The 72,089-nt window shown below is 39.7% G+C and overlaps 1 protein-coding gene across 1 annotated transcript; it reads right to left on the reverse strand.

Moving 5' to 3' along the window:
* Positions 1 to 23,974: 23,974 nt before the first annotated feature.
* ZNF169 (zinc finger protein 169) lies at positions 23,975 to 36,775 on the reverse strand (the record flags this gene model as incomplete). Its single annotated transcript, XM_036021464.1, is given in 3 exon segments — positions 23,975 to 26,162; positions 26,165 to 27,146; positions 36,770 to 36,775. Coding segments are annotated over 3 exon segments (1,548 nt in total), but the record flags the coding sequence as incomplete, so codon positions are not given.
* Positions 36,776 to 72,089: the final 35,314 nt, after the last annotated feature.

The raw sequence follows: 72,089 nt of genomic DNA on the forward strand, positions 1-72,089 counted from the left end.
ACACACACACACACGTCTGAATAAAAACATGTGCAACCAACATACCACCCAGATGTACACACTGAATACCTACACAAAGGCTGTCTAGCCACCAACCACACAATTGCCTCATGTGCCATCCCCAAAAAAGATCCTATGCAACTCTCCCACTTTAAAATACACATTCTCCATGCTTCCTGTACATGCATACACACACACCTTACACAGTCATTTTGTTTCCAAACAGATGGAGTGAACTCTCACATCCCCTAGAATACACACACCATAAACTACAGAAACTCAAATACATACCCAGCCACAAACAACCTATACTTATCAAATACATATAAGTCCACCTCACAAACACTGAGAAGACAAATACAAGCAACACCACCAAATTCTGCAAGAATTACATTCTGGAACACACAAAAAGGATCCTGAACCTCCTGATGCACTCAGAAATCCCAAATACTGAGACCCACAAAGCACTCATTGAACATTGGGGTGCATAGGTTCTTTTAGATTGGTGTTTCGGGGTTCTTCAGATATAATCCCACCAGTGGAATTTCCAGGTCAAAAGGCAGTTCCATTTTTAGTTTTCTGAGGAAATTCCATACTGTGTTCCACAGTGGCTGCACCAGTCTGCATTCCCACCAACAGAAAATTTTATTTTATTTCCCTCTTTGCCATGTCTCTATTCCCTACCTTTTCATTGCTCCTCACTCTACCCTCAGAAAATCACTTTTCTTGCAGTTAGTCATCTTATACTAGTTTGTCCTTTCTTATGATAGTCTTACCCTATACCTTTATTAATATTGGCTCGTTTGTTGTTGATAGTGTGGTTGTGGGGGGATATTTTTGCGGGTATGGGTTTGTTTCCTTGGTTGTCTGATTTTCTTCTGGCAGCACCTCTATAACAGTATAGAAGACATGGTGGGCTGAGTGACTCTCAGTCAGACAGCTGGAGGGAAGTACCCACCAAAGAACAATGCAACAACCAAAACCCAATTACAACCAGAGAGCCCACATAAAGGGCACAATGGGCATAAAGGGCATAAAGGGAAGCCAAGGAGCATCAAGCTCAGTAGATAAAGGAGACTATACCACTGAATCCCACAGGTCTCTTACCACAGAAAGTCACACCACAAAGTTGGGGAATCAAAGCTGGTCAATTTAAGAAGCAGAAACAAACAAGAAGAGCCACCTAAAATGGGGAGACAAAGACAAAACTCCCAATCAAAAGGAAAATAGGAATCCCCAGAAAGACTGCTAAACAAAATTGATGCAAGCAAACTATTAGACATTGAGTTCAAAATAATGGTTATAAGGACACTCAATGAGCTCAGTGAGAACTACAAAGAACTCCAGGGAAGTACAACCAGCATGAAAAAGGACATAGAAACAATAAGAGCCAGGAGGAAATGAAAAAAAATACTGTATCTAAAATGAAGAACACAGCAGAAGGAAATAGAAGCAGGTTAGATGAAGCAGAGGATTGAATCAGTGAGCTGGATAGCAATGTAGAAAGAAATTCCCAGACAGAGCAGCAAAATGAAAAAAACACTCAAAGAGAATGAAGAGGGGTTAAGGGAACTGCAGGACAACATGAATCATAAGATACCAGAAGGAGAAGAAGATGAGCAAAGGATAGAAAACCTCTTTAGAAAAGTAATGACAGAAAACTTCCCTAATTTGACAAGAGAAGAAGTCATGCAAGTCCAGGAAGCATAGAGAATCAAGATGGTCCTGAAGAGACCCACTACAAGACACATCATAATTAAAGTGGCAAAATTCAAAGACAATGAGAGAATCTTAAAGGCAGAAAGAGAAAAACAGTGAGTATCATACAAGGGAGCTCTAATAAAGCTATGAGCTGATTTCTCAAAAGAAACACTGCAAGCGAGAAGGAAATGGCAAAAAAAAAAAATATTCCAAGTACTGAAAAGTAAAGGCCTGCAAACAAGACTACTCTACCCAGCAAGACTCTCATTTAAAATGGAAGATGAAATAAGAAGTTCCCCAGACAAAAGAGGGCTAAAAGATTACATCTCCACCAAACCAGCATTGCAAGACATGCTCAAAGGAGTGGTTTAAGAAGATGAAGAAAAAGAGAGAGAGAGAGACGGACAGACACAGGTACAAAGGGAAAAAAGTGGCAATGACTAAGTACCTATCAATAATAACCTTAAATGTAAATGGGTTAAATGCTCCAATCAAGACATAGGGTAGCCGAATGGATAAGAAAACAGGACACACATATATATTGTCCACAAGAGAACTACCTCAGAACAAAAGTAATACATAGAGTAAAAGTGAATGGATGGAAAAAAAATATTGTAAGCAAGTTGACATGAAAAAAAAAGCCAGGGTAGCAGTACTTATATACAAAATGGATTTCAAAACAAATGCCATAAAAACACACAGATGACATTCCATAATACTTAAGGGAAGAATCCATCAAGAATATATAACCATTGTAAACATATATGCACCCAATATAGGAGCACCCAAATATATAAGGAAAATCTTGCAGGACTTCAAGAAAGAGGTAGACAGCAATGCACTTGTTAGAGGATCTTAACACCCACTGTCAATAATGGATAGATCTTCCAAACAAAGAATCAACAAGGATATTTTGGCCCTGAATGAGACTCTAGATAAAATGGACTTAATTGATATACACAGAACCTTTCAACCACAGAAGCAAAGTATACATTCTTTTCAAATGCACATGGAACATTTTCAAAGACAGGCCACATGATAGGACACAAAACAAGCCTGGACAAATTCAAGAAAATTGAAATCATGTCAAGCATCTTCTCAGATCACAATGTCTTGAAACTAGAAACCAATCTCAAGGAAAAAACTAAAAAATACTCAAATTCATGGACACTGAATAACATGTTATTATACAATTAATGGGTCAACAATGAGATCAAAGAAGAAATAAAAGTTTCTGGAAACAAATGAAAATAAACACATAACAGCCCTAGACCTATGGGACACAGTCATTAAAGTCCTAGAAGAGAACGTAGGTAGGAAAATCTCTGATATTTTACGCAGAAACTTTTTCACTGACTTGTCTCCTAGAGCAAGGGACATAAAGGAAAGAATAAACAAATGGGACCTCATCAAAATTAAAAGCTTTTGCACAGCTAAGGAAAACAGTATCAAAATAAAAAGAGAACCAACTGTATGGGAAAACACATTTGCCAATGATACCTCAGACAAGGGTTTAATCTCCAAAATATATAAAGAACTTACACGACTCTACTCTAAGAAGACAAGTAACCCAATTAAAAAATGGACAAAGGACTTGAACAGACACTTCTCCAAGGAGGACATACAGAAAATCCAAAGACACATGAAGCGATGCTCAATATCGCTAGCCATCAGAGAGATGCAGATTAAAACCACAATGAGATACCACTTCACACCAGTCAGAATGGCCATCATAAACAAAGCAACAAACAACAAGTGTTGGAGAGGCTGTGGAGAAAGGGGGTCCCTAGTGCACTGTTGGTGGGACTGCAGACTGGTACAACCACTAAGGAAAGCAGTTGGGAACTTCCTCAGAAAACTAAAAATGGATCTGCCTTTTGACCCAGCAATTCCATTGCTGGGACTCTATCCTAAGAACACTAAAACACCAATACAAAAGAACCTTTGCACCCCGATGTTGATAGCAGCACAATTTACAATAGCTAGGTGCTGGAAGCACCCTAGATGCCCATCAGTAAATGAATGGATCAAAAAACTATGGTACATTTACACAATGGAATTCTATGCAGCAGAAAGAAAGAAGGAGCTCCTACCCTTTGCAACAGCATGGATGGAAATGGAAAGCATTATGCTAAGTGAAACAAGCCAGGCAGTGAAAGACAAATACCATATGATATCACCTTTAACAGGAATCTAAACAACAAAACAAAACAAAACAAAAACTAGCAAAATATAACCAAAGACACTGAAATAGGGGATAGTCTGACAGTGGCCAGAGGGGAGAGAAGGGGGAATTTCAGGGGGGAATGGGTAGGGATTACAGGAACAAATTTGGAGGACACATGGTCAAAAACTAGGGGTGGGGGGTAATGGGGGGAAGGGGGGAGGGTTGGGTGGGTGGGCTGGAATGGGAGTAGGGGGGAGAAAACTGTACTTGAACAATGGTTAAAATAAAAAAAAAGGCAGTCCTGAGAGGGAAGTTCAGAGCAATTCAGACCTACCTAAAAAAGATAGAAAAATTTCAAACCTAAACAACCTAAACCTACATCTAGAAGAACTAGAGAAACAGCAACAAAGCCCAGAGTGAGTAGAAGGAGGGAATAACCAAGATCAGAGTAGAATAAAATGACATAGAGACTAAAAGAACAATTCACATGATCAAGAAATCCAGGAGCTGATGCTTTGAAAAGATAGACAAAATTGACAAGCCTTTTTCTAGACACATCAAGAAAATAAGAGAGAGGGCCCAAATTAGTAAAATCAGAAATGAAAGAGGAGAAATTACAACAATACCACAGAAATACAAAGGATTGTCAGAAATTATTATGAACAAATATATGCCAAGAAATTTTACAACCTGGGTGAAATGGAAAAATTTCTAGAAACATATAATCTTCCAAAACTGAATCAAGAAGAAGCAGAAAGCTGATAACAGCTAGTGAAATTGAAGTGGTAATCAAATCCTGGCACACAAAGCCCTCAAGTGGTTGGCTTCACAGGTGATTTTTGACAAACAGGGATGAGATAACTACTATCCTTCTCAAACTATTCCAAAAAATTCAAGAAGAGGGAAGACTCCCAAATTCTTTTTATGAGGCCTGTATTATCCTGATTCTAAAAGCAGGTAAAGAGACAACAAAGACAGAAAAGTACAGGCCAATATTGCTGATGAACACAGGTGCTAAAATCCTCAACAAAATATTAGAAATCTGGATCCAGTAACACCTTAAAAAGATGATACACCATGATAAGGTGGGATTCATCCCAGGGATGCAAGGATGATACAATATTCATGAATCAATAAAAGTAATACACCACACAAACAAAATGAAAGACAAAACTCATGTGATTGTATCAATAGATGCTAAAAAAGTATTTGATAAAGTATTGCAACCATTTATGATGAAATACACTCAGCAAAATGGGAGTACAGGGAGCATACCTCAACCTAATAAAGGCCATATACAAAAACCTACAGCCACCATCATATTCAGTGGGAAAAAAGTTAAAGCTTTCCCACTAAGATCAGGAACCAGACAAGGGTGTCTGCTTTCACCACTTCTACTCAACATAGTATTGGAAGTTCTAGCTACAGTGATCAGACAAGAAAAAGGAACAAAAGGCATTCAAATCTGAAAGGAGGAAGTAAACTGTTATTGTTTGCAGATTCAATGATAGTGTACATAGGAAACTTTATAGGCTACAAAAAAACTACTGGACCTAATAAGTGAATTTGGCAAAACAGCAGGATACAAAGTCAATATTAAGAAATCAAAGGCATTTTTGTACATCAACAATGAAATGTCAGAAACAGAAAAGTATTTCTGAAAAAAAAAATCCCATTTACTACAACAATGAGAAAATTAAAGTACCTAGGAAAAAACTTAACCAAAGATGTAAAACCTGTACTCAGAAAACTACAGAACACTCAAGAAAGAAATTAAGGAAGACACAAATAAATGGAAGCATATACCATGTTAATGGACTGGAAGAATTAATATTATCAAAATGTCCATACTACCCAAAGCAACCTATAGATTCAACACAATCCCTATTAAAATACTAATGACATATTTCACAGACATAGAACAAACATGTCAAAAATTTATATAGAACAAAAAATGACCCTGAATAGCTGCAGAAATTTTGAGAAAGAAGAATAAAGAGGAATCACAATACCTGACATAAAACTGTATTACAATGCCACTGTAATTAAAACAGTCTGATACTGGTATAAGAAAAGACACATAGACCAATGGAACAGAACAGAGAGCCCAGAAATAAACCCAAGTCTCTATGGTCAACTAATATTTGACAAAGGGGGCAGGAGCATAAAATGTAGTAAAAATAGCCTCTTCAGTAAATGGCGTTAGGAGATCTGAACAGGTACACACTTAAAATAAAAAGAAAAAGAAAGAAAAAAGAGGAAGGAAGGAAGGGAGGAAGGAAGGAAGGAAGGAAGGAAGGAAGGAAGGAAGGAAGGAAGGAAGGAAGGAAGGAAGGGAGGGAGGAACTAAACCACCAACTTACACAACACACACAAAAATAAACTCAGGGTGGATAAAAGACTTAAATATAAGTCATGATACATAAAGGCCCTAGAGAATAACATAGGCAGAAAATTTTCAGATATCCCATGTAGCAATATTTTCACTGACATATCTCCTAGGGCAAGGGAAATAAAGGAAAGAATAAACAAATGGAACTACATCAAATGAAAAAGCTTCTGCACAGCTAGAGAAAACATCAGCTAAATGAAAAAGGAACCAACCATATGGGAAAACATATTTGCCAATAATACCTCAGAAAGGGTTTGATCTCCAAAATAGATAAAGAACACATACGCCTCAATGCCAGGAAGACAGATAATCCAATTAAAAAATGGGCAAAGGATCTGAACAGACACTTCTCCAAGGAGTTCACAGAGAAGGTCCATGGACAAATGGAAGACTGTTCAGCATCACTAGCCATCACAGATAAGCACATTTTTTTAGTATGGACATTTTATTTATTTATTAATATATTTGATTGATTATGTTATTACAGTTGTCCCATTTCCTCCCTTCATTCCCCTCCACCCTGCACACCCCATCCCACCCACATTCCCCCCTTTACTTCATGTCCAAGGGTCATACATAATAAGTTCTTTGGCTTCTCCATTTCCTATAATATTCTTAAACTCCCTCTGTCTATTTTCTACCCAACATTTATGCTACTTGTTCTCTGTACCTTTTCCCCACATTCTCCCCCCGCTTCCCCCAGTGATAACCCTCCATGTGATCTCCGTTTCTGTGATTCTGTTCCTGTTCTACTTGATTGCTTAGTTTGTTTTTGTTTCTGTTCTTGTTTTAGGTTCAGTTGTTGATAGTTGTGAGTTCATTGTCATTTTAGTGGTCATAGGTTTGATCTTCTTTTTCTTAGATAAGCCCCTTTAACATTTCATATAATAAAGGCTTGGTGATGATGAACTCCTTGAACTTGACCTTGTCTGTGAAGCACTTTATCTGCCCTTCCATTCTAAATGGTAGCTTTGCTGGATAGAGTAATCTTGGATGTAGGTGCTTGCCTTTCATGACTTTGAATACTTCTTTCCAGCCCCTTCTTGCCTGCAAGATTTCTTTTGAGAGATCAGCTGATGGTCTGATGGGAACTCCTTTGTAGGTAACTGTCTCCTTTTCTCTTGCTGCTTTTAAGATTTTGTCCTTATTTGTAGTCTTGGGTAACTTAATGATGATGTGCCTTGGTGTGTGCTTCCTTGGGTCCAACTTCTTTGGGACTCTGGGCTTCCTGGACTTCTTGGAAGTCTATTTCCTTTGCCAGATTGGGGACGTTTTCCTTCATTATTTTTTCAAATAAATTTTCAGTTTCTTGTCCTTCCTCTTCTCCTCCTGGCACCCTTATGATTTGGATGTTGGAATGTTTAAAGTTGTCCTGGAGATTCCTAAGTCTCTCATCATTTTTTTGAATTTTTGTTTCTTCATTCTGTTCTGGTTGAATGTTTCTTCCTTCTCCAAACCATTGATTTGAGTCCCAGTTTCCTTCCCATCACTGTTGGTTCCCTCTACATTTTTCTTTATTTCACTATTCATAGTCTTAATTTTTCCTCTAATTTGCAACCATATACAATCAATTCTGTGAGTATCCTGATTACCAGTGTTTTGAACTGTACATCTGATAGGTTGGCTATCTCTTCATTGCTTAGTTGTATTATTTCTGGAGCTTTGATCTGTTTTTTCATTTGGGCCATTTCTGTTTTGTCTCAGCACACCCATTACATAGTAAGAGGTGTTCACCAGGGCAGGGCAACCCACATTAATTCATGTGACACTGTATGTCGGAAAGGGGTCTGAGAGTGAACAGTGCTGCTTGCTTTGCTCTTGGCCGTTTTTCAGTCACCTCTGATGGCTACCCGCAAGCAAATTGGGGCCTCCTGGTGCTAATTACTGGATGGGTAGTTTTGTTTACAATCTAGGACCCTGTTGGTCTCTCCAGTGAACTCTCCTGTAAGGCTTGGAGTTTCTCCTGCCACCACAACATCCATAGGTTTTACAGTCAGGGGTTGTGATGCTTTATTTCCCCGCACTGCAACTTTGGGTTGTGCAGTCTGCCTCACTCTCCAAGTGTTCCTCCCAATTTATCCACAAGGAAATATGGGAGTGCCTGGTCCTCCAGCCACTGCTTTGCCACTCATCCTCTCTTCCCCAGCTGCCCATGTCCATCCCTCTTACCTGTCTGAATGAATGTTTCTTCTTTAACTCCTTAGTTGTCAGACTTCCATACAGTTTGATCTTCTCGTAGTTCTGGTTATTTTTTTGTTTTTAAATTAGTTGTCCTTATTCTGGTTGTGTGAAGAGGCAAAATGTATCTACCTATGCTTCCATCTTGGCCAGAAGTCTAAATGTCTCATAGTTGTTTGATCCACTCATCTATTGATGGACAGTTGGGCTGCTTTCATATATTGCTGGTTGTAAATAACACTGCAGTTATCATAGGGGTGCTTATGTTCTTTTGAATTCATGTTTTGGGTTCTTTTGGATGTATTCCCAGAAGTGGGATTTCTGGGTCAAAAGGCAGATTCATTTTTAATTTTTTGAGGTATCTCTATACTGCTTTCCACAGTGGTTGCACCAATCTGCATTTCCACTTACAATGAAAAAGGGTTCCCCTTTTTCCATATCCTCGCCAGCACTTGTTCTTTATTGATTTATTGACCTTCACTATTCTGATAGGTCTGAGATGGTACCTCATTGCATTTTTAAAATTATTTTTATTTTATTGTTGTTCAAGTACAGTTGTCCGCATTCCCCCCACTCCACCCCACACCTACACCCCACACCTACACCCCAGCCATCCCCGCCTTCCTCCCCACCTTGGTTTAGTCCATGTGTCCTTTATAGTTGCTCCTGAAAACCCTTTCCCCCCATTATCTCTTTCCACCTCCCTTCTGGTTATTTTCAGATTGTTCTTAATTTCAACGTCTCTGGTTATATTTTGCTTGCTTGTTTGTTTTGTTGATTAGGTTCCACTTAAAGGTGAGATCATATGATATTTGCCTTTCACCACCTGACTTGTTTCACTTAGCATAATGTTCTCCAGTTCCATCCTTAAAATGTCCACACCACCTAAAGCAATTTATAGATTCAACACAATCCATATTAAAATACTAATGAAATATTTCTCAGATATAGAACAAACATTTTAAAACTTTATATAGAATCATAAACCACCCAAATAACTGCAGCAATTTTGAGAAAGAAGAACACAGTAGGAGGGATCACAATACCTGATATCAAGCTGTATTACAAGGCACTGTAATCAAAGCAGCCTGGTACTGGCATAAAAACAGACACATAGACCAATGGAACAGAATAGAGAGCCCAGAAATGAATCATTGTGGTTTTTATTTGCATTTCTCTGATGATTAGTGATATTGAGCATCTTTTCATATGTCTATTTGCAATTTGTGTGTCCTATCTGGAGAAGTGTCTATTCAGGTTCTTCACCTATTTTTATTGGGTTGTTTTTCTTCATTTGTTCATCTGTCAATAAGTATTTAGATTGTTTCCACATGGAAGTGAAAATATTTCTTTATACTCTTGGTTTAATGCTTTTGGAAAAATATTCTCAAGTAAGATTGCTGAATCATATGATAGTTCTAGTTTAATTATTTGAGGTGCCTGCATGCTATTTGTAGTGGTAAAATCACTTTACATTCTTACCAACAGGGCACAGGGGTTCCAGTTTCTCCACATTATAGCCAAGACTTGTTATCTTTTGATTTTTTAATGGCCATTCTAACAGGGATAAAGTGACCTCATTTTGGTTTTGATTTGCAATTTCTTGTTGATTTGTGATATTGATGATTTTTTCATATACCTGGTAGCCATTCATATGTCTTCTTTGGAGAAATGTCTATTCAAGTCCTTTTTTTCCATTTTTTAATTGTTTTTTTGGCTTTATGCTATTGAACTGAGGGAGTTTTTTGTATATTTTAGATACTAACCCCTTATCATATATAGTTTACAGAATTTTCTTCCATTTTATCAGTAGCCTTTTCATTATATTGAAATATAATGAATATTATATTCAATATGCTGCTTAGCAAATATATGCTTCATGTAGTCACATTTGTCTACTTGCTTCTGTTGCTTGTTGCTCACGTTCTTTTAGGGGTTTTAGTTTCAGGACTTACATTCAAGTCTTTAATCTATTTTGAGTTGATTGTTGTGTATGGTACAAGATAAAATTTTATTCTTCTCAATGTGGATAGCCAGTTTTTCCAGAACTATTTGTTTAGGAGACTTCCCATTCCCAATTGTATATTCTTTGCACTCTTGTCAAAGATATGCTTATTGTATTGGGTTGGCCAAAAGTTCATTTGTTGTTTTTGTTTTTGTTTTTGTTTTTTTGTAAGATGGCTCCAGTAAAGTTTAGTTGTCTTTAAGCTATGTCATTTGAAACAATTTCATTAGATTGTATTGTGACAACTGTCACATCAGTGTACATTAAAAAAACTTACGGTGAATTTTTGTGTAGCCATTTTAATATTGGAGATGAAAGACAATAAATGACATTTTGGCATATGATGTTTTATAACTTCAAGAAAGGTAAAAATGCAAGTGAAATGCAAAAACAAAAAGATTTGTGCAGTGTATGGAGAAGGTGCTGTGACCAATCTTGTCAAGAGTGGTTTGCAAAGTTTCATGCTGGAGATTTCTCACTGGTTCTTCACAATGAAGTAGACCAGTTAAAGTTGATAACAATCAACTCAAGACATTAACTGAGAACAATCAACATTATATCACATGGGAGATAGCTGACATACTCAAAATATCCAAATAAATAAAGTTATTGGTAAAAATGAAAATGTTTCATTTATTTTACAAAAAAAACTAAATGGGCTTTTAAGGCCAACCCAATATATATGTATAGGTATCTTTCAGTCTCCCTATTCTGGTCCATTGGTCTATCTTTAAACCAGTATTTTAATGGTTGTAATTACTGTAGCTTTGTAACATATTTTCTCTTTTTTTTCAGGCATTTTATGTTAACTTTGTAAGTATTTTTATTGATTATGCTATTACAGTTTTCCCAATTTTTCCCCCTTTATTCCCCCTCTGCCCTGCCTCTACAACCCTCCAGCATCCCTCACCCCTTAGTTCATGTCCATGGGTTGTACATATAAGTTCTTTGAGTCCTCCATTTCCTATACCATTTTTAATGTCTCCCCATCTATTTTATGCCTACTAATTATGCTTCTTATTCCCTGTAACTTCCCCCCCATTCCTCCCTTCCCCCTCCCCACTGAAATCCTTCCCTATGATGTCCATTTCTCTGATTCTGTTCCTGTTCTGGTTGTTTGCTAAGTTTTTTGTTTTTATTGTTTTCTTTTCTTTTAGGTTCACTTGTTGATAGTTGTGAGTTTGTTGTCATTTTAATTTCATATTTTTAACTTCTTTTCTTAGATAAGTCCTTTTAACATTTCATATAATAATGGCTTGGTGATGATGAACTCCTTGAACTTGACCCTGTCTGCGAAGCACTTTATCTGCCCTTCCATTCTAACTGAAAGCTTTGCAGGAGAGAGTAATCTTGGATGTAGGTCCTTGCCTTTCATGACTTGGAACACTTCTTTCCAGCCTCTTCTTGCCTGCAAGGTTTCTTTTGAGAAATAAGCTGATAGCCTTACGGGCACTTGTTTGTAGGTAACTCCTTTCCTCTTGCTTCTTTTAGGATTCTCTCTTTATATTTATTCTTGGATAACTTAATGATGATGTGCCTTGGTGTGTTCCTCCCTGGGTCCACCTCTTTGGGACTCTCTGGGCTTCCTGGACTTCCTGGAAGTCTATTTCCTTTGCCAGATTGGGGAAGTTTTCCTTAATTATTTGTTCAAATAATTCATAAGTTTTCAATTTCTTGCTGTTTTTCTTCTCCTTCTGGAACCCCTATAATTTGGATATTGGAGTGTTTCAGGTTGTCCTAGAGGTTCGTAAGAGTCTCTTCATTTTTTTGAATTCTTGTTTCTTCACTTTGTTTTGGTTGGATATTTATTTTTTCCTTTTGTTCCAGATTGTTGCTTTGACGCCTGGTTTCCTTCCTGTCACTGTTGGTTCCCTCAATATTTTGCTTTATTAAACTTTGGGTATCCTTCATTTGTTTTTGTTTTGTTTTGTTTTTTCATTCTTTGACCAAGTTCAATCAGTTCTGTGAGCATTTTGATTACCAGGGCTTTAAATTCTCCATCAGATAGGTTGGTGATCTCCTCATCACTTAGTTCTGAGGTTTTGCTCTGTTCTTTCATTTGAGCCATATTTCTTTGCCTTGGTGCAGCTGGTAAGTTATAAGGGGTGGGGCCTTGGGAATGCACCTGGGTGGGGCAACCCTCTTTGCTGTACTTCAGCGCTGCCTGTGGGGGAGGGGCTAAAGAGGTAACAATTCAGCTCACCTGCTCATCTCTAGTTCCACTTTCCAAGGGACTCTCACGTGAGGCTGGGAGTTTCTCCCACCATCCCAACCACTGTAGTCCACAGCCATCTCTGAGTCTCAGTTTTCCCTTTAAGTCAGCCTTTCCCAGTCAGCCCACTGAGCTCAGCAGCCAGCCTCGCCCCCAGGGTCTCAACGCAGTTTTTCTGAGTTGGCCATGTGGTCTGCTGTGTTAATAGTCTGGTTGTTCTGGTTGATTTTTTTTTCTTTAATTCCTTGGTTGACAGAGTTCCATGCAGTTTGATTTTCTGTGCTTTTGGTTGGTTGTTGATTTTGGATTGGTTGTTATCATCCTTTGTGTGAGGAAGCAAAAGTTTTCTACCTATGCCTCCATCTTGGCCAGAACCCAGTATGTAACATATTTGTAAATCAATAAGTGTGATACCTCAAGATTTATTCTTTTAAAGATTGTTTTGCCTATTTGGGGTTCTTTGGGGTTCCATATGTACTTTAGGATTGTTTGTTATACTTCTGTGAAAATTTTTCTTTGGTATTTTTATAGAGATTGCAGTTAATCTATAGATCAATCTTGGTAGTATGGACACTTTAACAATACTAAGACCTGAAATCCACAAAATGTCATGTCTTTCCATATATCAGTGGAAATTTCCTTCATCAATCATTTTGTACTTTTAAGGGTAGAGGCTTTTCACCTATGTGGTCAAGTTTATTTTCCAGTAATGTTATGCAATTTAGTTCTTTCTGTACTGTTACTCTATCTGGATATTCTTTTCAGTATTAAAAGATGTCATTCTGACACTTCAAAAGTTCGTAACTTCTTATTGATATTCTGCTGGCCCACAACTAAACTAAGAATAGTTTTCCTTCTAGATATTCTTTATCTTTAAGGCACAATACAAAGGGGCAGAATGACAGATGTTTTTCCCCTTAATTACTTAGAGTTTGCTCCCCCTTTTGTTACTGTTCTAAACATTGGTCACCAAATAGGTCCAGGTTGACACATCAGCAGAGGGTTTCTGAGAAAGTACTTGTTTTCTGATCCAGGCAGGGCTGCTTCCCACTTCTGTTGTCTTTTTCAGGTCAATCACAAATATGCGAAAGTAAAAAAACACTTTCCAAATATGATGGGGCAGAATGGTAAAATTAGCCCTGCTCATTTATCACGCAGTTGGGCTGCTTTCTCTCCAATCCTGGATTTCTTGTTATATGAGAATTAACTCTGATATGGTTAAGCCCCTGCTCTAGTTTCCTGGATTCCTGATAAAGAATGACCTGCCTAGAAATGGAATTGCATAATGCAGATTTTTTTTAAAGTTTTTATTGTTCAATTACAGTTGTCCCCATTTTACCCCGTTGCTCTCCCCTGCCCTGTTTATCCCCCCCATTGTCCTAGTCTATGTACCTTGACTTGTTATATGTTCCTTGACTTGACCCTACCACTTTTTTCCCTCCCCTTACCCATCTGATCAGTCAGTTGTTCTTTATTTCCATGTCTCTGGTTCTATTTTACTTGCTTGTTTGTTTTCTTCATTAGGTTCCTCTTATAGGTGATATCATATGGTGTTTGTCTTTTACTGCCTCATTTATTTCACTTAGTATAAGGCTCTCCAGCTCCATCCATGTTGTCGCAAAAGGGAGGAGTTCCTTCTTTGTTTCTGGTGCACAGTATTCTATTGTGTAAATGTACAAGTTTTTGATCCACTTGTTTATTGAAAGACACTTAGGCTGTTTCCAGCACTTGGCTATTATAAATAATGCTGCTATGAACATAGGGGTGCATAGGTTCTTTTGAATTGGTGTTTCAGGATTTGGGGGTATAATTCCAGCAGTGGAATTGCCAGGTCAAAAGGCAGTTCCATTTTTAGTTTTTTGAGGACATTCTACATGGTTTTCCACAGAGGCTGCACAAGTCTATATTCCTACCAACAGTGTACTAGGGTTCCCTTTTCTCCACCTCTCCAGCATTTGTTTGTTGATTTGTTTATGTTGGCTATTCTGACCAGTGTGAGGTGGTATCTCATTGTGGTTTTAATTTGCATCTCTCTGAGGGTTATTGATGTTGAGCATCATTTCATGTCTATGGGCCCTCTGTATGTCCTCCTTGGAGAGCTGTCTGTTCAGGTCCTTTGCCCATTTGTTAACTGGATTGTTTGTCTTCCTGGAGTGGAGTTGTGTGAGTTCTTTATATATTTTGGAGATCAAATCCTTGTCCAAGGTGTCATTGGCAAATATATTTTCCCATATGGCTGGTCCCCTTTTCTAAAATGCAGATTCTAGTATTTAAAATTGGCTGAATGGGGGGAGTATGAGAGAATACCTACTTATTCTAGGCAATAAAATCGAGATCTTTATTACAAGGTGATGAAACGTATGATAAAAAAGATACCTACTTATCTTGGGACCCAAAATATAGGCTAAACAGAAATGGTAGGAAAACATCTAGAACATCAGTCATCGTGGGTTTGTTATTTTTGGGCATTTTCAGTGCTTTCCTTGAAGACATGGATGATTTCATACTTAAGTAAATCAGTCTACATGAAGACCTGAAAGAAAGAAATATAGTTTTGCTAAGAGAACTGTCTAACTGCATCCTGTAACCTATGTTGACTCAAGAATCATGATTTGGAGTTCTGTGCATTAAAGTAACAACAGTTAAAATATATATAGCACTTTCATCATTCTGGGCACTATTCTGAGCACTTTACATTCATTAATGCATTTAATCCATAGTCCTATTATGACTAGTGTCACAATCTTTGTACTATTTTTGTCAGATTTTTTATTGTTGTTCAAGTACTGTTGTCTCCATCACTTTCCCACACCCCACTCATTCACACCTCCTACCCTCAACCCTATCCCCCTTTGGCTTTGTCCATGGGTCCTGTATACATGTTTCTTAACTACACTTCCCCTTCTTTTTAAAAATATATTCTATTGATTATGCTAGTACAGTTGTTCCATTTTCCCCCTTCATTGCCCTCCACCTTGTACACCCCCTCCCACCCACATTCCCCTGCCTTTAGTTCATGTCCATGTGTCATACTTATAAGTCCTTTAGCTTCTACATTTCCCATACTATTCTTACCCTCACCTATCTATTTTCTACCTACCATCTATGCTACTTATTCTCTGTACCTTTTCCCCCACTCTCCTCCTCCCACTCCCCTGTTGCTAACCCTCCATATGATCTCTATTTCTGTGGTTCTGTTCCTGTTCTAGTTGTTTGCTTATTTGTTTTTGTTATTTTAGGTGTGGTTGTTAAAATTGTGAGCTTGCTGTCATTTTACTATACATGCTTTTTATCTTCTTTTTCTTAGATAAGTCCCTTTAACATTTTATATAATAAGGGCTTGGTGATGATGAATCCTTTACCTGACCTTATCTGAGAAGCACTTTATCTGCCCTTCCATTCTAAATAAAAGCTATGCTGGATAGAACAATCTGGGATGTAGGTCCTTGCCTTTCATGACTTGAAGTACTTCTTTCCAGCCCCTTCTTGCCTATAAGGTCTCTTTTGAGAAATCAGCTGACATTCTGATGGGAACTCCTTTGTAGGTAACTGTCTCCTTATCTCTTGCTGCTTCTAGGATTCTCTCCTTCATTTTAATCTTGGCTACTGTAATTATGATGTGCCTTGGTGTGTTCCTCCTTGGGTCCAACTTGTTTGGGACTCTCTGAGCTTCCTGGACTTCCTGGAAGTCTATTTCCTTTGCCAGATTGGGTAAGTTCTCCTTTATTATTTGTTCAAATAAGTTTTCCACTCATTGCTCTTCCTCTTCCCCTTCTGGTACCCCTATAATTCGGATGTTGGAACGTTTAACGATGTCCTGGAGGTTCTTAAGCCTCTCTTCATTTTTTTTGAGTTTTTGTTTCTTCCTTCTTTTCTGTTTGGTTGTTTCTTTCTTCCTTCTGGTCCACTCCATTGATTTGAGTTCCAGTTTTCTCCCCATCATTATTGGTTCCGTGTATATTTTCCTTTATTTCACGTAGCATAGCCTTCATTTTTTCATCTAATTTGTAACCAAATTCAACCAATTCTGTAAGCATCTTGATCACCAGTGTTTTGAACTGTGCATCTGATAAGTTGGCTATTTCTTTGTCACTTAGTTCTATTTTCTCTGGAGCTTTGATTTGTTCTTTCATTTGGGCCTTTTTTTTTTTTTTTTTTTTTTTTTGTCTTGGTGCGTCTGTTATGTAGTGAGGGGCGGAGCCTTAGGTGTTCACCAGGTCAGGGCAAGCCAGTCTTTGCGTTGTGACACTGTATGTGGGTCAGGGGTCTGAGAGGGAACGATGGCACTTGCTTTGTTCTCTGCCAGTTTTCAGTCACTTCCGCCGCTTCCCCCATGAAAACTGGATCCTTCTGGTGCTGATTCCTATGTGGGTCAATTTGTGTACATTCTAGGACCCTGTGGGTCTCTCCAATGAACTTTCCTGTGAGGCTGGATCTCTCTCCTGGCACCTCAATCCCCACAGGTGTTTTCAATCAGTGTTTTGAGGCTTTATTTCCCTACACTGGAACCCTGGGTTTGCAGTCTGTCTCACTCCCCAGTTTTGTCTGGTTTCTCTGCACATGAATGTGGGACCACTGGGTTCCACAAGCCACCTTGTGTGCTGTACTCCTCCATAATCCACCACCTTGCTGGTCCACCAGCCACTGATTTTTTGTTTTGCTGCAACCCCTCTTCCTGGCCGCTCAACTCCATCCCTCCTACCGGTCTGGATGAATGTGTCTACTTTAACTCCTTGGTTGTCAAACTTCCATACAGTTCAATTTTCTGTCAGTACTGGTTTTTCTTTTGTTTCTCAATTTTTTAAGATAATTTTTTAAAGATTTTATTTATTGATTTTTAGAGAGGGAAGGGAGGGAGAAAGAGAGAGAGAGAAAGAGAAACATCAATGTGTGGTTGCTGGGGGCCATGGCCTGCAACCCAGGAATGTGTCCTGACTGGGAATCAAACTTGCAATGCTTTGGTTTGCAGCCCACGCTCAATCCATGAGCCAGGGTTTGTTTCTAAATTTTTGTTGCCTTTATTTTGGTTGTATGAGGAGGCACAATGTGTCTACCTATACCTCTATCTTGGCTGGAAGTTCTGTCTTTGTACTATTAAGGCCTTCAACTGATTTGGTGAAGGTCATTCATATTATGGATGATAATCTGCTTGCTTTACTGAAAGTCCAACATTTGAAGAGGTCTGTGCACTGGAAGACAATAATTCATTCTTTTTTTTCTTTCTTTGTTTCTTTCTCTTACCTTTTCTTTTCCTTCCTTCCTCCCTTCCTTCCTTCCTTCTGTGTATACTCCATTCCATCATGTGTTCCTTCCATTTAGCAGGAGTGAGATCCTACCAACCCAAAAAATGTGGAATTCACAAAACAAAAAAGGCCTAAAGTGTATGCTAAAGTTCTGCTTTAACCCTGATGGCATTAGGGACATCCAGATTAGACCAGAGTCCCTACATTGTATTTATGGCTTAAAATTTACTTTTGTTCTTTGATGTCAGATGTTTTCTTTTTTAATTATCTTTTTACTTTGAGGTAATTGTACATTCACATAGAATTTTTAAGAAATAATACATAGAGGTTCTTGTGTAGCTTTGTGGCTTCCTGCAATGGCAATGACTTGCAAAACTATGGTACAAGAATTTATTGAGGATATTAACATCTAGACTATCAATCCATAATCTTACTCAGGTTGTCCAGTTTTACATATGTGAATTTATCTGTGCATGTGTGTCTACTTCATGCATATTGATCCCATGTATATTCATGTATCCACCACCAGAGTGGAGATACAGAAAAGTTTTACTATCACAAAAATCCCTCATGTTGCCCTCTTACAGTCATAATCCCTCTCCTGTCCCTGTAACTTTTTCCCTAATCCACGATAACTATCTGTTCTTTATCATTTTGTCACTTCAAAAATGTTATATAGTTTATAACCTTTTGAGATTGGCTTTTTCAGTTGGCATAATTTTCTGGAAACTGATGAAAGTGGTTGTTTTAATCAATAGTTCATTCCTTTTCATTGCTGAGTTCCTAATAGTAAACCAGACTTCCATATGTGAAATAAATTCTACTTGGTCATGAGGTATAAGCATACCTCATTTTATTGTATCTAGCTTTGTTGCATTTTGCTGATAATTGTGTTTCAAATTGAAAATAAGACTCCCCACAACCAAAAAAGATTATGACTTACTGAAGACTCAGATGATGGTTAGCAATTTTGTGCCAATAAAGTATTTTTAAATTAAGGTATGTACACTTTTTAAAGAGATAATGCCATTGTACACTTAATTGACTACAGTTCAGTTTAAACATAACCTTTATATATAATCAGAAATGAAAAAATTGATGTGACTTGTTTTATTTTGATATTCACTTTATCATGGTGGTCTAGATCCAAACCCACAATATCTTTGAGGTATGTCTGTAGAATTTTTTTAAAAATCATGGTTGAATTTGCTAATTAATTTTTTGAACATGTTTTTATCCACCTTCATTAGAGATACTGGTCTGCACTTTTACATTTTTGCACTTTCTTTGTTTGCATTGGTATCAGGGTAGTATTGGCCTCATAAGAGAAATTAAGAAATTTGTCCTCTTTTATTTTCTGGAGGAGATTGTGTAAAATTAATATTAATCTTCCCTCAAATTTTTGGTGAATATCTTAAACCCTCACAAAGAACATTCTACTAGCTGCTTCTAGGAGTTTCACTATTTTATATATCTCTTATGAATGGAATCATGCAGTATTTGTTTATACTGTAATTTCCACTTGATATTTTGATACTTCTATTTTTTTAATATTTTATACTCTTTCATGTTTCAAGACAACTTAAAATTGCTTGAGCCTCTGTAATGGTAGCTGCTTTAATATCCCTGTCAGATAATTCTCATGTCATATTCATCTCAGTGTTGGTATCAGTTTATTGTCTTTTTCCATTGAAGTTTTGATCTCCTGCTTTTTGTTATGATGGTTAATCTTTTACTTTATCCAGAACACTAACTGTAAAGAGCCTCTTGGTCCTATTTAAAATTTTGACTTTAGCAAAATGTCTTCCTGTTTTAGGTTTAACATCCAGATCCTGGTCTACTTTTCTTTCTCCAAACACAGTTTAAGTTTCAGAGCTAGTTTCAGCTGCTCATTCAGTAACACCATTGCTCACACTTTTCTTTTTCTTTTTTTTAATCTTAGCTTTTTAAAAAGATTTTATTTTATTTTTTTTTGAGTTAACAACTGTGCTTTTATTTATTTTTAAATTATTCTGTTGTTCAGTTACAGTTGTCTGCATTTACTCCTCACTAGTCCCACCCTACCCCAGCCAAACACACCTCCCTCCCTTGCTTCTACCCCCCACCCCATTGGTTTTGTCCATGTGTCCTTTATAGTTCTTCCTGAACACCCTTCACCCCATTCTCCCGTTCCACCTCCCCTCTGGCTACTGTCAGATTGTTCTTAATTTCAGTGTCTCCAGTTATATTTTGCTTGCTTTTTCTCTCACTCCAGGAAGACAAACAATTCAATTAAAAAATGGGCAAAAGACTTGGACAGACACTTCTCCAAGGAGGACATACAGAGGGCCCAGAGGCATATGAAAAGATACTCAGCATCACTAGCCATCAGAGAGATGCAAATTAAAACCACAATGAGATACTACTTTACACCAGTGAGAATGGCCATCATAAACAATTCAACAAACAGGTGTTGTAGAGGATGTGGAGAAAAAGGAACCCTGGTACACTGTTGGTGGGAATGCACACTGGTGTAGCCACTGTGGAAAACAGTATGGAATTTCCTCAGAAAACTAAAAATGGAATTGCCTTTTGACCCAGCAATTCTACTGCTGGGATTATAGTTTAAGAACCCTAAAACACCAATCCAAAAGAACCTGTGCACCCCAGTGTTCATAGCAGCACAATTTACAATAGCCAAGTGGAGGAAGCAACCTAAGTGTCCAGCAGTAAATGAGTGGATCAAAAAACTATGGTACATTTACACAATAGAATACTATGCAGCAGAGAGAAAGGAGCTCCTACCCTTTGCAACAGCATGGATGGAACTGGAGAGCATTATGCTAAGTGAATTAAGCCAGGCAGTGAGGGACAAATACCATATTTTATTTTCTTTAGAGAGAAGGGAAGGAAGGAAAGGAGGGAGAGAAACATCAATGTGTGGTTGCCTCTGGCATGTCCCCCACTGGGGACTGGGCCTGTAATCCAGGCATGTGCTCTGCCTGGGAATCGAACCAGCAACCCTTTGGTTCACAGGCCCTCACTCAATCCATTGAGCCACACCATCTGGGGTACTATTACTCACATTTTTCTCTGCTGCTGTTGAAAAGTGCATTAGGAGTTTTTCCAAAATGGGCTGCTTTGTCTCCAGATAGGGAAATGGATACTCTAGCCTCAAAGGGAGGAAAAACTTCACAAGTTGAGCCACTGATGTGTCAGGATTCTACTTCCCTGTGCCTCCTGGCCACTGAATGTCTGTCAGGGGACAGGAATCTCCTTGAGCTAGACAGTGTATGGGGAATGTCATTCTGGTACCAACTGACTGCCAGTTGTCTTGCATTTAGGTGGGGAGTCTCAGGTCTGTAGGGATAAAGAACACTTTCCAGGATAGGTATTTCTGTGGCAGAATTCCCCTGGTTGGTGCCACCTAACTGCCTTCTGTATCAAGGTGAGAAATGTCAATCATATGAAAAAACAGAGGACTTCCCTTCACCACTGTTAGAAGGGGTTCTTAATCAGGTCCTCCTGCTGGTGCTGCTGGGCTCACCTGGTGTTATCAGCACCACTTACACCTCATCCAAGGAGCGATAAACATACCTAGGATAGTTTAGCAACCATGATAGACTGGGCCATTTTCTTTCGTGGGGTAGGGGAATGTAAGGAGCGTTGTCACTGTGTTGCTCTTCTAGTCACAAGGTCCACTCCACAGGAGAGTACTTAATTTCCAGCTCTTGGAAGGTTAACATCACCAGGAATAAGTTGTTTGCATCATGTGTCCCTGGATGAGACACAGTGATGACATTTGACTTCTCTGGTGTTTTTTAAGAGAATCCCTAATTCAAGTCTAATAATATAAAACAACACACAATCTCAAATTCAGAGACATTCAATAAAATACCTGACCATATCTCTTCAAGTGTCAGGGTCATGAAAGACAAAGAAAGACTGAAGAACTGCCACAGATTAGAGGAGACTAAAGACATATGATGCCTAAATGCAATGCGGGGGTCCTACCTGGGATTTTAGATTATAAAAAGGACAATAGTGAAAAATTCAAACACAGTATGCAGTTCCTAATAGTGTCTCAATGTTAAATTTTAACTTCAATAAATGTACTATGATTATGTAAGATGTTTATATTTGGAGAAAAAAATGACATTACCATTTGCTCTTGGCATTGTACTATAAGCAACAGGCTTCATTCATTTATATATTTGTTATTTTATAGATATATTAGTTTCTCTTTTTTTCCCTAACTCAGTGTACTCAAATTAGTTTATGCTTGAACTGTCCCAGATGTGGCCAGTGGGTGGGAATGCCTTCAAACTGGCTCTAGTGTTTTAGTGTCATGCTCTTCCATGTTTTTTTTTTTAAGCACTTCCTTTCTGTCTGGCACTACTAGGTGTTTGGGGATCTGCTCGCACCTACCCTGCCTCAACCCTGGAAGTGGCCATTAATTCAAGAGGCTAGGGTTTCCAAAAAGGGAAAATGGTGTTTGAAAATAAGATATGGATGCAAGATGTGCTCACTGCTTCTGGATTGTCCTTGCTTCTTGGTCTTTTCAGCAGACAGAATTAGAATATATATACAAGTATATATACATACCCATAAATATGCATGAGCACATAAACACAGACACTCATGTACAAATTTCTTAGGAATCTTAAATTCACACCAGTACATACAATTCCAGGTTCATTCTTGCTTCATCCCATTCTACATTTGAATGACTTTCCATCCACAGTGAGAATCCTGTGTCCCAACACAGACATTTGTTCAATCCTATAATGTATCTGAAATGGCTTCAGAATTGCTCCACCATTACTGCTACAAGAAACAAACCTACCGAGTTTAGGATTTGTTTGTAGTTCTAACACACAATATAAACTCTGCCCAAGACTGAGGTTATAGGTAAGATACTATGTCCATTTTCCCCTTCTTAAAGAAAAGGTATAAAATTATGTATGCTATGGCACTTGCTTCTTTCCATTTAGTAACATTTCCTCCATAGTGTTTTTCTAGTATCTTGTTCTCAGTGTTTTTCTCAGCTACATTTCACTCCATTGTTTGTATGCTCCAGTTTATACAATTTACTATGCTAAACATTAAAGTAATATTCAACATTTTGGAACTATAAGTAATGCCATGAATGATAATCATGTGCATGTGTATTTCCTAACATTGGAAGTGACCCTTAACAATGGATTCTAGAAGTGTGCTTGCTGTGTCAATAGGTACATGGTTTAAATATTGCCAAATTGCCCTCTGGAAATGCTGTCTCCATGAAATTGCAATATAGATTTTTCTTATCATGAGTGAAGTTGAATATCTTTTCATTTGTTTTTACCTTTTTTGGTAAACTGATCATGTTTGTTGCCCAATTTTCTATAGAACTTCTGGTCTTTTCCCCTTGATTTTTAAAAGTTCCTATAAAGTGGGACTATTAACCCATAATCTGTGAAATATGTTGATTTATATTATATATTTTCTTCCAGTCACTTGTCTTTTGATAATACTATTTGTTGCCATACAAAATTTTGTTTTTGTATTAAAGTTCATTAATAATTGTTATTATTTCTGGATTTTAAGCCAGGAAAGCATCTGGGCCTGGGCTAAATCACCCTGTAATGACCACTCAGTGCCCAAGGCAAGGGGTCATGGCCAGCCTTGGGCTAGGTACTTGTTAGGCTCTGGGGATTGGAGAACACAAGAGGCAATGGCTACAGGGGCAGTGCCCTGCCTGGGTATGAAGGTGCATGCTCTAGACCCTCCAAACTAGGGACGGTTGTGGCTCAAAGTTCTCAGTCCTTGGGCTCAATCACTGGCACACAGTCACAGCTAATGGGATGGGGCTTCGACCTGTAAGGACTGGTATTAATAGATACTTTTCAATCTCCTATTGAGGGAGGCTGAAGGTGTAGCTAAGGATTTCATATCTCTGTTGGGGGACTTAAGAAGGGGTAAGAATGAAGTCCATTATAATATTGTTCTCCACTTTATAGGACCAGAGTCCAGAATACAGTGATTCCCCCACGTCTTTCAAGAGGATGAATACCTTGAGGTTCTTGACAGAATGAGGTACACAACCAGGTATGCATCTTTTTAAAGAAGCAGTTTATTAAAGTAAACAAATATAATATAGAGAAGGACTGCTGCTTAGAAAGTAAACCATAAACAAACCATCTCATGAGCACAGCCAGAAAGCAACATTGTTTTTCTTCCCTTCCATTTCAGAGGAGCAGGACATTTCCTAGTGGTTTCTGCCTTCTTGACACTCATGGGAAAAGAACACGTTTTATGTCAGGAGTTTATATTTGGCCACATAAATTTGAGGTACCCAGTGGGCATAAGTGACAAATATTTAGCTGAGATTACTGAACAAGGTGTTGAAGATGCAGCCTGGTTTCTTCTTGCTTCTTGTAGTAAAATTTGAGAGTAGTGGCATAAATGGAAGGAACTGTTAAAACAAAAAGGAACCAGAACTTGAAGATTTAGAAAATCTCAGCTTGTCTGATTGCAAAAAAAATTAGAAAGCACGTTCTGGAAAGAACACCATGATATGGCTACACAGTCATTGATAAAGAAATTACCTTGGAACCAATCAATGATCTCAGCAGGAACTCTGGCACACTGGACTAATGGCGATACACATGGGACCGAATGAAGGTATCTACAGGTAGGATCAATCTATCCAACTACAAGTATGTGTTACTCATCAAGAAGAGGGAAGAATGACCCCAAAGGTGAAACAGAGATGAGAGGTCTGCTAGTTCCAAAGTGGACCCAGACTGTAACAGTTGGGGACAATATGTTTCTTCCATGGTGTCAGTGGGCCCAGCATTGCTGATGCCACTGGAGTGGGATCGAAGAGCAGAGGATCCAGCCAAAGATCATTCTTAAGCCTTAAATGCAACAATCTGCCTTGCTAGGTTTTAGACTCGTTTGGGATCATCAATCCTTTCCTCCCTCCACATTTGGAATGGGAATGGGAATTCTAGGCCTGTCCTACCATTGTATTTTGGAAGATTAACTTGGCTGGTTTATAGGTTCACAGCTGAAGAGGAATTCTGTCTCTGGAGGAAACACATCTCTAGTCTCATCCACACTTGATTTAGGTGAGATTCTGGACATAGTTGATGTTTGAATGCATTAAAACTTGGGGGCTTTTAAGATGGGGTGAATGTAATTTATATGTGAGAAGACCATGAATTGGGGGGGACTAAAGGGCTTTTATGGACTGAGTTGTTCTCCCAAATTCTCATGTTGAGGCCATAACCTACAATGTGATTTACTTGATGACAGGGTCTATTTAAGGTAAATGTTATGAGGTCCCTAACCCAATATGGCTGATGTCCTTACAAGAGGGAAAGACAACAGGAAAGCACACAGAAAAAGGCCACCTGAGAACACTGCAAGAAAAGTCACATCTGCAAGCCAAGGAGAAAGACTTCACTAGAAACCAAATTGTTTACATGTTGATAGTAGACTCCTAGTCTAAAACTGCAAGAAAATAAGTTTCTGTTCTTTAAGACATCATGTCTGTGGTATTTTATTATGGCAGCCATACCAAATTAAAATACATTCCTAATGCAGGAGGTAATTATAAATCCACTATCTTACCAATGAAAGAATACAGTATTTTTTCTTCTACTGTATTTGAGGAAAGTGGAACATTTCCCAGTGACTTTTGCCATCTCCTCACCCACGATGATAGGAAAAATAAGGTCAGGCGAAGAGCTCTTGTGGCAGGGGGTGATGGCCAGACTTGGTCCTTCTATGTCTGTGGAGGTGAGACTTCTGACTAAAGCCATGACCACACTCACTGCACAGGTATGGCTTCTCTCCCGAGTGAGTTTGCTGGTGTCTGATGAGGGCTGACTTGAAGCCAAAGCTGTGCCCACACTCACCACACACACATGGCTTCTCTCCTGAGTGTGTCCTCTGGTCAGATTTCTGGCTAAGTCTTTGTTCACACACTCCATACACAACAGATTCCTCTCCTAAATGTGTCCTCTGGTGTCTGTTGAGGAGTGACTGGAAACCAAAAGTGTGGCCCCACTCAGAGCACAGGTAAGGCTTCTCCCCTGTGTGTGTCCTCTGATGCCTGATAAGGGTGACCTTGTGACCAAAGCACCTCCCACAGTCAGGGCACACATAGGGCTTCTCCCCTGTGTGTGTCCTCTGGTGTCCCACAAGGGCAACCTTCTGACGAAAGCCACGACCACACTTAGAGCATAGGTACGGCTTTTCCCCTGTGTGTGTCCTCTGGTGTCTGATGAGGGCAGAAAGCCATGTCCACAGTCAGCACATACATAGGGCTTCTCCCCTGAGTGTGTGACCTGGTGAATGAGGAGCAGGGACTGCTGCTTGAAGCCACACCCACACTTTAGGCACAAGAATGGTCTCTCACCTGAATGTGAGCTCTGGTGTTGCAGGAGTGATGCCTTCTGGCAAAAGCCTCTTCCACACTCAGAACACACAAAGGGCTTCTCCTCCAAGTGTGTCCACTGGTGCAGGACTAGTGCAATCTTCTGGCGAAAGCCTCTTCCACACTCCTGACCCACAAAGGGTCTCTCCCCAGAGTGTATCCTCTTGTGGTTAGTGAGCGAGGATATATACCCGAAATGTCGCCCACATTCCCTGCACACATATGGCTTCTCTCCTGAGTGTTTCCTCTGGTGTATGGTGAGGGAAGACTTCCGGCCAAAGCCTCGCCCACACTCCCTGCAACTATAAGTCTTCTCCCCTGTGTGCACCCTCTGGTGCTTGAGGAGGTCTGACCTCTGGCAGAAACCTCTGCCACACTCAGGACACACATGATGCTTCTGGAGGATAAAGAGGCTTGAGTTTGTGCTATGTCCTAGTGTATATTTTTCAGATACGACTACTCCAGATTCTGAGCAGTCTGCCCCTGTGAACATTGTGTCTGCCTTCTCAGAAGTTATCCCCTGGTCTATTCCTCTACCTCTGTTGCCTTCCACCCTGTCTACTGACTCACCTTGAAATAGGCCAAAGAATGCTCTTGAAGTCCCACTCAGCTGCAGCCTCTGGAACATGGTGCCAGAACCTTCTCTCTCTCCATCATCTGCTTTTTCATTTGAGCAGCTCGGAGATTCCATTGGGGAGTGACTTCCTATAGAAGAGCTTGGGAAGATCTGAGGAGGATGACTGCACAGCATATATTGTTGGAAGAACTGTGGGCTGGAAAAGGCCACTGGACAGGAGAGACTAGGCTGGAATTCTGTCTTTGGTTCTGCTGAAGAGAAAGTCTCTGTCAGAATCACCACAGGTAGTGTGTGGACAGTTAAAACTTACCCAACAGTTATTCCTCAGATTTTTACCTAAAGACCTTCTTTACAGACCTACTGTCCTTGTCAGAGTGATACCTTAATGAGTATCCTTTTGCAACACAGAAAACCCACAAGACGAGCAAGTTCTAAATTATCAGCCTGACTTAAACAGTTTTAAGAAAGCATCATGACAGCACCAGTCCTATAAATTGCTGTCATTAGTGTTATACATTTTCACAAATACAGTTATCTAACAAGCTACAGGCATTAACACTGATGTAAACATTATCCACAAATATGGGGGCAGGGGGGCAAAAGTAGGTTTACAGTTGTCAGTTTGTGAAAAACAGTTTATTCTTGTATTATTATTTACTATTATATTATTTTCCATATGAGCCTTTTTCCACAGCCTGTATATTCTTTCACTGAGAGTTAAAGTATATGACTTATCACAAATTTTTTTAGTGACTTTTCCTATATGAAATAATGAGATATTTTAATAAAGGATCCATTTCAGGTAGAGGCCCGTTGGGGAGGCAGTATAAAGGAGAAGTCAGAAATCCATCAGGGATATGAATGAGGAGGTGTTTTCGCCATCCTAAACAAGTGTTTCCTGGAGGATATTTGCTGGGTTCTCTGTCAGAAAACTGGGACTTGGCAGTGAAACAGACTCAAGTTAGGTCTGCAGCCCCTTAAAGGATTCCGGCTCCTGGTGGACCCAATCAATCCAAGACCTGTTTTTCTCAGTTTTCTACAAACTCTTGTAAAAGAAAATGTTTCTGTATACAGTATCCTCTTGCCTAGGAGATAATCTGTATGCCTTGTTCAGCTTCACTGCCTCTATCCATCTGAAGCTGATGAAAAACACCATGATCCTTAAACAAACTCAGTACCCCAGGCCTATTCAGACCTACCTGATTCATTCTTCTCCAGTCAAAATGAGATGTATTTTGTGAACTACTTCAACATGGGTCAGCAAACTACAGTCCACCAGGTGTTTTGTAAATAAAGGTTTACTACACCATAGCCATACTCACTCTCATAGTGTTTTTGACAGCTTTCACAAAATGGCAAAGTTGAGCAGTTGCAACAAAGAACATAAAGGCTGCAAAGCCTAAAATATTTACTGTATGGTCCTTTGGAGGAAAATCTTTCCAAAACCTGATCTACATTATTGACTCATTCCATCTTGTCTAAAATGCCAGCTTTTGTACTAAAAGTATAGCCATGACGAAACCTCTTCCTAACACTTAAAACACTCCAGATTTGCTTCTCAGCAAAGTACTCAATAGAATTAGTTGTGCGTGTTGTAGCTAGACCTAGAAGCTCCTCTGAAATGGCTCCGGTAATCACTCACAAGTGCTGACCTCACCGGACATCCACATGTGAACATGAACATCCTTTCAGTCTTGCATATTGTCTGCCCACCAGAGGTCCATCATGTTTGGTCTCATCAACAGATGTGCTCTAGTTCGAGTTCTGTGCTCTAGTGTAGTTCATTAACCTGTCAATGAATTTATTTCTTAAGCTAGGCTGTCCATATTTTCACAGCCTGTAGAAGGTGTATATCTCTGGCTAGCAGCTTCCAATAAATAGTCTGTTGTAATTCCAGAATTCTGAGAGCTGATCTTACAGTACTACACCATTATCAACTTGTCTGTGATTTGATGGGAAGAGGTAAGTGGCCACACCTAAGGCTATCGATGAACCACACATCATCACAACAGTGACTTTCAGTGGAAAAGAAAGCACTTTTGTGTGTCTTTAGTATTAAATATGCTGACTGAGCTACATATGGTTAACGCTGCCCTTACAGGAACCAATTCTAACCACTTTTCTAATAAGAATATTAATCACCATATTTTTTGTGCCTAGCTAGTCATGTGCCACACCAAGTGATTTAGAATTACAATGTCCACTTTGGAAAACCCTAAACTTTAACATGATTTTAAACCATGCTTCTAGCTACCTGAAGCTGGGGAGAAATCCAGAAGTTCTAGATAAAAGGAGTAATAAAAATAAACTTTTACCATGGTCATGCTTTTCAGTGATTCAAAACAATTTCCAGGATGTAGAAGAAAATCAGTTCATAAACTATTGAAAACTCTACAACTGCTCTTGTGCCAGCTGATTTGTGAGATAAATAAAAGTACATCAGTAATTGTACATGAACTCAAAACTCTCCAGTACAAAAGGAAAAAAAAATCAATGTTGCCTTCTGCAGCTGCAGGGATATAGAAACAGAGCTGTGAATTAAGTAAATGCCCTTGGACACCAGCTCACAAGTGGAATGCTGTGTGCATTCACTGCTTTTAAGCATTTTAAAGAATTCTAAGACTTGGTCCACAAATGTAAAAGGTGGATGTTTTTAATGTTAATCAGAATTAGTCCTTAGAAATTGTACAATTTTCCCAACATGCTATCTCCTGATTTTAAGACAATATAAAAGAAATATAAAAGAAATACTAGCATATGTAATAGTTAACTTTATGTATCAACTTAGTTGGCCACAAGTTGCCCTGACATTTAGTCAAACATTATTCCAAGTGTTTCTGTGAGGGTGTTTTGGATGACTTATAAATGGGTAGATTGAGTAAAGTAGGTTGCCCTCCCTTATGAGTGTGGCCTTTATCCAATCCGTTGAGGCCTGAATAGAAAAGGCAGACCCTAAAATAAGGGGGAATTTTTCTATTCTGACTAACTGGAAGCCAAATATGAGAGGGTGTTTTTGTTTTTCCACTCAGACTGAAACATCTGTTCTTCATGAGTGTCAAGCCTGCTGGCCTATGGACTGAAACCACACTGTCAGCTCTGCTAGATCTTCCTCTTGCTGAATGCAAATCTTGGGACTTCTTAGCCTCCATAATTGTGTGAGCCAGTTCCTTATTCTGGATAAACAATACTTATTTTGGTACTGGGAACTGGGGTTCTACTATAACAAATCCCTAACATTGTGAAAGTGGTTTTAGATCTAGGTGATAACTAAAGGCTAGAAGAGTTTTGAGGTGCATGCTAGAAAAAGCCTAGCTTGACAAGAGATTTCTGGTAGAAATATGGAAATTAGACTCAGGAAGAAAGGAGTAGACAGCTGGAGAGAAAGCTTCCACCTTATTAGAGGATACATAAATATGAACTGACTAGTATTCCATAGTACAGGTTTTCTACTGTTTAGCTTGGATGTGTGGAATAAATTCCACTTGGGCATGTTGTATAATTCTTTTTTTAAAAAGGGGGATCCAATTTGAATATTTTTATCATATATTTAGTTTCATGGATCCAGTACCAACTTAATTACTTTAATAATTGTAGTACTACTATTATTTTGTTCCATCATCCTCTGTCCATAGTATTTTTCAAGGAATTCAACTATTTCCTATAAGTTGTTAAACCTGTTAGTATAAACTTGTTCCTCATATGCCTTTAAGTGTTATTTTAAAGTGTGTAGAATACACAGTGGTAATTTCCCTTTCATTCCTGAATTGATTATTCATATCTTTTTCCCCCTTGGTTAGTCTACCCTAGTGATATATGATTTTGTTGATCTTTTTTAAAGAATCAACATTTGGCTTGCAAATTATTCTATTGTTGATTAATAGTAATTTCATTGGATTCTGCTCTTACTATCATTATCCCTTCCTTTTACTCACTGCTTTAGCTGTATCTCACAAACTTTTATTTTTACTGAGAGGAAGTTAAATGATCCTGGGTTAAATCATAAAGACTTGATATTGGTAAGGTGTAATTTCTAACTAAAGTCACCTGTACATACAATAAAATCTCAATTATAAACAGCACCCAGATTTTCATTTTTTCTTTCTTTTTTTAAATGAGAGGATGAATGTAAAATTTAAGTGGAAAGTCACAGGACCTCAACTATCCAAAGAAATTTTGGAAAAAAAAAAGGGGAGAGGACTAATACTAACTGACTTCAAGACTTCCTATGATTCAACAGTAATACAGGCAGTGTGGTTTGGTTTAAGGATAGACATATTAATCAAAGGAACAGAATAGAGAATGTAAAATACACCTCTACTGAACCAGTCATTAGATCTTCAACACTTTCATTTGATGAAAAGCAAGACTTTTCATCAAATGGATCTAGAGCCACTGAACAGCTGTTAGAAAAAGAAATAAATAAACCTTCATCGCTGCCTCACACCATACATAAAAATGAATTCAAGCTGGATTGTAGACCTAAATATAAAGCTAAAACTATACAGCATTTAGAAGAAAACAGATTATAATCATGAAAATTTTAAAAAGTATAAAGTTAAATATTCTGAAAATTAAACATCTACCCATCAAAAGTTATTGTTGAGAAAATAAACAGAATGATATACGAGGAATGGTGGTGTGAGATTCCCATTGGTCTCTCCCCTTGAAGTTTCAACAATTTGAACAGCTATAATTCAACAAAGGATTCCTGCTCAGTGCACAAACACTTCTGAGAGATCTGTGCATTGAAACATCTAAAGGTGAGCAAGTGGGAACAAACTGGGGAGGTGAAAAGAGAGAACAGCTGAGAGGAGCCATGGACAAAGCCCTGCAGCCAGGAGCTAACAATAAGATTTACCCAGAGAGGAGGGGTATCAGGTTGTGGCTGGCACTCCCTTCAGCCATGATAAGCAACGAAATTTAGTGAGAATTCCTGCAGGGGTTGGAAATATGAGCTGTAGCTGAGTCCAGTGACCAGGGCAGGGACAAAGTACATAGGTACCATGTCAGTTGTCTTAGAGTCCCCATTCCAGACAGAGAAACAAAGCCACAGAGCCTGGCTTCCTCTTCACCTCCCAGAGAGCTCCTCTCTTCACCCTTTGTGTGTGGTTGCAGTGCATATCAGCAAACCTGAGAACTGATACTACAGAACTACTTTTTCCCTAAGCAGGTACACTTCTGTGACTAATCCCAGGCTTTGCTGGAGATGCAGCGGGCACGCAACAGAAGTCCACTGGTAGCCAGTGCCGGAAATGCAAACTAAAGAGGCAACTGGGTTCCCCCAATTCATCAAAACCCCTTGCACCATGGCTACACTGCAGGTGGAACCTGGCTGTGGGAGACAGCACTGGGATTTCATGGATTTGAAGCCACAATGCTGGCAGAATCTGGATGCAGGGGACAGCACTGGGATTTCGTGGAAGTGGAGCCACATTGCCCGCTGCATTCCTCTGTAGGCTTGGTCCCCTGGGTGACTGGGTCACAGGAGAGGCACCCACCTTCCCAGGGAACACAGGCCATTTTCCACCACCCTGGAGAGATCTGAAAAGCCAGAGAAGTGCAACAGAGCTACAAAATAAAAAAATTTAAAAAAAATTAAGAGCCTTATGATTCAGCATCACCTACTAGAAAAGAAAGACTTATCAACCTACTAGAGAAGTGTCACTTATAAATAGATGCCTAGACAGATAAAAAAAATTCATCAAAAAGCATGATTAACCAAAGTAACAAATACCACAGAAAGAAAATGAAAAACCTCCAGAAAACAAAGACATGGAACATGTGACTTAAATGACAGAGAATTCAAGATTGTGGTTCTGAAGAAACTCAGTGAGATGCAAGAAAACATGGATAATTTAATGAGCTCAGAAAGACAAATAAATGAATAAAATGAGTAATTTACAAATGAGATTGAAACTTTAAAAAAGAACAAAACAAATTTTGAAGATGAAGAACTCAGTAAAAGAGATCAAGAATGAACTCACATGCATAGGAAATAGAGCTGACCAGATAGAGGAAAGAATTAGTGTTATCAAAGAATGAAATCCAGAAATGATGCAGAAGAAGGAGACTTGAAGATTTAAAAAATGAAATAAACCTATGGGAACTATCTGACTCCATCAGAAAGACCAATATAACAATAATAGGAATGCCAGAAGAAGAAGAGGGGGAGAAGGGAATAGAAAACCTATTCAGGGGAGCTAAGATGGTGTCAGAGTAGGAAGGAGCAGATTCGGCTTTCCTCTGCTCAGGGGAGAAAATCCTGACCGATCTATGGAGTAGAAAGGCAAGCAACCAACATATTTCAGCATTTTTGAAAACAGGGGACCAAGGATTGCGGCAGAACCGAAAGAACAGAGAACGGATCCTAAGGGGAGTGCTGCAACAAGGTAGGGTCCCAGGACAAGCGTGTGGGCCCGGGGCTGCAGCCCCAGGCCTAGTGCCGCTGCTGGGTTTACCATAGGGTTCTTGCGAGAGAGCCAGGTCAACTGCTCCCTCCCCAGCCGAGCAAGGTCTGAGTGGCTCTGGGAGGAATCCAGGTGCTGGCAAACACACGGGGTGGTGAGTGCCTTTGGAGGCAGTGGACACCGGAGTGGCCGAGTCGCGCAGCGGACCCGGACTCCCACAGTCACCGGTCTGGCTGGAGCTTTGGCGGTGGGAGTAGCCAGGCCACGGTGGGAGAAGCCAGGCCACTGCGGGGAGCGGTGGGCTTGAACGGGAGGAATTTCTCAAGAGGAAGGAGTGAATAGACACAGACACTGTTTGGGGAATTCTCCTAAAGTGATCAGTAGCTCCAGCCTGTCTGCATCCCAGCTGTGGGCACGCCGCCAGCCCACCGGCCCACCAGCGGACAGGCGCACCGGGTGCGCCTGCAGGGAGAGCATCCCCGCACCCCAGCCCACAGCAGTAACCCTGGGGAAAGACCTGATTCCCACACCCAGGGCCCAAAGCTGAGGAGCCAGTGCGAACTCCACTGGCCAAGGAAGAAAAGCCAAACAAATCATCCTTCAGCCTGCCTCAACCAGCAAGAGCAGAAAAACCGGTTTGGCCACTTTGAAATCAAGAGACTTTTTAACTTGATTCTATTTTTTTTAACAATTTTTAATTTTTTAAGTTTTATTGTTTTTATTCCCTTTTGATTTCTTTTTCCTCTCTTACCTGATCTCTTGTTTTATTCCTTCCTCCTTCCTGTCCTCCAATTTTATCTCTTCTTCCTTCCTTCGTCTGCCTTTTCTATTTTTTACTTTTTAAAATTTTTTCCTAAATACCTACAAGTGAGACAAAATCCTGGATCTGTGAAAAGACCAAAGTTGAACCCAGACAAGGAGCATCACAACAGCTGGGACAGTGAGATAAATGTCACTCTGCTATTACAGAGAACCTGCAAGTTATTGCATATTTGTATTATTATTATTTTTCCAGTGTTCCTACATCTTTTTTTTTTAACAGTATTTTTATATCCCTCTTCTTTTTGTATGGCCTGCTTTGCTAGGCTGGATATATTGTATGACCTGACAGCTTTCCCCTGATATCTCTTTCTATACTGTATTACTAATCTACTGTCCTTTAACTCACCTGTGTCCCATCAGCATACTACTCGATGTTCTGTACTCCCTATTCTTGTTACCTAGATCTCATAGACTCTGCCATATGAATGTTGCCATAACATTATTGTAAATAACTGCTGTTCCATGCAATTGTAATTACTTCACAGCACTCACCCCCCCCCCCCAGATCTTAGCCCATTTCAAAGTTTCCTGAACTCTATTACTGTAGTGGTTAACTCTATTCTCTCACACACTACACCTATTTACTAACCTTTACTCTCACCTTACCCCAGAATCTGACCGCCCACAACCTCCCTGCTTTATAGATCCAACTCACAATCCTTCCTCCCCCAACAAGAGTCTTATCTTCTTTCCATCCTTTCTAAAAATCAGCTAGCTGGATGGAAGACCACGGTTAACACTATACATAGTGAAAAGATCTCCTACATCTTCCCTACTTGCTACTACTGTAAATAGCATAGAATTTTCTGTTGCTGTCTTAAACCATTTTGCCTTCCCCCTCCAACTGATGACAAAAAAGAATAGGTGGAGGAGGTGAACACCAGGATACCCACTGGAAGAGGAAACCCAACAAAAAAGGAACCACTAACAGATAACAGCAGAAGAAGGTAAAGGAGGGAGTAGTAACCACAAAAACCTCAATCCAGGACTTATCTGGAAATACAACTAAACAGTAGAGACAGTACCCAATACAAACAACTGAACAAGATTTCTTTAAACCTTGTACACACAAAAGAACCAGCTTCAACACAACCTGCCCTCACCAGCACAACAAAATACAGAAGGTGGTGGACAGAGTGACCCACATTTAACCAGCTGGTGGGAAGGAACCACCAAAGAAAGACTCAACAACAATCAAAACCCAAAGGCAAACACAAAGCCAACTTAAACGACAGCCCAAGAACAGTGAGCTTGGGGGATTAAGGAAACAGCACCACTGAAACTCACTGCTATTCTACTAAAGAAGTTCACAACATAAACTCAGGGAGCCAGAACAGATCAATATAAGAAGCTGAGGCGAACAAGAAGAGTCTCACAAACAATGGGAAGACAAAGGAATAATCCCCAAATGAAAGGAAAGGAGGAAACCTCAGAAAGAATGCTAAATGAAACAAAGGCAATTCAACTATCAGATATTGAATTCAAAGCAGTGATTGTCAGGAAGTTCAATGAGCTCACAATGAGCTATCAGAAACTACAGGGAAGCTACAATGAACTCAATGAAAACTACATCAGCATAAAAAAGGAAATAGAAACTCTCAAGAAGGGCCAAGAGGAAATGAAGAATACAATTTCTGAACTGAAGAACACAGTAGAAGGAATGAAAAGCAGGATCGATGAAGCAGAAGATCGGATCACCGAGCTAGAGGACAAAGTAGAAGAAAACACCCAGAAAGAGCAAGAAAAAGAAAAGAGGCTCAGAAAAAATGAAGAGGGATTAAGAGAAATGCAAGACAATATGAAACGTAATAATATCCATATAATAGGGATACCAGAAGGAGAAGAAGAACAAGGGATAGAAAACCTAGTTGAACAAGTGATGATGGAAAACTAACCTAATTTGATGAGAAAAAAAGTCACACAAATACAGGAAACACAGAGAGTACCAATCAAGAGGAACCCAAAGAGGCCCACCTCAAGACACATCATAATTAAAATGGCAAAATTTCAAGACAAAGAGACAATCTTAAAGGCAGCAAGGGAGAAACAGGAAGTAACATACAAGGGTGCCCCAATAAGGCTAACAGCTGACTTCTCAATGGAAACACTCCAAGCCAGAAGAGAATGGCAAGAAATAATCCAAGTAATGAGAACCAGAGGCCTGCAACCACGACTACTTTACCCAGCAAGGCTCTCAATTAAGATAGAAGGCCAAATAAGAAGCTTCTCAGACAAAAGAAGTCTAAAAGAATACACCTCCACTAAACCAGCTCTGCAAGAGATGCTAAAGGGACTGCTTTAAGGAAAGAAAGGAAAAGAGAGAGTGAGAGAGGATCACACGTACATAAAAGGCAATGAATAAGTACCTATCAATAATAACCTTAAATGTAAATGGATTAAACGCTCCAATCAAAAGACATAGAATAGCTGATTGGATAAGAAAACATGACCCACACATATGCTGCCTACAAGAGACCGCCCTCAGGAAAAAAGATCTGCACAGGTTGAAAGTGAAGGGATGGAAACAAATTTCCAAGCAAATGGACAGGAAAAAAAAGCTGGGGTAGCAATACTCATATCTGACAAAATAGACTTCCAAAGAAGGGCAATAAAGAGAGACCCAAAGGTCATTTCATAATACTCAAGGGAAGAATTCACCAAGAAGACATAAATATTGTAAATATATATGCACCCAACATAGGAGCACCCAAATACATAAAGAAAATCTTAGAGGACTTCAAGAAAGATATGGACAGCAACACAATTATTGTGGGGGATTTTAACACCCCACTATCAAAAATGGACAGATCTTCCAAACAAAATATCAATAAAGATATTGTGGCATTGAACAACACCCTAGACGAAATGGGCTTTACTGATATTTACAGAACCCTCCATCCCAAAGAAGCTACACATTATTTTCAAATGTACATGGAACATTTTCAAAGATTGACCATGTGATAGGACACAAAACAAACCTCAACAATTTCAAAAAAAATTGAAATCATACCAAGCAATTTCTCGGATCACAAGGGATTGAAACTGGAAACAAACCCCAAGGAAAAAAACCCAAAACACTCAAATTCATGGAGATTAAACAGCATGCTATTAAACAATGAATGGGTCAAGAATGATATTAGGGAAGAAATCAAATGGTTTCTGGAGACAAATGAAAATGAACTCACAACAACCCAAAACTTATGGGACACAGACAAGGCAGTCCTGAGAGGGAAGTTCATAGCTATACAGGCCCACTTAAAAAAGTTAGAAACATTTCAAACAAACAACCTAACCCTACGTCTACAAGAACTTGAGGAACAACAACAAAGACACCCCAGAGCAAGCAGAAGGAAGGAAATAACCAAGATCAGAGCAGAATTAAATGACATAGAGACTAAAAGCACAATTCTAAAGATCAATGAATCCAAGAGTTGGTTCTTTGAAAAGATAAAATCGACAAGCCTTTAAGAAGACTCATCAAGAAAAAAAGAGAGAAAACCCAAATAAACACAATCAGAAAGGAAAGAGGAGAGATTACAACAGATACCACAGAAATACAAAGGATTGTCAGAAATTACTACAAAGAGCTGTATGCCAAGAAATTTGAAAACCTAGATGAAATGGACAAATTTCTAGAAAAATATAATCTTCCAAAACTCAATAAAATGGAAGCAGAAAGCCTGAACAAACCAAGAACAGCAAAAGAAATTGAAGCAGTAATCAAAAAACTCCCAACACACAAAAGCCCTGGACCAGATGGTTTCACAGGAGAATTCTGCAAAGCATTTAAGGAAGAACTAACACCTATCCTTCACAGACTATTTCAAAAAATCCAGAAAGATGGGAGACTCCCAAATTCTTTTTATGAGGCCAACATCATCTTAAATCCAAAACCAGATAAAAACACAACAAAGAAAGAAAACTACAGGCCAATATCGCTGATGAACATTGACGCTAAAATCCTCAACAAGATGCTGGCAAACCGCATCCAACAGTACATTAAGAAGATTATACACCATGACCAAGTGGGATTCATTCCAGGGATGCAAGGATGGTACAATATTCGTAAATCAGTAAATGTAATACATCACATAAACAAAAGCAAAGATAAAAATCACATGATCATATCAATAGATGCAGAAAAAGCACTTGATAAGGTACAGCACCCATTTATGATAAAAAAACTCAGTAAAGTGGGAATAGAGGGAGCATTCCTCAACATAATAAAGGCCATATATGAGAAACCTACAGCCAACATTATACTCAATGGGAAAAAATTAAAATCTTTTCCACTAAGAACAGGAACAAGACAAGGCTGTCCACTTTCACCACTTCTATTCAATATAGTACTGGAAGTTCTAGCCACAGCGATCAGACAAGAAAAAGAAATAAAAGGCATCCAAATTGGAAAGGGGGAAACAAAATTGTCACTGTTTGCAGATGACATGATAGTGTACATAGAAAATCCTATAGACTCCACCAAAAAACTGCTTGACCTAATAAAGGAATCTGGTAAAACAGCAGGATACAAAGTCAATATCCAGAAATCAAAGGCATTTCTGTACAGCAACAATGAAACAGCAGAAGCAGAAATCAAGAAAAAAATCCCATTTGAAATAGCAAAAAGAAAAATAAAATACCTAGGAATAAACATAACCAAAGAGGTAAAAGACCTGTATTCAGAAAACTACATAACACTGAGGAGAGAAATCAAGGAAGACACAAACAAATGGAAACATATACCATGTTCATGGATTGAAAGAATTAATATCATCAAAATGTCCATACTACCAAAAGCAATTTACACATTCAATGCAATTCCTATTAAAGTACCAGTGGCATATTTCACAGACATAGAACAAACACTTCAAAAATTTATATGGAACCATAAACGACCCCGAATAGCTGCTGCAATTTTGAGAAAGAAGAGTAAAGTAGGAGGGATCACAATACCTGACACTAAACTATACTACAAGGCCACTGTAATCAAAACAGCCTGGTACTGGCATAAAAACAGGCACATGGATCAATGGAACAGAACAGAGAGCCCAGAAATAAACCCAAGCCTCTACGGTCAATTAATATTTGACAAGGGAAGCAGCAACATAAAATGGAATAAAAATAGCCTCTTCAACAAATGGTGTTGGGAGAACTGGACAGCTACGTGCAAAAAAATGAAACTCGAGCACCAACTTACACCTTATACAAAAATAGATTCAAAGTGGATAAAAGACTTAAATATAAAGCGTGACACCATTAAAGTCCTAGAAGAGAACGTAGGTAGGAAAATCTCAGATATTTCATGCAGAAACTTTTTTACTGACTTGTCTCCTAGAGCAAGGGACATAAAGGAAAGAATAAACAAATGGGACCTCATCAAAATTAAAAGCTTTTCCACAGCTAAAGAAAACAGTATCAAAATAAAAAGAGAACCAACTGTATGGGAAAACATATTTGCCAATGATACCTCAGACAAGGGTTTAATCTCCAAAATATATAAAGAACTTACACGACTCCACTCTAAGAAGACAAATAACCCAATTAAAAAATGGGCAAAGGACTTGAACAGACACTTCTCCAAGGAGGACATACAGAAAATCCCAAGACACATGAAGCGATGCTCAATATCGCTAGCCATCAGAGAGATGTAGATTAAAACCACAATGAGATACCACTTCACACCAGTCAGAATGGCCATCATAAACAAAGCAACAAACAACAAGTGTTGGAGAGGCTGTGGAGAAAGGGGGTCCCTAGTGCACTGTTGGTGGGACTGCAGACTGGTACAACCACTATGGAAAGCAGTTTGGAACTTCCTCAGAAAAGTAAAAATGATCTGCCTTTTGACCCGGCAATTCCATTGCTGGGACTCTATCCTAAGAACACTAAAACACCAATACAAAAGAACCTTTGCACCCCGATGTTCATAGCAGCACAATTTACAATAGCTAGGTGCTGGAAGCAACCTAGATGCCCATCAGTAAATGAATGGATCAAAAAACTATTGTACATTTACACAATGGAATTCTATGCAGCAGAAAGAAAGAAGGAGCTCCTACCCTTTGCAACAGCATGGATGGAAATGGAAAGCATTATGCTAAGTGAAACAAGCCAGGCAGTGAAAGACAAATACCACATGATATCACCTTTAACAGGAATCTAAACAACAAAACAAACAAAAAAAACTAGCAAAATATAACCAAAGACACTGAAATAGGGGATAGTCTGACAGTGGCCAGAGGGGAGAGAAGAGGGAATTTCAGGGGGGAATGGGTAGGGTTTACAGGAGCAAATTTGGAGGACACATGGACAAAAACTAGGGGGTGGGGGTAATTGGGGGGAAGAGGGGAGGGTTGGGTGGGTGGGCTGGAATGGGAGTAGGGGGGAGAAAACTGTACTTGAACAATGATTAAAATAAAAAATTTAAATAAATTTAAAAAAAAAAGAAAACCTATTCAAATAGTTGACGAGAACTTACCAAACATATGGAAGGAGCTAGATCTCAAGTCCAAGAAACAAAGAACCTACTTCAATCCAAAAAGGCTTTCTCCAAGAAACATTGAATTAAAACTGTGAAAAATTAATAAAGACACCCTGGCAGGTGTGGCTCAGTGAGGATTGAGTACTGCCCTGCAAACCAAGGGGTTGACAGTTTGATTCCCAGTCAGGGCACAAGCTTGGGTTGTGGGCCAGGCCTCCTTGTGGGGAGCATTTGAGAGGCAACCACATATTGATGTTCCTCTCCCTCTTTCCCTTTTCCTCTCTTTAAAAATAAATAAAATCTTTAAAAAATAATAAAGAAAGAATCTCAAGGCAGCCAAGGAAAAGAAGTCAATCTATAAAAATAAGCTTATTAGGTAATCACTGAACTTCACAGGAGAAACTCTACAAGCTAGAAGAGACTAGAACCAAATATTCAAACTACACAAAGAGAGAAATTACCAGCCAAGAATAATATATCTAGGAACATTATCTTTTAGACATGAAGGAGAAATAAGGACTTTTCTAGATATATAGGAGCTGAGGAATGTATCAACAGATGACTTCCACTGCAGAAAATACTCAATAAAGTTATTCTATCTGAAACAAAGAAGAAAAGGTCACAAAACTATGAGTAAAATCAGCAATAAACTTACAGCATAAACAGGGATAATTTGTGACAACAAGACCATAGAAGGAGAGAGGGTAAAGGTCTGAATTTGCAAAGGAGGATGGAGATCAGGTGCATCCAAAGAAAAAGAAATACTGTGTGTGTGTGTGTGTGTGTGTGTGTGTGAAACTTTCTTCTTCATAAACCTAGTGGTAACCACACACACACACATACACACAAACTAAAACAGAGACACATAAAGAGAAAACATCCCTGGCTGGGTGGCTTAGTTGGTTGGAGCATTGTCCTATACACCAAAAGGTTGTGGGTTAAATCCCTGATCAGGGCACATACACATCCAGGGTTAACCCTCAGCAGGACATGTAAGGGAGGCAACCAACCTATGTTTCTCTTTCACATCGATATTTCTCTCTCCCTTCTTCTTACTATAAAATAAATTTCTTTTAAATTTTATTTTAATCATTGTTCAAATACAGTTTTCTTAATACTCTCAATCCAGCCCCCCTCCCACCCCTCCCCACTTCCCTCCCATTACCACCCTCCCCTTAGTTTTTGACCATGTGTCCTATAAGTTTGTTCCCATGAACCCTTCCCACTGTCCCCTGAAATTCCCTCTACTCTCTTCGGTGGGCACTCTCAGCTCTCAGCCTGTCCTCTATTTCAGTGTCCTTGGTTATATTTTGCTTGTTTCTTTGTTTTGTTGTTTAGGTTCCTGTCAAAGGTGAGATCATATGGTATTTGTCTTTCACTGCCTGGCCTATTTCACTTAGCATAATGCTCTCCAGTTCCATCCATGCTGTTGCAAAGGGTAGGAGCTCCTTCTTTCTTTCTGCTGCATAGAATTCCACTGTGTAAATGTACCATAGGTTTTCTATCCATTCATTTACTGATGAGCACCTAGGTGCTTCCATCACTTAGCTATTGTAAATTGTGCTGCTATGAACATTGGGGTGCATAGGTTCTTTTGGATTGGTGTTTCAGGGTTCTTAGGGTATAATCCCAGCAGTGGAATTGCTGGGTCAAAAGGCAGATCCATTTTTAGTTTTCTTAGGAAGTTCCATACTGTTTTCCATAGTGGTTGTACAGTCTGCAGTCCCACCAGCAGTGCACTAAAGTCCCCTTTTCTCCACAACCTCTCCAACACTTGTTTGCTGCTTTGTTTATGATGGCCATTCTGACTGGTGTAAAGTGGTATCTCACTGTGGTTTTAATTTGCATCCCTCTGATAGCTAGTGATACTGAGCATCCTTTCATGTGTCTTTGGATTTTCTGTATGTCCTCCTTGGAGAAGTGTCTGTTCAAGTCCTTTGCCCATTTTTTAATTGGGTTCCTTGTCTTCTTAGAGTGGAGTCGTGTAAGTTCTTTATATATTTTGGAAATTAAACCCTTGTCTGAGGTATCATTGGCAAATATGTTTTCCCATACAGTTGGTTCTCTTTTTATTTTGATCCTGTTTTCTTCAGCTGTGCAGAAGCTTTTTATTTTAATGAGGTGCCATTTGATTATTCTTTCCCTTATGTCCCTTGCTCTGGGGGACATAAGTAAAAATGTTGCTCCATGAAATATCAGATTTTCCTGTCTATGTTCTCCTCTAGGAATTTAATGGTGACATGGCTTATATTTAAGTCTTTTATCCACCTTGAATTTATTTTTGTGTATGGTGTAAGTTTGTGCTCCAGTTTCATTTTTGTTTGCATGTAGCTGTCCAGTTCTCCCAACAGCATTTGTTGAAGATGTTATTTTTACTCCATTTTATGTTGCTGCCCCATTTGTCAAATATTACTTGACCATAGAGACTTGGGTTAATTTCTGGGCTCTCTGTTCTGTTCCATTGATCCATGTGCCTGTTTTTATGCCAGTACCAGGCTGTTTTGATTACAGTGGCCTTGTAATACAGTTTGATATGAGGTATTGTGATCCCTCCTACTTTGCTTTTCTTTTTAAAAATTGCACCGGCTATTTGGGGTTGTTTATGGTTCCATATAAATTTTTGAAGTGTTTGTTCTATGTCTGTGAAATATGCCATTGGTACTTTAATAGGTATTGCATTGAATTTGCAAATTGCTTTGGATAGTATGAACGTTTTGATGATGTTAATTCTTCCAACCCATGCATACTGTATATGTTTCCATTTGTTTGTGTCTTCCTTGATTTCTCTCCTCAGTGTTATGTGGTTTTCTGAATACAGGTCTTTTACCTCTTTGGTTAGGTTTATTCCTAGGTATTTTATTTTTCTTTTTGCTACTTCAAATGGGATTTTTTTCTTGATTTCTGCTTCTGCTGTTTCATTGTTGCTGTACAGAAATGCCTTTGATTTCTGGATATTGACTTTGCATCCCGCTGTTTTGCCAAATTCATTTATGAGGTCAAGCAGTTTTTTGGTGGAGTCTATAGGATTTTCTATGTACACTATCATGTCATCTGCAAACAGTGACAGTTTTGTTTCCTCCTTTCCAATTTGGATGACTTTTATTTCTTTTTCTTGTCTGATCACTGTGGCTAAAACTTCCAATACTATAATGAATAGAAGTGGTCAAAGTGGACAGCCTTGCCTTGTTTCTGATCTCAGTGGAAAAGATTTGAGGTTTTGCCCATTGAGTATAATGTTAGTTGTAGGTCTCTCATATATAGCCTTTATTATGTTGAGGAATGCTCCCTCTATTCCCACTTTGCTGAGTGTGTTTTATCATAAATGGGTGCTGTATCTTATCAAATGCTTTTTCTGCATCTATTGATATGATCATGTGGTTTTTGTCTTTGCTTTTGTTTATGTGCTGCATTACATTTACTGACTTGCGAATATTGAACCATCCTTGCATCCCTGGAATGAATCCCACTTGGTCATGGTGTATGATCTTTTTAATATATTGTTGGATGCGGTTTGCCAGTGTTTTGTTGAGGATTTTAGCGTCAATGTTCATCAGTGATATTGGCCTGAAGTTTTCTTTCTTTGTTGTGTCTTTATCTGGTTTTGGAATTAGGATGATGTTGGCCTCATAAAAAGAGTTTGGGAGTCTCCCATCTTTCTGGATTTTTTGGAATAGTCTGTGAAGGATAGGGGTGAGCTCTTCCTTAAATGCTTTGTAGAATTCTCCTGTGAAACCATCTGGTCCAGGGCTTTTGTGTGATGGGAGTTTTTTGATTACTGCTTCAATTTCTTTTGCTGTTATTGGTCTGTTCAGGCTTTCTGCTTCTTTTTCATTGAGTTTTGGAAGATTATATTTTTCTAGAAATTTGTCCATTTCACCTAGGTTTTCAAATTTCTTGGAACACAGTTCTTCATAGTAATTTCTTACAATCCTTTGCATTTCTGTGGTATCTGTTGTAATCTCTCCTGTTTCATTTCTGATTGTGTTTATTTGGGTCTTCTCTCTTTTTTCTCAATGAGTGTGCTTAAAGGCTTGTTGATTTTGTTTATCTTTTCAGAAAACCAGCTCCTAGATTCATTGATCCTTGGAATTGTGCTTTTAGTCTCTATGTAATTTAATTCTGCTCTGATCTTGGTTAGTCCTTCCTTCTACTTGCTCTTGGCTATCTTTGTTGTTGTTCCTCGAGTTCTTGTTGATGTAGGGATAGATTGTTTGTTTGAAAAATTTCTATCTCTTTTAGATAGGTCTGTATCACTATGAACTTCCCTCTCAGGACTGCCTTGGCTGTGTCCCATAAGTTTTGGGTTGTTGTGAGTTCATTTTCATTTGTTTCCAGAAACCTTTTGATTTCTTCCCCAATTTCATTCTTGACCCATTCATTATTTAATAGCATCCTATTTAATCTCCAGGATTTTGAGTGTTTTGGGTTTTTTCCTTGGGGTTGGTTTCTAGTTTCAGTCCCTTGTGATCCAAGAAAATGCTTGGTATGATTTCAGTATTCTTGAAATTGTTGAAGCTTGTTTTGTTTCCTATCATGTGGTCTAACTTTGAAAATATTCCCTATACATTTGAAAAGAAAGTGTATTTAGCTTCTTTGGGATGGAGGGCTCTGTATATATCAGATAAGTCCATTTTATCTAGGACATTGTTCATTGCCTAAATACATTTGTTGATATTTTGTTTGGAAGATCTGTCCACTTTTGACAGTGGGGGGTTAAAACCCCCTACTATAATTGTGTTGCTGTCAGTATCTGTCTTAAAGTCCTCTAAGATTTTCTTTATGTATTTGGGTGCTCCTATGTTAGGTGCATATATATTTACAATATTTATGTCTTCTTGGTGGATTCTTCCCTTGAGTATTATGAAGTGACCTTCTGGGTCTCTCTTTATGGCCCTTTTTTTTGGAAGTCTCTTTTGTCTGACATGAGTATTACTATCCTGGCTTTTTTTCCCCTGTCCATTTGTTTGGAATATTTGTTTCCAGCCCTTCACTTGCAGCCTGTGCAGGTCTTTTATCCTGAGGTGGGTCTCTTGTAGGCAACATGTGTGTGGGTCATGTTTTCTTATCCATTCATCTATTCCATGTCTTTTGATTCAAGCATTTAATCCGTTTATGTTTAACTCTACTATTGATAGGTACTTATTCATTGCCATTTACATACCTCTGTCCCCACCCCCCTTCCTTTCCTTAAAGCAGGCCCTTTAGCATCTCTTGCAGAGCTGGTTTAGGGGAGGTTTATTGTTTTAGACTTCCTTTATCTGGGAAGCTTCTTATTTGGCCTTCTATCTTGATTGAGAGCCTTACTGGGTAAAGTAGCCTTGTTTACAGACCTCTGCTTCTCATTACTTGCAATGTTTCTTGCCATTCTCTTCTGTGTTGGAGTGTTTCCATTGAGAAGTCAGCTGCTAGCCTTATTGGTGCTCCATTGTATGTTACTTCCTGTTTCTCCCTTGCTGCCTTTAAGATTCTCTCTGTCTCGAAATTTTGCCATTTTAATTATGAGTTCTCTTAATGTGGACCTCTTTGGGTTCCTTTTGATTGAGACTCTCTGTGTTTCCTGGATTTGTGTGACTTTTTCTCTCATCAAATTAGGAAAGCTTTCCATCATTACTTTTTTAAATAGGTTTTCTATCCCTTGCTTTTCTTCTTCTCCTCCTTCTGGTATCCCTATTATACAGATATTATGACATTTCATATTGTCTTGCATTTCTCTTAATCCCTCTTCATTCTTTCTGAGCCTCTTTCCTTTTCTTGCTCTTTCTAGCTATTTTTTTTTTCTACTTTGTCATCCAATTCGCTGATCCAACCTTCTGCTTTATCGATCCTGTTTTTCATTCCTTCTACTGTGTTCTTCAGTTCAGGGATTGTATTCTTCATTTCCTCTTGGACCTTGTTGATAGTTTCTATTTCCTTTTTCACGTTGATATAATTTGCAGTGAGTTGGTTATAGCTTCCCTGTAATTTCTGGTAGCTCATTTTGAGCTCATTGAGCGTCCTGACAATCATTGCTTTGAACTCAATATTTGATAGTTGAATTGCCTCTATTTAATTTAGTATTCTTTCTGAGGCTCCCTCCTTTCCCTTCATTTGGGGATTGTTTCTTTGCCTTCTCATTGCTCCTGAAAAGGACTCTTCTTGTTAGCCTTTGTTTCTTGAATCGATCTCTTCTGGTTCCCTGGGTTTATGGTGTGAACTTCTGTAATAGAATGCCTGTGAGATTCAGTGGTGCAGTCTCCTTCAGGTATCCTGATGCTGAAGAGTAGCTTCCCCCTACTCTTTTTTGTGATCAGTTGGAGGAGTAAGGCAAAATGGTTTAAGACAGCAAGAGAGTATTCTATGATATTTACAGTAACAGCCAGTAGAGAAGAGGTAGGAGATCCTTTGGCTACGTATAGTGTTAACTGTGATCTTCCACCACACTAGCCACATTTTAGAAAGGATGGAAAGAAGATAAGACTCTTATTGGGGAGGAAATGATTGTGACTTCAATTTAGATAGCAGTGAGGCTGTGGGAGGTCAGATTCTGAGGTAGGATGGGAGTAAAGAATAGTAAATAGGAGTAGTGTGTAAGAGAATAGAATTAACCACTACAATAATATAGTTCTGGAAATCTCAAAGTGGGCTAAGATCTTGGAGGGGTGTTGTGTAGTATTTACAATTGTATGGCATAGGTCTTATTTACAGTAATATTAGGGCAACAATCATATGGCAGAATCTATGAGATCTAGATAACAAGAACAGGGAGTATAGAGCCTTGAGTAGTGTACTAATGGAACACAAATGAAGGATAGTAAATTAGCAATACATTATGAATGAGGTAACAGGGGAAACCTATCAAATGATTCAGTATAACCAGCCAAGCAAAGAAGACTATACAAAAGAAAAGGAATACCAAAATACTATTAAAATAAAAAAATGTAAGAATAATGAGAAAAAGAGAATACAAATTTGCAGTAACTTGCAGGTTCAAAAAAAAAAGGAAAAAAAGCAGAAGATGGAATGCAGGAGAGATAAATCTGGGAAGGAATGAATAACACTAGAATGAAAGGAAGAGAAACATAAAGAATTCAGAGATATAAAATAATAAGAATTAAAAAATAAAAAGTTACTAAAAAAAAAAAGATAAAATCAAACAACAACAACAACAACAGAAGAAGAACCAAAAAAAGTCTTGTTGATTTCTAACTGGCCAAACCAGTTTTTCTGGTCTTGCTGGCTTCTGCAGGCCATGGGCAGTTGGAATGCTTTTCACCCTTCCCAGTCAGAACTCAGTCTCTGGAGTACTGTCCCCAGGGCTAGTCATGCGGTCTCCCCAGTCTGATTCCTCTCCACAGGGCCCTGGGTGTGGGCCTGGGTGCTCCAAGCATGGTCTCTCAGAGCTCACCTCCATGGGCTCTGGGGCTCCAGGGTTCTGCAGTGCGTCATGGCTTTTCCAGATTCACCGTGTGAGATCTGGGAATCCTGAGGGGGTGCGCACTTCCCAGAGTTTACCACCAGGGGCTCCAGAATCCCACAAGCATCCATGCCCTTTCCTTGTTCAGGGCTGTGGGGTCTGGGTCTTCCACAAAACCACATTATCTCCAGGTTGGGGGGCACAGGCCCATGGGCAGGCCGCCCTTGGTCGCACAGGCTGGGATACTCACTCTTCCCAGGGCTATGCGTGGTGCTTGCAGTCCCTGTGTGATTGTCTCTCAGTCCTCATTCCCCTCTCTGTGCCTTCAACCAACAAGGCCTCCCCTGGTGCTGCTCTCAATCCTTGTTTGGCTGGGGAGGGAGCAGTTGACTCCGCTCTCTCCTGAGTGCCCTGAGGCAGGCTTAGGAGCACCAGGCCTGGGGGCTGCAACCTCCCTGGTTCTCGCACTGATCCCTGGGCCCTTATTAACCTGAAGCAGTCTCCTTACCCTCTCATTTTTCAATGTCCGCTATAATTTTTAATGTCCTGTTTTCATAAATGTTGCGATATTGTTGGCCCCTTGCTCTGTTCCTCCGCAGATCAGCCAGTTTCTCTGCATAGGGCAAAGGGGAATCCACTCCCTCCTACCACACTGCCATCTTCCTCCCCCTGCCAAATTATTTTATTTAAATGAAAATATTTACTTGGATTCTCTCCATCCTTCATGTTCACCCTTGTGTTTTTACATTTAAATAACAGCACATAATGAATGAACTTTTAACAAATGACAAAAGTACTGATAGGGGACTCAAGACTTGGAAAATTTTAGCTTAAGGTAAAAAGTTAAAAGTCTAGCAAGTAATGTGTATGTTAACCTTTTGTTTCAGAAACTACAGGTAAGGCCCATCCTGGCTCCTGGGAAAATAGGCTGATGTCCTGAGGCACTGATAGAAGATTACCACCTGGGGACATCCAAACCTTTGTTCCAGAGAGAGCAGACAACCATCCCAACCCCTTGGGAACAGCTAACTGACCAGGACAGGAATATTGCAGCTTCTGAATCTCAAAGCCCTCACCACACCTTGTTTGTCCTCCCCTACCCCCTTATAAAAGATCTGTCCAAGAAAGAGAAGGGAAGATGGTTTGTTAGAGTATGAACCCGCCATCTTCTCAGATCAACAGCCATCTAAATAAAGCACCCATAAAAGATTTAATCGCTGTCATTGCTTATTGGATTTGGTAGTGACAGGCAGCCCGAATGCTGGTGTCTTTTCCAGTTACAGTACTGGCATTTTTCTTTTTTAGTAAGAAGATTTTGAAGTTAGTTTTTTTTTTATAAAACAGAAAAATCTAAAAGTGAGGACATTTAATGCTACAATGACTGAAGTTATTAATACAAAAGTCATTTATTAGATATTACAGAACAGAAAGCTCAGAAACAAATTTATTATAAAGGGACACACACTCTTTTCCTAGAAATTTCACAAAAGTGTTTCATGTTACCTACTATTTGATTCTGCTCAAAATGAGGTAACAGGAACCAGATTTAGCTTCTTGTCTAAAACAACTTTAAAAGGACAAAATATATAAACAACAGGTTTGAAGACACGGGGCATGAGACAGTGAAGAACAGTGAACACAAAGAAATGAGGAAGGAACCAGGTGAGCCTTTGAACTGCCCCATAAAGAGAAATTTCTGGTCACAGGACACACCCACAGGAAAACCCAAGAGGAGGGTGTTTGAGTACCAATCAACACATGTACATACAAACCCTAGGAAAAATTAGAGGGAAATTCCATAAGCTCACATAAAGCCAGAAATAGTGCTTGTTCCAATCAGTCAGAGTGGTAATCTTCATAATACACATGGCATGAAGTAAAATACAGCAGGTCCTCAAAAATGTGTCATTTAGCATCACTTCATTATAATGGTGAGGGAAAAAAATTGATTCTCAGCCACAGGGTCTCTGTGGAGTTTTGATGTTCTCCCCATGTCTTTGTGGGTTTTCTCAAGGTACTCCAGTTTCTTCCCACAGTTAAAAATGTGCACATTAAGTTAATTGGTATGTCAAAATTGGCCCACTCTGAGTGAGTATGCATGCGTGTGAGTACACACTACAATGAAATGACACCTTGTCCAGGATTGGTTCCTGCTTTGCACCCTGAGCTGCCAGGAGAGGCTCCAGCCTCCCTCAGTCCTGAACTGGAATAAGTGGGTTGGAAAATATCTTACTTATTTTTATTCATCTTCCTTAAATATATGCATAGCCCACATTTATTTCAATGTTCAATGTTAGAAGTGTTTTGGATCTTTATTTAAAAGTTTGGTGATGTTTTTATGACCAGAAATGTAAGAATTTAATTCTTTTTTTTTCTTTTTTTAATATATTTTCTTGATTATGCTATTACAATTGTCCCATTTACCCCCCTTCACTCCCCTCCACCCTGCAAACCCCCTCCCACCCACATTCCCACCCTTTAGATCATGTCCATGTGTCATATTTATATATCCTTTAGCTTCTATATTTCCCATACTATTCTTACCTTCCCCCTATTTTCTACCTACCATCTATGCCACTTATGCTCTGTACCTTTCCCCCCTCTCTTCTCCCACTCCCCTGTTGATAACCCTCCATGTGACCTCCATTTCTGTGGTTCTGTTCCTGTTCCAATTATTTGCTTAGTTTGTTTTTGTTTTAGGTGTGGTTGTTAATAATTGTGAGTTTGCTGTCATTTTACTGTACATGCTTTTTATCTTTTATTTCTTAGCTAAGTCCCCTTAACATTTCATATAATAAGGATTTGGTGAATGATGAATTCCTTTAATTTGACCTTATCTGAGAAGCGCTTTATCTGTCCTTCCATTCTAAATGAAAGCTTTGCTGGATAGAGCAATCTGGGATGTAGGTCCTTGCCTTTCATGACTTGGAATACTTCTTTCCAGCCCCTTCTTGCCTGTAAGGTCTCTTTTGAGAAATCAGCTGACAGTCTGATGGGTGCTCCTTTGTAGGTAACTGTCTCTTTTTCTCTTGCTACTTTTAACATTCTCTTTATCTTGAATCTTGGCTAATGTAATTATGATGTTCCTTGGTGCATTCCTCCTTGGGTCCAACTTCTTTGGGACTCTCTGAGCTTCCTGGACTTCCTGGAAGTCTATGTTCCTTAGCCAGAATGGGGAAGTTCTCCTTTATTATTTGTTCAAATAACTTTTCCACTTGTTGCTCGTCCTCTTCTCCTTCTGGTATCCCTATAATTCGGATGTTGGAACATTTAAAGATGTCCTGGAGGTTCCTAAGCTTCTCATTTTTTAAAATTCTTATTTCTTCATTCTTTTCTGATTGGATGTTCCTTTCTTCCTTCTGGTCCACTCCATTGATTTGAGTTCCAGTTTCCTTCGCATCACTGTTGGTTCCCTGTACATTTTCCTTTACTTCACTTAGTGTAGCCTTCATTTTTTTCATCTAATTTGTGACAAAATTCAACCAATTCTGTGAGCATCCTGATTACCAGTGTTGTGAACTGTGTACCTGATAGGTTGGCTATCTCTTCATCACTTTGTTGTATTTTTTCTTGAGCTTTGATCTTTTCTTTCATTTGGGCCATTTTTTTTTTTTTTTGTCTCAGCACACCTGTTATGTAGTGAGGGAATGACCCTTAGAGGAGTTCTCCAGGGCAGGGCAACCCAGTTTCTGGGTTGTGATACTGTACATGGAGCAGGGGTCCAAGAGGGAACAATGGCACCTACTCTGCTCTTTGCTCGATCCCAGTGACCTCCCCCATGTCCCCCAAGCAAACTGGACAACCTGGTGCTGAATCCCATGTGGGCGGGTCTGTGCATGTTCTAGGACCCTATGGGTCTCTCCAGTGAACTCTCCTGTGAGGTTGGGAGCCTCTCCTGGCACTCAACCCCCACATGTGTCCTCAATCAGTGATTCAAGGCTTTATTTCCCTGAGCTGGGACCCTGGATTGCACGGTCTGTCTCACGCCCCAGTTTTGCCTGTTTTCTCTGTGTGCGATAGTGAGACCACTTGGTCTGCCAGCCGCCTCATGCTCCATGGCCCTTCCACAATCTGCTGCCTCACTGGGTCCACCAGCTGTTGCCTTGCACACCCAGGGTTGCCAGCCACTGCTTTGCTGCAACCCCTCTCCGCCTGGCCCCCCTCCTACTGGTCTGGATGAATATGTCTACTTTAACTCTTTGTTGAACTTCCATACAGTTCAATTTTCTGTAGGTACTGGTTGTTTTTTGTCTCTAAATTGTTGTTGTCCTTATTTTGGTTGTGTGAGGAGGCACAGTGTGTCTAACTACACATCCATCTTGGCCAGAAGGCTCTGAGTCTTGTTTATATCAATTAATGTATGGTAAAATTGTTTTCATTGTATGTCATTTTGCTTAAAGTTGCAGTTTACAAGAACCTATCCATGACATTAAATGAGGACTTACTGTACTCACAAGGGTTTACCTCAGTTGTGGAACAAAATTAGTCCTAAGTTCTTGACTGAGATTATTTTTATATTAAATTGGGGGAGAAGTATGTTGAATATGTTTCATAAATCTTAAAAGTTACCTTTATTTTTGCATGAATTACATGTGCAAAATTACACATGTTGTTATGTAAATAAAACTTTAAAGAAATGCTAGTTCTGTTGAAGTCCCATTTGTTTATTCTTTCCTTTATGTCCTTTGAGTAGGGTACATGTTGGTGAAAATATTGCTGCATGTGCATATGAGATTTTCCTGTCTGTGTTCTCCTCTAGGACTTTTATGGTGTCATGACTTATATTTAAGACTTTTATCCATCTTGAGGGGGGTTTTGGGGGTATATTGGTGGTTGAGTTTCATTATTTTACATGTTGCTGTCCAGATCTCCCAACACCATTTGTTGAAGATGCTATTCTTACCAAATTTGTCAAATATTAATTAGCCATAGAAACATGGGCTTATTTCTGGGATCTCTGTTGTGTTCTGCATGGCTAAAGAAAACAGTGGCAAAATGAAAAGGGAACCAAACTTATGGGAAAATATATTTACCAATGGTACCTTGAACAATGGTTTGGCCTGCAAAATATGTAACGAACTTAATAGGACTCAATTCCAGGAAGACAAAAAACCCAATTCAAAAATGGGCTAAAGACTTGAACAGACACTTCTCCAAGGAGGACATACAGAGGGCCCAGAGACACATGAAAAAATGCTCAGCATCACTAGCCATTTGGAGAGATGCAAATTAAAACCACAGTGAGATACCACTTCACACTGGTCAGAATGGCCACCATAAACAAATCAACAAATCAACACAAACAAGTGTTGGAGAGGATTCAGAGAAAAGGGAACCCTAGTGCACTGTGGGTGGGAAAGCAGACTGGTGCAGCCACCATGGAAAACCATGTAGAATTTCCTCAAAAAACTAAAAATGAAACTGCCTTTTGACCCAGCAATTCCACTGCTGGGATTATACCCCCAAAACCCTGAAACACCAGTTCAAAAGAGCCTATGCACCCCAATGTTCATACCAGCACAATTTACAATAGCCAAGTGCTGGAAGCAACCTAAGTGCCCAGCAGTAAATGAGTGGATAAAAAAACTATGGTCCATTCTGTACTCAGAAAACTATACAACGCTTCCGTAATAAATTAAGGAAGACACAAAGAAATCAAAGGATGTATTATGCTCATGGATTAGAAGAATTAACATCATCAAAATGGCTATACTACCCAAAGCAATTTACACATTCAATGCAATACCTATTAAAATACTAATGACATATTTCACAGATATAGAACAAACATTTCAGAAATTTACATGGAACCATAAACAACCCTGAATAGCTGCAGCAATTTTGAGAAAGAAGAACAAAGCAGGAGGTGTCACAATACCAGATATCAAACTGTATTACAAGGCCACTGTAATCAAAAGAGCCTGATTCTGGCATAAAAACAGGCATATAGACCAATGGAACAGAACAGAGAGCTCAGAAATAAATCCCAGTCTCTATGGTCAATTAATATTTGACAAAGGGGGCAGCAACATAAAATGGAGTAAAAATAGCCTCTTCAACAAATGGTGTTGGGGGAACTGGACAGCTACATGCAAAAAAAAAAAAATAAGGAACTCAATCACCAACTTACACCATACCCAAAGATAAATTCAAGGTGGATAGAAGACTTAAATATAAGTCATAACACCATAAAAGTCCCAGAGGAAAACATTGGCAGGAAAATCTCAGACATTCCACACAGCAACATCTTCACTGATATGTCCCCCAGAGCAAAGGACATAAAGGAAAGAATAAACAAATGGGATCTCATGAAATTAAAAAGCTTCTGCACAGCTAAAGAAAACAGGATTCAAATGAAATGAGAACCGACTGTATGGGAAAATATAATTGCCAATGATACCTCGGACAAGAGTGTGATCTCCAAAATATATAAAGAACTCACATGACTCCAGTCCAGGAAGACAAAAAACCCAATTCAAAAATGGGCAAAAGACTTGAACAGACACTTCTCCAAGGAGGACATACAGAGGGCCCAGAGGCACATGAAAAGATGCTCAGCATCACTAGCCATTTAGAGAGATGTAAATTAAAACCACAGTGAGATACCACTTCACACCAGTCAGAATGGATATCATAAACAAATCAACAAACAAGTGTCGGAGAGGATTTGGAGAAAAGGGAACCCTAGTGCACTGTTGGTGGGAATGCAGACTGGTGCAGCCACTGTGGAAAACAGTATGGAATTTCCTCAGAAAACTAAAAATGAAACTGCCTTTTGACCCAGCAATTCCACTGCTGGAATTATTCCCTAAGAGCCCTGAAACACCAATCCAAAAGAACCTATGCACCCTAATGTTCATAGCAGCACATTTACAATAGCCAAGTGCTGGAAGCAGCCTAAGTGTCCAACAGCAAATGAGTGGATCAAAAAACTATGGTACATTTACACAATGGAATTCTATGCAGCAGAGAGAAAGAAGGAGCTCCTACCCTTCATTTCACAGTGGATGGAACTGGAGAGCATTATGCTAAGTGAAATAAGCCAGGCAGTGAGGGACAAATGCTATATTATCTCACTGTTAACTGAAATGTAATCACCAAAAGAAAAATGCAAACAAAATATAACCAAAGACATTGAAATTAAGAATAATCTAACAATACCAGAGGGGAGTGGGGAGGGGACAGGGGGAGAAGAGTTTTCAGGAACAACTATAAAGGACACATGGACAAAATCAAGGGGGAAGGTGTAAGCAAGGGAGGGAGGTGGGTTTGGAGGGGGTTGGGGGGAGGGTGGGGAGAAAATACAGGCAACTGTAATTGAACAATAATAAAACAATTAAAGAAGAATTTTTTGAAAATAAAAACAATCAATGTAATCCATCATGTTAGTAGAATAAAGGGGATAAAAAGATGGTCATCACAACTGATGCAGAAAAGGCACTTTACAAAATCTAAAATGTTTTTTATGAAAACTCAGAAAACTGGAATCAAGGAAAAATTTTCCAATATGATAATAGTTTTTATCAGAAGTCCATAGCTAATATCATATTTGATGGCAAAAGACTGTAAGTTTTTCTCCTGAGATCAGGAACAACAAAACAATGCCCATTTTCACTGTTCCTATTTGATATTATACTAGAAGTCTAGCCAGAGCTACTGGACAAGACAAAAACCTACTATGGCTAATAAATCATTAAAGTTTCAGTTGAAAGATGAAAAAAAAAGTTTTATTCTTATGTACCAGCAATGAAAAATCCAAAGAAAATTAAGAAAGCAATTCAAATTAAAATAGCATCTAAAAGAAATATTTAGTAATAAACCTAACCAAACACTTAAAAAACTTGCAAGCTAAAACTGCACAATATTGCTGAAAAACATTAAAGAAGAGTTAAATATGTGGTAAGACATACTGTGTTCATGAATAGGAAAACTTAACATTATGAAGATGTCAGTACTACCCAAAGTGATCTATAGGTTCAATATAATTCCTATCAAAATTTCAATTGTGCCCTGGCTGGTGTAGCTCAGTGGATTGAATGCGGGCCTGTGAGCCAAAAGGTCACCAATTCAATTCCCAGTCAGGGCACATGTTTAAGTTGTGGGTCAGGTCCCCAGTAGGGGGTGCATGAGAGGCAACCATGCATTGATGTTTCTCTCCCTGTCTTTCTCCTTCCCTTCCCCTGTACATAAATAAGTAAATAAATAAAATCTTTAAAATTTTTTCAGTTGCCTTTTTTACAGAAATAGACAAACTCATTCTAAAATTCATGTAGAATTGCAAGAGGCCTCAAACAGCCAAAACAATTTTGTAAAACAAGAATATACTTGGAGGACTCATGCTTCCTAACTTTGATACTTACTACAAAGCTATGATAATTAAACATTATTGTACTGGCATAAAGACATAGAATAGACATATATAGAATACTGGAATGGAACAGTATAGAGCCCAGAGATAAACCTGCAGTATATGATCACATGATTTTTGACAAGGTGCTAAGACTATTCAATGGGGAAAAGTCAATATTTTCTCCAAGTAGCACTGGAAGAACTAAATATCCACCTGAACAGCATAAAGTTATGCCATTACCTTACACCATATTAAAAACTAATTCAAAATAGATCAGAGATTTAACCATATGTTACCTACACAGGGAGTCAGAGTGCAGGCAGCCAGTGGCAGGATGGGCAATAAGCCCAACTGGCCACTTCAGAGGGGTGGGCTATGCAGGGGACTTTACAGAGGACATGGGAATGCCAGGATTCAGGGGTGCCAAATGAACTACAACTGGCTCCCAGACATGTGCAGATGCTGTGTCCAGCATTGGGAGGTGGGCTTAGGGCTGCAGCATCTCCAGGCTTCTTGGTGGGTCCTGCAGCCCTTACCACTGCTGACTCTGATACCATAGATAGGGAAGGGAGCACCAGGGAGTCTCCCCCACTAGCCAAGGGGGAGGTTCTTACATTGTACACCAACCAAAAGCTAGAAAAATAAATTGATAGGGCCTGAGCACACCAAAAGTTAGAAAGATGAATGGACAGGGCTCAAGTGTATCAAAAAGCTAGCAAGATAATTGGATAGAAGAAGCCCTCACTTCCCTATTTCTAAAGAACTGCAGGCTTTGAGAAGAAAGGGGGGATGGCATTTGACATAGGAGTCCACCCTTATGCCAAGTCAGGGCACCTCAATAAACCTCTTTCCTTTTGCACCAGCACCTGTCTCAAGAGTTCAGCTTTTGCGGAGGCAGGCAGCCAAATCAGCATTTTCATTTATAGTTTTTGGTGACCATAGCAGAACAGTGTAGACCTCAGTAAGTCCCAGAGGGCTCAGGCTGGGATCCCAGCTGCCTGTGGTAGGCTGATCCCAGATTGGGACTATAGAGACTTCCCATAAACTGACAAAAGCTTTGCTCAGGGAATTTCCTTACACTCCTTGTCAAGGCTCAACCACCTGAAATGCTTGGATGATTAAAGAAAATGAACTTTTGGGGAGCAAACAGACTTCAAGGCTGGGTAAGTCAAACCAGAAACACACTGGTGGTACTCTATCCCTGCTTCTTGGGCCTCATGCCAATTTGGCTTTGTGCCACTTGGGTCTAGTTAGGACCATTGGCAGTACCAGTTGGTAGGCTGTCCCTTAAACTTGAACATAATGCCAGTTGGGCTTTGTGCCATTTGGGTTTGGTCAGGACCACTTGAATTATTGGTTGGCAAGAGATAGATGCTATTACTTGCTTGTGAGTGCTTGTTTAGGCTAATGGAACTATAGATCTAAGTTTTGTTCATATATTCCCACTTATCTTTAGCCTTTCTATGATTATGGTTTTGGGTTTGTACTTTTGTGCCATCAGGTATGGGTATGTTCTGTTTTGACTCCTAAAGGGAGTCCACTGGGGTAAATTTTAGCAGATTGGGCCATGTACAGCTATGATTGAATGACTAAGAAAAAGTTAGTTTTCTATTGTAACACTGCTTGACCCCTATGTATACTTCTATGTGTAAAAGTTGGAGAAAATGGCCCCTGAATAATTCCCTAAATTACTACACCATCATATAGTTGGAATTGTTTTGCCAATGGTCAGGGAAGTAGGACAAAATCCCTTATGTCCAGACATTTATGTCTTCACACAATAAGGATTTGGCAAAGAAAGGGAACAACCTAATGATGTAGAGAAGGTAATTGACTTCAGAATGCCTCCCTGATAGTAAGACACAGGAAAAAAATGAAAAATTAGGATGAGTCTTCTTAATGCCCCAAACCCAGGAAACCCAGATTAATGGCAGAAAGATTTCCCTTGCCACCACCTCCTCTGCTAGATTACCCTGCAATACACCCACCTCCGTATGATAAAGGGAGGGTCTCCCCTCGGTGTTACCTGACATGGCCCCCAATTTTTCCATGGAAAGTTTCTATCTAGAGCAGGACAATTACCTTTGAAGAAATACCCTATAGCTGGAATAAACAAGGAAGGCCAGCCCTCTAGCTACTATTCGGGCTATACTCCATTTTCACCTTCAGATGTACTGAATTGAAAGAATTACAAACCATCATGTAGGGAACATCCTCAGAAATAGCAGATTTTATCACCTCCATTTTTGCCACTCACCATCCAAACTGGGCAGATGTACAGGCTTCATGGAAAATGGTCAGTAACAAGTCAGCTATGTGGTAGTCTCCATAGACAAGGTAATAGAAGCCCCAGCCCTTGCTATAGGAACCTCAGTACAAAAGGCTAAACTGATAGTCCTCACTAGAGCCTTAGAATTATCCCAGGAAAAGAATGTTGACATCTACACTGACTCTAAAGATGCCTTCATGCCCTGGATGAATGACTCAATTGGTCGGACTGTCATCCTATACACCAAAATGTTGTGGGATCAATTTCTGATCAGGGCACATACCTAGGTTGTGGGTTTGATCCCTAGTCAGGGCACATACAGGAGGCAACAGACTGAGGTTTCTCTCTCGCAATTGTTTCCCTCCCTCACCCCACTTCCTCTCTCTAAAATCAGTGAACATATTCTCAGGTGAAGATTAAACATAAATAAATAAATGAGAAAGATGCTTTCATGGTAGTCCATGCCCATAGAGCAATATGGAAAGAAAGAGTGCTCTTAATCTCAACAAATAAGTGTATTAAACATGCAAAAGAAAAATTTCAATTTCTAGAGGCAGCGAATCTACTGAACCAGATTGCCATAATGCACTGCCCAGGACATCAGAGGAATGGTTCCCAGACAAGCCAAGGAAAATAAACTGCCAATAAAGCAGCAAGACAAGCTACCCAAGGGCTGCCACTTCTTGGGACTTTGATTCCCCACCTGGACTTGTCAGAATTTAAACCCCATTACACAGAATGAGATGAGGAATGGGCCCCTGAAGAGGAATTCTCTAACACTGACCCTAATTCTATATGGAAGGTCAACACTCATGTTATAATCTTACACCCTAAAACTCTAGTGTATCCCATCCTCAAACACCTACATGAAGGGACCCATTATGTAAGAGATGCTTTACTGGACCTCATTAGACCACATTTGAAGGGTCCTCATTTATAAAGGACCATTCAGAAAATTATCCAAGTCTATCAGATATGTGCCGAAAACAATCCTAAGATACAACATGCCCCAACAGGAAAGGGAGTACAATATAAAGAATATGCTCTTTTGAGGACTGGCAAGTTGACTTAACACAGATGCCTAAAACCACAGGAAACTTGAATTTTTTACTAGTTTTTATAAATACTTTTTCCAGATGGGTAGAAGCATACCCCACTAGAACTGAGAAGGCAACTGAGGTAGCAAAACTACTTAAAGAAATAGTTCCTAGGTTTTGGCTTCCTTACAGCATTCAAAAAGACAATGGACTGTCATTCACTTTAGAAATCTCCCAGAAGATAGGAAAGGCACTACAGACACAAAGGAAACTACATACACCTTGGAGACCCCAATCTATGGGGAAGACTGAAAAAATGAACCACACAATAAAGAAAACATTGGCAAAAATACAAGAGGAAACACATTTGAAATGGGACCCCACACACCCTATTGCTTTCCTCTGGATTAGAGTAGCACCTTGAAACAGGCTTAAATGAAGCCCTTTTGAAATAGTTTATGGGAGACCCTTCCAAGTTTGCTGTTTTAAGAATATTACCTTTAGATTTAGAACATGAACAAAAAATCAAACAATATGTACATTTAAGGCAAACACTAACAACTTTGCACAAGTTTTCTCATTGCAGGTCTATCTACCTATTTCACAAGTCCTTATGCCTGTTCCCGCTGGAACACAGCGTCTTACTAAAGACCTGGAAGATTCAAGGTCCTGAACAGTAGTTGGCCAAACAATAGACCAGTCCCTATGACATTTTTCTGACAATACACTCTTCCCTAAAGTTCACGGGAAGCAAGGCTTGAATCCACCACACACAGATAAAGCAGGTGCTGCCTAAGGAGGACTCAGATCTTGTTGCTGCTGTTGATACTGCAAGGGAAGCTGGACCTGCATTCCTAAAGGATATTTAAAATTCCTCTTTTGGAAAGGGACAGCACTTCCCGAAGCTTAGTGACATTTATACTTTTTATTTTATTCTGCATTTCCCAGACTGGCTTCCTCGGCAAATTTGTCCTGCTGTTGGGAGTGCCACCCAATTCCCCATTCAGGATTAAGTCATGGATATCCTTTAGTTTCTCCAGTTTCTGATTCCACTACAATTTACCCTGCACTACTAGGCATGCCCCTCACTAAACACTTAATAGTTTATCTGCACCATAAGTCTCACTTTGGAAGCCCATCTGCAACACTGCTTCTTGAACTACAAAGCTGTCTACCAGCTTCACTACTTCAGTACTGCAGTACTGCCATACTCTACTGGCATCTGTGCTGCCTTTCGAAGACAGCAATCCTTCTCCCTCACATAAAAGCTTCCCTCCATTCTTTTTGTTTTTAATTTTTATTTATTAATTTTAGAGAGAGAGAGGGAAGGAGGGAGAGAGCATGAGAGAGAGAAATACTGATTCCTTATTTCATTTATTTGTGCTTTTATTGATTTATCCTTGCATGTGCCCTAACAGGAAAGTGAACCCACAACTAAGGTATGTCGGGATAATGCTCTAACCAACTGAGCTATTGCACCAGGGTCACAAGGCTTCCCTCCATTCTTTATTTAAAATATATTTTATTGATAATGCTATTACAGTACTCCCATTTCCCCCATGTATTCCTCTCTGCCCTGCACACCCTCTTCCAACTTCATTACCACCCTCTTTACTTCATCTCCATGGGTCACACTTATATGTTCTTTGACTTCTACATTTCCTATACTATCCTTAACCTCCCCCTATCTATTTTCTACCTACCATCTATGCTACTTATTCCCTGTATCTTATCCCCCATTTTCCCTTCCCCTTCTCCACTGATAACCCTCCATGTGATCTCCATTTCTGTGATTCTGTTCCTGTTTTAGTTTGTTTAGTTCATTTTTGTTTTTGTTCTTGCTTTAGGTTTGGTTGTTGAGAGTTTGTTGTCATTTTACTGTTCATATTTTTATCTTCTTTTTCTTAGATAAGTCCCTTTAACATTTCATAAAATAAGGGCTTGGTGATGATGAATTCCTTTAACTTGACCTTATCTTGGAAACACTTTATTTGCCCTTCCATTCTAAATGATAGCTTTGCTGCATAGAGTCATCTTGGATGTAGGTCCTTGCCTTTCATGACTTGAAATACTTCTTTCTAGCCCCTTCTTGCCTATGAGGTTTCTTTTGAGAAATCAGCTGACAGTCTTATGGGTGCTCCTTTGTAGGTAACTGTCTCCTTTTCTCTTGCTACTTTTAAGATTCTGTCCTTATTTGTAGTCTTGGGTAATGTCATGATGATGTGTCTTGGTGTGTGTTTCCTTGGGTCCAACTTCTTTGGGACTCTTTGAGCTTCCTGGACTTCCTGGAAGTCTATTTTCCTTAGCCAGAATGGGGAAGTTCTCCTTTATTATTTGTTCAAATAACTTTTCCACTTGTTGCTCTTCCTCTTCTCCTTCAGGTGCCCCTATGATTTGGATGTTGGCATGCTTAATTTGTCCGAGAGCCTCTCCTCATTGTTTTGAATTCTTGTTTCTTCATTCTGTTCTGGTTGAATGTTTATTTCTTCCTTCTGCTCCAATCCATTGATTCGAGTCCTGGTTTCCTTCCAGTCACTGTTGGTTCCCTGTACATTTTTCTTTATTTCACTTTGCATAGCCTTCACTTTTCCCTCCATTTTGCAACCATACTCAACCAATTCTGTGAGCATCCTGATTATCAGTGTTTTGAATTCTGCATCTGATAGGTTGGCTATCTCTTCATTGCTTAGTTGTATTTTTCTGGAGCTTTGATCTGTTCTTTCATTTGGGCCATTTTTTTTTTGTTTTGGTGCACCCATTACATACTAGTGGGTGGAGCCTTAGGTATTCACCAGGGTGGGCAACTCACATTGCTGTGGTGGTGCTGTATGTGGGGGAGGGGTCTGAGAGGAAGGATGTCACTTGTTCAGTTCTCTGCCAGCTTTCAGTCACTTCCCTTGCTACCCAAAATTAAATTGGGCCCTTTTGGTGTTGATTCCTGGGTGGGTGGGTTTTGTGTACATTCTAGGACCCTATGGGTCTCTCCAATGAACTCTCCTGTGAGACTTGGAGTTTCTCCCACCGCCTCAGCCCCCACAGGTTTTTTTGTCAGAGGTTTTGAGGCTTTATTTTCCCACACTGGAACCCTAGGTTGTGCAGTCTGTCTCACTCCCCAGTTGTTCTTCTTGGTTTACCTGCTCCCAAATGTGTGATGGCCTGGTCTGCCAGTCACCACCTTGCTATGAGTCCCCTCTGTCCCACCGACCATCTCTGCCCCTCCTACCAGTCTGGATAAATATTTCTTCTGTAACTCCTTGGTTGTCAGACTTCCATACAGTTTGATTTTCTGTCAGTGCTGGTTGTTTTTTGTTTTTAAATTTGTTGTTGTCCTTCTTTTGGTTGTGTAAGGAGGCACAGTGTATGTACCTACACCTCCATCTTGGCTGGAAGTTGGCTTCCCCCTATTCTTAACCCCCTTCTTCCTTTAATAGATAACAAGAATATCTGGACCTGGGGACAGGTAAGACTACATCTCTTGATAGCAGGAAGAACTACAGAAGATTAGACCTCCATCCATTTACCGTTATAAGATTACAAGGGTCCAGAGTGTGAAAGGGGGATCCATAGACAGTCAATCAGAGCATAGACAGCTAACAGAAGCTGAGTATGGGCCTACCTGGCCACTTTGCAGAGGCAGACCTCACAGGGGGCTATGCAGAGGACAGAATTCAGCAGTGCCCTGTAAACTCCCAACAGGTTCCCAGAGATGTGTGGGCACTGTGTTCAGCATCAGGAGGCATACTGAGGACTGAAGTATCTCCAGGATTCCTGAAAGAGGGTCCTGCAACCCTCCCCTATCCAGTGACCCTGATATCATGGACAGTCAAGGAGTACTGGAGAGTCTCCCCTAATGGCCAAGATGGTGGAGCAGGAGGTTCTTAAGCTGAGCACCCACCAAAAGCTAGAAATATAAATGGATAGGGCCCAAGTGCACCAAAAGCTAGCAAGATAATTGGATAGCAAAAAGCCCTCCCCTCCCTATTTCTATAAGAACTGAGAGCTTGCACAGAAAGGGGGGATGGTCTTGGACATAAGGAGTCCAGCATTCTCCCAGATCACAGCACCTGAATAAACCTTTTTCCATTTGCACCAGCACTTATTTCATGAGTTTGGCTTTTGTTGCAGCAGGCAGCCAAATCTGCATTTTTTTAAAAAAATTATTTATTTTTAGAGAGGGAAGGGAGGGAGAAAGAGATATATATAGAGAGAGACATCAATGTGTGGTTGCTGGGAGCTGTGGCCTGCAACCCAGGCACGTGCCCTGATTGGGAATCAAACCTGCGATGCTTTGGTTCGCAGCCCACGCTCATCTGCTAACCTGCTAATCCACTGGCCTGGCTACACCAGCCAGGATCAAATCTGCATTTTTTGTTACACTAAGACAATGTAACTCTCAGGGGAAATGTTGGGGAAAATCTTCATAATGTTAAAATTGACAACAATTGTATGGATGTAATATCAAAGCAACCACAAGAGAAAAAATAGATAAATCAGACTTCATCACAATATAAGACATTTTGCACCAAAGGACAGCATCAAGAGACTGAAAAGACGATCTACAGAATGGGAGAAAATATCTGCAAATACTGTATCTGATAAGGCATTAGTATCCAGATTATATAAAGAACCCCTACAACTCATTGACAAGAAAGCAACCTAGTTCAAAATATAAGCAAAGGATGTGAAAAGACATTTTCTCAAAGAAGATACATGTATCATCATGTACACATGAAAAGATATTCAATGTCATTAGCCATTAGGAAAATATGAATCAAAACCACAATAACATCCCACTTCACACCTACGAGGATGGTTTTCATTTTTAAAAGATAAAAAATAACAAGTGTTGACAAATACGTGAAGTTGGAACCTTGTGCATTGCTGGCAGTGATGTAACATAGTACAACTGCTGTGGAAAACAGTTTAATGGCTCCTCAAAAAGTTAAACAGAACTATCATATGACCCAGAAGTTCTACTCTTTTTTTTTAAGATTTTATTTATTTATTTTTAGAGAGGGAATGGAGGGAGAAAGAGAGAGAGAAAAACATCAATGTGCGGTTGCTGGTGGTCATGGCCTGCAACCCAGGCATATACCCTGACTGGGAATCGAACCTGCGACACTTTGGTTCACAGCCTGCTCTCAATCCACTGAGCTATGCCAGCCAGGGCCAGAAGTTCTACTCTTAGGTATATATCCAAAAGTGTTAAAAGCAGGAACTTGAATAGATATCTGTACACCAGTGGGCACAGAGATTAATTCACAATAACCAAAAGGTGGGAAAAACTCAAGTCCATCAGCAAGTTAATGGATAAACAAAATATGCTCTGTATCCATGGCTAGGTGACTCAGTTGGTTAGAGCATCATACTGTTCACCAAAAGGTTGTGGCTAAATTCCCAGTCAGGGCATGCGCTTAGGTTGCAGGTTCAATCCCTACTCGGGGAGCAGATTGGATGCAACTGATCAATGCCTGTCTCTCTCTCTCTTTCTCCCTGTCTCTTCTTCTCTCTGTAATACCAATAAAAAATATCCTCAGGTGAGGATTAAAAAGTAAAATGTGCTATGTACATGGAATGGAATATTATTCAACCATAAAAACAAATGACATTTTGATACATGCTAAAACATGGATAGGACATGAAAACATTGTAAATATATTTAATGTCACCAAATTGTGCACTTACACATGGTTAAAATGATAAATATTACGTTATACATATTTTACTACAATAAAATACTGTTTTAAAAAAATCAACGTGGGACTTCCAGCCAAGATGGAGGCATAGGTGGACGCACTGTGCCTCCTTGCACAACCAAGACAACAACAATTCAGAAACAGAATAACAACCAGAGCTGACAGAAAATTGATCTGAATGGAAGTTGGACAACCAAGAAGTTGAAATAGACCCATTCAACCAGACCCATAGGAGGGGCAGAGGCGGGCAGCCAGGCTCAGGTCATGGCATGGAGAGCAGAGAGCTTTGGGACCAGGTGCATAAGGCATCTGGGACACGCAAGACCACAGTGGGTGGACCCTGAGTGCGGAAGCGGCAGCCGGCAGACCCCAGCTGAGGGGTGGCAACCAGCAGACCCAGTGAGGCGGCAATTGTGAAGCAAGGCACTGCATGCAACCCAGGATCCCAGCGCTGGGAAATAGAGCCTGGGGACACTGATTTAAAACACCTGTGGGAGTTGAGGCGTGCAGAGAGACACCCAGCCTCACAGGAGAGGTCCTTGGAAAGTCCCATGGGGTGCACAAGCTCACCCACATGGGAATTTGCACCAGAGGGGCCCAGTTTGCTTGGGGGAAGCAGCAGAAAGGACTGAGGTCCCGTGGAGAATGGAGCAAGCGCCATTGTTCCCTCTCAACCCCACCCCCACAGACAACATTACAACCCAGCGACTGGGGTGCCCCGCCCTGGTAAACACCTAAGGCTCCGCCCCTCATCTGTAACAGGCACAACCAGACCCCACCCCTGCCAAAAAAAAAAAAAGAGAGAGAGAGATGGCTCAAACAGAAGACCAAATGAAAGCCCCAGAACCCATCCTTTTAAGCAACCGAGAGATAGCCAACCTATCAGATGCACAGTTCAAAACACTGGTGACCAGGAAGCTCACAGAATTGGTTGAATCTGGTTGCAAATTAGATGAAAAAAATGAAGGCTACAATAAGTTAAATGAAGAAAAATACACAGGGAATCAATAATGATGGAAAGAAACCTGGGTCTACATCAGTGGAGTGGACCAGAAGGAAGAAAGAAACAACCACACAGAAAAGAATGAACAAATAAGAATTCAAAAAAATGAAGAGAGGCTTAGGAACCTCCAGGACATCTTGAAATGATCCAACATACGAATTATAGGGGTACCAGAAAAAGAACGGGAAGAGCAACGAGTGGAAAACTTATTTGAACAAATAATAAAGGAGAACTTCCCTATTCTGGCAAAGGAAATGGACTTCCAGGAAGTCCAGGAAGCTCAGAGCGTCCCAAAGAAGTTGGACCCAAGAAGGAACACACCAGGCACATCATTATTACATTAGCCAAGACTGAAATGAAGGAGAGAATCCTAGAAGCAGCAAGAGATAAGGAGACAGTAACCTACAAAGGAGTTCTCATCAGACTGTCAGCTGATTTCTCAAAAGAGACCTTACAGGCAAGAAGGGGCTGGAAAGAAGTATTTCAAGTCATGAAAGGCAAGGACCTACATCCCAGATTGCTCTATCCAGTAAAGCTTTCATTTAGAATGGAAGGGCAGATAAAGTACTTCTCAGATAAGGTCAAGTTAAAGGAATTCATCATCACCAAGCCCTTATTTTATGAAATGTTAAAGAGACTTATCTAATAAAAAGAAGATAAAAAAACATGTATAGTAAAATGACAGCAAACTCACAATTATTAACAACCACACCTAAAACAAAACCAAAAGAAACTAAGCAAACAATAGAACAGGAACAGAACCACAGAAATGGAGATCACATGGAGGGTTATCAACAGGGAAGTGGGAGGAGGAGAGAAGGGGGAAAGGTATGGAAAATAAGTAGCATAAATGGTAGGTAGAAAATAGGGGGAGGGCAAGAATAATATGGGAAATGTAGAAGCTAAAGAACTTATGACACATGGACATGAACTAAAGGTGGGGAATGTGGGTGGGAGAGTGTGTACAGGGTGGAGGGGAGTGAAAGGGGGAAATGGACAACTATAATAGCATAATCAATAAAACAAAAAAATTAAAAAAAAAACAAAGTATGCATACTCTTGGCCAAAGAGTGAAAAGATCTCTAATATTAACTGATTCTAGAAAACTATCTCAGGAGTATATACTATTGTTGGTTTCACCTGTTTCTTTACAGAACTGTTTAATAATTACATGCCATGTTACAATGAATGTTCTTGAGCATGCCTCACTTTATTTTATACATTAGCAAATGTTCTTGAAAGTACATTTCAAGAAGTTAAGTTTCCTGAGTCATTTGGTATCATAGATAATTTCTTTCTTTTTTTTAATCCTTGCCCAAGGATATATTTATTGATTTTAGAGAGAGAGGAAGGGAGAGAGAGAAACAGCAATGTGAAAAAGAAACAGTTGGTTGCCTCCCATGTATGCCCCAACTAGAAATCAAACCCACAGCCTTTTAGATAATGGGATAAGACTCCAACCAACTGAGCTATCCGGGCAGGGCCATGTGGTATTAGATGTAATTTTTAAAATAATCTTTAGACCCATTTTCTAAAATGACAATACCTGTTTACATTACCATACATGTTACAATTTACATTTCCAGCACATGCTAGCTATTGGGGAATTTTTCAGGGCTGAGAGATCACAGGAAGAGGTCGACAGCTTGATCATTACATTAAGAGTTTATTACAGGAACTTATATATAAAAGGCATGCTGAGGTGAAAGCAATACACAATGGATATCCTCCTTGGGGCAGGCACTAAGGGGTTATATATGAAATGGCGGATGGCCAGGCATACTGGGGCGTAATCTACCTGAGCAAACGGGAAACTGCCAATCATGCTTTCCTGAGGAGTGGCAAAAGTCTATTTCAGGAACCAGCAGAAACCAGAACACTGTAGAGCATTGCAGAGGAGTCAAACAGTCTCTAATGGGATTTTGTGAATAAATGTCTGTTCTGTCCCGGATTTAGCTGGCAAGTCCAGCAGCAGTCATGTCACAGGATAGTCTTTCATCTACACTAGCCAACATAGATATTATTCAGTTTCTTTTAATCCTTTGCCAATGTGCCCTGGCCAGTGTGGCTCAGTTAGTTGGGCGTTGTGTCACAGACCACAGACCAAAAGGTTGTTGGTTTGATTCCCATTGTGGGCACATGCCTGGGTTGTGGGTTTAGTACCCCATTGGGGTGAATGGAGAAGGCAACCAATAGGTGTTTCTCTCCTTCCCTTTTTCCCTCCCTTCCCCTCTCTAAAAAATAAAACAAAAAGTAAAATGTACAAATTTCTACCAACAAGTTTATAAGTTGTGATCAACAAAAACTTCTTATTGCACCCTAAGTTTTCATTTCCCTAATTATATTTCATCACTGGTGGTGTTGACCATCTTTCCATGTTTATCCTTCATGAATTGCCTGTTTATAAATTTTTCTGTTTTTCTTTTAAGCTTTTAAAAGAAAAACAGAAAAATTGGGTCCTTCAGGAAGCAGATGCTGAGGTAAAGTTAAGAGTGTAAAGAGTGTCTTAGGAAATATTTTTCCTGTGAAAGGAAGAGGCAGGAAGCAGGTTTAGGCAAGGAAGCCATCGATACAAGGTGCAGATTGCCAGTCAGAGAATCCCATGTTTGGCAGAGGTCCTCATACCAAAGTGTTCCTCAGCCAGTGGTAGGGCCACCCCGAGAACAGCTTGACCTCAGCTCCAAAGTTTAGCTGCACGTGTAAGAGTCAACAACTGTAGGCCATTAGCTAAGCACACTGCACAAGTTGTCTTTTTCTTCCTGGATTGGGTATGTGTGTGTATCTATATCATCTATATCTATAGCTATAGCTATATCTATCTATATCTCAATTATTAATCTGTAGACTATATATACAAAAAGCTATTTGTTTAAAAACCTATTCCTTACCTATTGAAACTATAGATACATATATCTTGGGTCCAATAATTATATTTCAAAAAATTTATCTTGAACTACATGTATTACACATACATGTGTAAGTATTCTTACATACTTACACATGTAGAACAACTGTGTCAAGGTTATCATGGCATTGCTTGATTTAATGATGCTTCCTTCATTAAAGGAGAGTAAATTATTTAGGAAGTGGGGATGGGAGGGAGACTTTTTGTTTTTGTACTTTTTTATTTTGAATCACTGAATGTATTTATTAGTAAAAAACAAACAAAAAATCCTATTATTTTTTAAAGCGATTTTCATGGTGCAGGTGAGAGATTCTGGTAACCTGGACAGAGGTCTCCTCACCTTCAGGCAGCTGCTTACTTGTCCCGTGACCCCAAACATGTCATTGCCCTCTCCATATCCATGTCTGTGAAATGCTTCCTAGTTCCTAGAGCTTTCTGTTGTTCCTAGAGCTCTGGTATCATCTCAGACATTTTCAAATCTCAGGGCATTGTAAGAGCCTTCTCTTCTGGGAATTCACATCCTCTACAGGTTGGTTTTTTGTGCCTGCTTTTTCCCACTCACTAGGTGGAGGGAACTCTAGGGCAGGAAGCGACTTCAGAGCTTTTTGTGCTAGCACAGGTCCTGGCCCAAGGTGAGTGCTTGGAGTGCGATTTGATGATGTAGCCACCAGGTGGCAGCATGTTTCCTGGAGGCTAAGTCTAAGACACTAGATCTATTCCATGTGGTAGCCACTAGCCCCACAGCAGCTATGGAACAGTTGGACTGTGGCTAGTCCCAATTAAGATTGTTTTACATGTAAAATACACATAGGATTTGAAGGCTTAGAATGAAAAAAGAACATAAAGTATGTTGGTAATTTATTTATATCAGTTACATCTTAAAAGAATAATTACATATACTGGGTTAAATAAAATATATTAAAATTTTCATTCTTTTCAATGAGACTACCAGAAAATTTAGCGACAAATGTGGTTCACATTGTATTTCTGCTGGGCAGTGCTGTGCTAGACTCACTGTAACACCTCCCAGCAGAATCAGTATAGAAGTAAGAGGCTGGTGTCCCAGCCCCTGCCCACAATGAAAGTTACTTGCACATGGATTTCACAGAACCCCTTTACCATCACAACAGAGCAGACCCAGAGATCTATGTCATAGCAAGGCCCTGACAGCAGCAAAGAGCCCCTGACCGTCTTAACTGCAATTTCCCTCAGGTCAAACTGCATGGGGAATCCATGTAAGGGAAAGCAGCCCCAACAGGGCACTGGCAATACTGGCCAATATGCAGCACTTCATATCTATTCTCCCACATAAACCCAATTTCAATGAAGAAATAAGATCAGAAAAGTGGATGGACCTACCCAAGTTCCAGAATAGGTGACTCGTAGAGCTGTATAACCAGACATTAACAGAAACAGATTGTATTCCTCTGTATCACACTGCTGTCTTCATGAGCTCACCAAAACCTCAAGGAGGAAAAGGAATGATGCCTTCTATGTGCTTCCTACTATACTGAAAATTTGGACTGCAGTCATCTCTGTTCTTTTCTGCTCATGGACTGCCTATGTTCCCTCAAAGGCATGAACTGAGCAGCTTACCTTCTAGGCAATGCCCATATAGTGGGCAGAGGGGAGTGGCTGGTTTGTGTTGTCAGGCCACACTGTGAATGGAATGTGCTTAGGGAGCACAGTCCCAGAGTAAGGCCAGGGAAGAAAGCTTTACTGGGGCTGGCTTCATGCCACACCCTGTACTGTATACTCTTTTTTATATCACCTCATCTAATCTACATAGTAACCCTTTAAAATAGGTGCTGTTGTTCCCAATTTACAGTGGAGGAAATGGAGGCATAAGGAGATTTCTGTGTAGACAACCAGGAGAAATTGAGGTCATGCAGTCATTTTCTGTATTTTTCTCAGCTCTTCAGGCTATGTTGCCTCAGAAGTATGAGGCTACAGACAGTACCTTTCTGATGGTGGGTGAGGCTGGGCTTCCCAGAGGCCATGAGGGGAATGAAGTGGGAGGGAAACCTTGAGAATGTACTCCATACTGAGGAACTGCTGAGACAGAGTGAAATTGGAGTGAAGAAGCCCTGTAGGGAGTACAGATGGCCTCATCTTTACCTCCCAACCAATTTCTGGATTCCTTGTCAACTATTGAACAAGAATCAGGCGTCTTAGACCTGATGGTCTGAGTCATCCAGCAGCAGATGTTATTGCAGCTTCACCTTTCACAACATGCATCTTTCATGTACTTAACAGCATGCTCACTGCTTCCCATTCATGCCACCTTGCTTACCTGTCCCTGGACCTTTACTTCCATCATTTTCCCTCCTGGAAATGCCCTCTCCCACACAACCCACACTAGCCCTCTCCATTGTTGCCTGTTCTCAGCTTATGCATCATTCAAGGCACAGCCAGGGTACACAGGGACTAAACAGAACAATGAGGCATGTTTCACAGACAGGTAGCTTTTGTCAAGGATTGTCAGGAGCCTTGAATACTAGCTGGAGATGTGGGAAGAATTCCTGGCATTAAGAAATAAATAGCCCTGACCAGGTAGCTTGGTTGGTTGGAGCATCATATTTTACACCAAAAGTTGGCAGGTCTGATCCCCAGTCAGGGTGCATAACATAGGTTGCAGGTTTGATCCCCAGTTGAGATGCATATGGGAAGCAACCGATCAATGTTTCTCTCTCTCTCCTCCTCCTGCTCTTTTTTCCTCCCTCCCTCTCTACGAATCAATAAGCATATCCTTGGGTAAGTATCTGAAAATAAATAATCAAAATTTGGAGGCAATAGAGACCTTAAAAGCAGGTTTCTTTGGAATAAGTGACAAAGATGAGGAGC

The sequence above is a fragment of the Phyllostomus discolor genome, chromosome 3 (assembly GCF_004126475.2).
Source record: "Phyllostomus discolor isolate MPI-MPIP mPhyDis1 chromosome 3, mPhyDis1.pri.v3, whole genome shotgun sequence".
NCBI classification, from domain to species: domain Eukaryota; kingdom Metazoa; phylum Chordata; class Mammalia; order Chiroptera; family Phyllostomidae; genus Phyllostomus; species Phyllostomus discolor.